The sequence below is a fragment of the Pistacia vera genome, unplaced genomic scaffold (genome assembly GCF_008641045.1).
Source record: "Pistacia vera cultivar Batoury unplaced genomic scaffold, PisVer_v2 Contig543, whole genome shotgun sequence".
Taxonomy (NCBI): Eukaryota; Viridiplantae; Streptophyta; class Magnoliopsida; order Sapindales; family Anacardiaceae; genus Pistacia; species Pistacia vera.
The window spans coordinates 39301-108870 of NW_022196383.1; the positions used below are offsets into that span (position 1 = coordinate 39301).

At 34.6% G+C, this 69570-nt stretch overlaps 3 protein-coding genes and 2 pseudogenes across 3 annotated transcripts; 3 read left to right on the plus strand and 2 right to left on the minus strand.

The window, feature by feature from the left end:
* The first annotated feature begins 21587 nt into the window (after positions 1 to 21587).
* On the plus strand, positions 21588 to 28367 carry LOC116107611 (annotated as a pseudogene).
* Positions 28368 to 29959: 1592 nt separating this feature from the next.
* Positions 29960 to 31671, minus strand: LOC116107612 (probably inactive leucine-rich repeat receptor-like protein kinase At3g28040). Its single transcript, XM_031393903.1, has 2 exons — positions 31649 to 31671; positions 29960 to 31560 (listed from the first exon to the last, which is right to left on the minus strand). The coding sequence occupies exons 1-2, from the start codon at positions 31669 to 31671 to the stop codon at positions 30087 to 30089; spliced, it is 1497 nt and encodes a 498-aa protein (XP_031249763.1). The 3' UTR covers positions 29960 to 30086.
* Positions 31672 to 34519: 2848 nt separating this feature from the next.
* On the plus strand, positions 34520 to 40719 carry LOC116107629 (annotated as a pseudogene).
* A 6810-nt stretch (positions 40720 to 47529) lies between these two features.
* On the plus strand, positions 47530 to 54142 carry LOC116107628 (uncharacterized WD repeat-containing protein C2A9.03-like). The gene is made up of 9 exons (XM_031393921.1): positions 47530 to 47657; positions 47764 to 47931; positions 48035 to 48121; positions 48878 to 49012; positions 49407 to 49517; positions 51845 to 51936; positions 52014 to 52119; positions 52806 to 52892; positions 53564 to 54142. The coding sequence occupies exons 1-9, from the start codon at positions 47586 to 47588 to the stop codon at positions 53975 to 53977; spliced, it is 1272 nt and encodes a 423-aa protein (XP_031249781.1). The 5' UTR covers positions 47530 to 47585; the 3' UTR covers positions 53978 to 54142.
* A 1858-nt stretch (positions 54143 to 56000) lies between these two features.
* Positions 56001 to 59566, minus strand: LOC116107627 (probably inactive leucine-rich repeat receptor-like protein kinase At3g28040). The gene is made up of 2 exons (XM_031393920.1): positions 57850 to 59566; positions 56001 to 57537 (listed from the first exon to the last, which is right to left on the minus strand). Exons 1-2 carry the CDS (start codon positions 59391 to 59393, stop codon positions 56064 to 56066), a joined length of 3018 nt encoding a protein of 1005 aa, XP_031249780.1. The 5' UTR covers positions 59394 to 59566; the 3' UTR covers positions 56001 to 56063.
* Between the last annotated feature and the right edge of the window lie 10004 nt (positions 59567 to 69570).

Here is a 69570-nt window from a genome sequence, read left to right on the forward strand (position 1 = left end):
CCCTCGCTCAGGACGAGGATGGTCATTTAATAAATAAGATGTTTGAAGCCAACCTTTGGCCCTGCCTACTAAGGTATCCCCAGGAAAAATTCCCCTGGTCACCCTCTAAGACACCACTAGGCCAGACCATGAACAATGTAGCGATGAAAGGTAAAGGAAGAAAGGGAGGCTTACCGTAAAAATATCCCAAAAGGTGTTAGGAATCCACTGAAAGACTAGCAAAACTATCAAAGCTTCTAAAGACCAAATGAAAAGGAGCACACAAAAAATGAAAGCCGCGAATAAGGAAAGCCAGATTTAGGGCATCCTTTATAAGGCACACCCGAAAGGAAAGTAATCCAAACTGTCCAACTGATCCACGTGGCAATGTTCGACGTTGGGGAGATAACCATCGTTTAAGAAATCGTGGCTATCACTTATCAACCGAGCCATCAATTAATCAACACAATACCCCAATTGACACAGTGTTCAATGTGATTGACGCGACTCCTCAGAAGCCAAAATAGAATCTCAACTGTTCTTTGTCGAATATGCGAAGCTTACAAGAACGGTATACAAGCTTAGACAATCCCAGGCTCCAAAGGAAGGATTATGACATGCGATGCACGAGCTTTCTTCTAAGCTCATAGCTAACGCCTCTCCTTCGTCAATAGCCAAGCCAAACACGAATTTCCCATGACTCCGGGCTCAAAAGCTCAAAAAACAAAGTCAAGGAACAAAAAGCTATTGCGATCAGGCTGCTCGGTGCAAGACAAGAAGCCTTAAAAAGAGGTAAGGAAAGTAAACATGTTAAAAACACATACGTCTGCATTCACATCCAAACTAAAGACTTAAGTAGAAATCATTTCATTAACATTCAAGAGTCAATACAAAATGCTTATTTACAAACGCCCAAAGAGTGAGAGGGCTATAAAAAAAAAAAAAAAAAAAAAAAAAAAAAAAAAAAAATAGTATCTAATGTTAGAGAGCGACAAATCCTGGGTTTCTGCTCCCTCAGCTGGTCAATCTGCTGCTCAAGCTTCTCCTTCTCACGTCAAGAAACATTATTCACATCCTATAACCACGTCAACTCAGATGGCTCTTGCCTTCTCCGAGAAAATCGTTGATCCTTTGCTCCTCATATTGACCTCTCGGAGCAGCTCGTGATGTTCCTAGGAAAATTCAGCGTGGAACGTAGCAGATGACCCTTTAGTTAGTTATCTCCCTTTCGACTCTTTGAAGCCAAAGCTGAGTCACCCCTTGCTCTGAAAGGGCGGTATAAGCCTCTTGATGAAGCAATATCGTCAAGAGAAAAGCTACAAAAGAAAGGTGACAATAATTAATTCGATTGCCCCTATGAAAGGATTAAGGAAGCAAAAAATTACCAACCCAGGTTTGGTCATGGAGGTCGCCTTCTATAGCAGGCCGCGAGAGGGAGCCTCCAAAAGTAATCTAGGTTTCTTGGAGCACCTAGCATGAGAGCACGTATGAGAATGCGAAGGTGTCCTCAAATTTCCCGACCATTTCCTCAAGGTCCACCCTCACAAAGGTTGATGCGGGCTCTCTAATACCCGCCTCATCGTAAAGGGAAGAGGAATCACCGTTTTCCTTCTCCTCCACGAAAGAGTCAACACCGGAGCCTTCCCACGACTATCGATGGCCCTCATCTCCCTGACACCTAACCGTTAAGGGAAGAACCTATAACAAGGACCAGAGAATCACGCCCAGTCCGCTCTTTACGGACTATGGGGCAGACTTTAGCGTATCAAGTCCCAAAGCACGAAGGCCCGATACCCAGTGCGAAGGGACGAAGGTCCCCCCCAGAAACCCACTCTGATTGGCACGCCATGCATTGAATTTGTCAGACAATGAGGAATCGTAGACATCTGCTAAAACAGAGACAAACGAATGAAAGTTGTAGCGAAGAAAACAACAATCGAAAATGTGAGAAAAAGGAATGAGAACGAACTTGGCCAGAATAAAGACGGTAACGGAAAAAAAACTGGCAAGAGAAAGCACAAGGATAGCAAGTAACAATAAGCCGTAAAGGTAAGAAAATAAGCAATTTATAAGCTAAGGAATAAGCTGACATCAATCTCTTGAATAGCCACTTGTGATTCCTAAAACTTACATGGGGAAAGAGACCAACATTAAATGCGTTGTCGAAACGCTTTTGGCAAAGATCGCCTAAAAATTGAAGAAGCAGTGCAATTATCAAACACGATAAGACCTTCGTGGGCCCACTCAATCAACTGGATCAACAACAAAGAAGTTTTCAAAACCTACAGCGACCTTCGAATATTAGGGGTGATGTTGTGCGAGAAAAAAATTCAGCTCGGCTTAGAGGAAGCACAAAGATTCTAGCTCGCGACCATGCTAAACAAGCCAATAAAATAATCAATAAGACTACATTGATCGACAAAAATACCGACTAACACATCCTAACTGATATGTCAGTTTATGTGGCATATGCCATATGTCAGATTTAAGCCACGTCAGACCTCAAAATCTTAAAAAAAAAAAAATAAATTTCCTCCAAATCAAAAATCTCTCTCAAAATTTTCACACCACCTCCAAAATCAAATTTCATGCATTCCCCTAAATCAAATCTCTCTCCCAAATTGAAATTGCCTCTCACAATCTATCCTCTCCCACACCAACACCCTACCACAACACCGCAGGCTATCGTCTTCCACCACCACTTGCAGTAGTCATTCGGTCTACCTCTTCCACCAACGCTCTATCCTTTCAAGACCCACACTTTTTGAGCCTCTACCACCACTGCCGTCTATCCTCTAACATCGCCACCACTCGCAGTAGTCCATAACGGAAAAATTACGGCTTTGGCGGGTCGGGTTGCGGCATGCACCCTCTTCCAGTACGACTCACAGGAGTCCTTAACGGAATCGAGGAAGGGAGGAGGATCTGTGACCTAGCTAGTGGTAAATCACTTATTTTTTTTAGATTGAAAAGTGCATGGGAGACTCTGAGGTAGACGTTGACAATCTTGTTCGAAAGAAGAGCAGATGCCCAAGTAATATTTATACTGTCATTAAATTTTAGTAATCTTGATATGTTTCAGTATGTTTAGGCACATAAGTTACATTATGCCATGCTTTTCTTTTCCCTTTCTGTTTCAAAATTGGTGTTTTTAGCTCAGTTATACATAACCACATTGATAAGAGCACTTTCTGTGGGTTGGTAAAAGGATCAAGGGTGAGTAACCATCACAATATGGAGGTCTGTATGTGATGTTTATGTTTTGTACATAAAATGTGAAGTTTTTCCCTTTACTGAAGTATGTTCTGCTTCTTGCAGTAAAGTTGGAGAAAGGTGTTGTCCTGAGGGTCATTGTGTTGGTTTTGAGGAACCAACTAAGCCAGCTGTTTGTTTGAGTGTGGTAAGCTTTAATTTTAGTCTGATACTAATTAGGGAAAATGTGTTACACTTGTTGGGTCATATTAGTTTATCTGGTGAAACAATTGAAGTCTCAAAGCTTCAATACTTAAGTGCGCTAATTGAATCTTGAAATTGGAGAGGTTAGAAATTTTCAGGACCCTTTGGTGGGAGTTGGAACCTTCACTGAGCATGTTTAACTCTTGGAGATGTGTTTGTTTTGAACATAGTTCATGAGTGAACTTTTTCTATGGCAGATGTAGAGACAAATGAGTGCTTGGATAATAGTGGGGTTGCTGGCAAGATATAGGAGCCAACATCACAGCCTAAGGTATGGATGTAATCATTTGGCTTGGTAGGTTATTGTTTTTATTTCATATTTGTTATAATTGATTTTTTTTTTGTTTATTTATTTAGCTGAGTTATTGAGTTGTTTATGCTTCTACAGGATACATTCCGTGGGAGGGTATGTGAATGCCCCATGGTTAATGGTGTGCAGTTCAAATGAGATGGCTACAGCCACTGTGAAGGTAAGATTGTTGTACATGTAGCCTCTATATTTGTGTAAGTTTAATAAGAGATGAATTTAATCTGACGAATGCATTATTTGAGAATCATTGTTTCTTTCACATATTGTGAACTTGAGAGTTCTGCTGACTAACCAAGAAATGATGTTAATGTTATAATATTTTGATTATATTTACTGTGTATTTACTTTTAGCAGATATAGAATGTTAGTTGGTATCTATTTCTAATTTCTTTTTTTTTTTTTCTTATAGGAAAATTATTTACTTTTATATGTGTAATATTATTGTGAATATTTGGTTGACAAAAAACATAAGATACTTGCAAAGATGTGAGTTGCTTACTGATGAACAACCCAGAGGACGGTATACCATAGGAAGGGAAGAGGGTAAAAAAGTAGAGGAATAAGTAAAAAGGTTAGAGTTTGTTAGAAAGGACAGATGGCTTGACAGGAGCAAAATAGGAATTCGGTTAGAAGTACAAAGGTGCCAGGAATGATAAAAAGGGAGGAGGAGAGAAAAAGATGAATCAAGCAGAAAATAGTTAATTTGGCAGGGAGGCAGCTGACCCTCGAAGTCAGTATTCTGGAGGTGACTAACCCTCGAAGTAGCTTTTAGTACCTTTTCTTTTATTGCACTTGCTGTGTTTATTTAGTACATTTGCTTAGTGGTACTGATAGGGCAGGCTACTAGAATTATTGTTCTAGCTGAAGTGTTCTTTGCAGATATTAATAGAACTGGGCATTTTATTGTTGATTGTGAGTGACTGGTTGTGTGTTGTGGTATATTCTGTGGTATTGCTGGTGTTTTTGCAGGACAGGTTCTATCAATTGGTATCAGAGCCCTGTCGTCTGGGTAAGGTCTTGACAAGGATGGATTAAGAATGGATAATGTTGAGAGGAGGTTACGAAGTTGGGGGCTGAAATGGGTACAATCAGAGACTGTTTAGTGGAGTTGCAATCTTGGGTGCGACAGAAAGACGAGGAAGAAGCTGGCAGGGCGAGATCGGTCAGTAGAGATATACAGTCTCACCAAGAAGGAAACCCAAACGGAGCCAGTGGGTCTGGGAACGATGCATCAAGCCGCAGTGAAATGGGGGGGGGGGGCGAAAGTTGGAAATGCCATATTTTCAGGCGAAGATCCGTACGGATGGATCTTCAGGGTTGAGCGCTACTTTAACCTCAACGGGATATCGGAGGAAGGAAGTTAACAGCGACAGCCTTTGCATGGAAGGTGAAGAACTATAATTAGTTTAGTGGACGGAATCCAGAACTCCGGCAAGCTTGTGGGCCATGTTTAAGCTGGCACTACTGCAACGTTTTAGTGGGTCACAAGAACTCAACCCTACGAATCTTTAATGGCAGTCAAACAAAATGGTTCAGTCATGGAGTTCCGTCGCTAGTTTGAAGCAGTGGCAGCGCGTTGGTAGGGGAGAAAGATGAAATACGGCAGGTGCTTTGTGAATGGGCTGAAGGTGGAAATACGGGCTGAAGTCAGATTAGCCCAACCAAACTCATTAATCCAATCATGGAATTAGCCAACGAATTGAAGACAGAAATCGGGCTTTAGAAGAAGCCCAATGGGATCATAAGCCTTCACGCACAGCTGGGCCTGGTCTATCTTATGGGCCCAACAATCAGGGATCCAGGATGGCGACCCGATTTGAACCCAACCCAACTAATCAGCACCACCCGACCCGATTTGAACCCAACCCAACTAATCCCAAATTTCCCAACTCCGTTGAATCCCTAAAAGACTCCACATCCGTTTCAATCGTCGTTCACCAGAATCCTCCATGCAAGGATCGTCGACGAATTTTCCAGCTTGCGACCATTCGACGACATCATTCCAGCCGTCAGAACGTCAGAACTTCCCACGGCGAGATTTTCCCTCCGTCGATGACAGATGCAGATCCAATGAAAACGAGAAAAAGGGATTTGTTTTATGTGCGATGGGAAGTATTCGATTGGGCACAGATGCGGGGAGAAACAGTTTCAGATTATCTTGATTGACGATGAGGAAGATGACCCAGATCCATTGAGACACTGTCGAAACGAGATCTGAGCACAGCAGGAACATGTGGAACTTTCTCTTAGTTCAGTGGTGGGGATCCAGGGGCCGAAAACATGAAGCTAAAGGAAGGATCAAGGTAAGGAAGTGATTGTTTTGGTTGATAGTGGGGCTTCCCACATTTTATTAGTTCAACGGTGGTGGAACAGTTGGGAATTCCAATGGTGGGGACTCAGTCTTTCGGGGTCAGAGTAGGTGAGGTATAGTGTGCGATGCGAAGGGGAATGTGGGATGTATGTATGAGTACCAGGAGTACGATTGCTCAAAATTTCTTCCCATTTGATATGAGCAGTGCGGACGTAGTCCTGGGTATTGCGTGCCTTGAGACTTTAGGTGAGACTGTTACGGATTAGAGGAAACAAACGATGAAATTCACGTTGGGAAACCAGACAGTTTGTGTATGGGGACCCGTCTCTTAGCAAAACAATGGTTTCCCTCAAGGCAATGATAAAGCACTGCAGAATGAGGCCAGGGCTATTTGATAGAATTTGGGCAGATACAGACTCAGTGTGAACAAATGGGGAACATCGATGACAGACTCTAGAGGTTTTAGGAAAGTTTAGCAGAGTCTTCGAGCCACTTCGGGGTTACCACCGGTCAGATCAAAAGATCATACCATCCAGTTAGTGCCAGGAGCACAACCACCCAACCTCAGGCCATACCGGTACCCTTTACCAGAAAACGAGATAGAGCGCATTGTCAAGGAAATGTTAACTCAGGGATTATAAAGCCTAGCATTAGTCCGTTCTCCAGTCCTATTTTATTGGTGAAAAAGAAAGATGGAGGGTGGCGATTCTGTGTGGACTATCGGGCAGTCAACAAGGTGACAATTCCGGATAAATTTTCGATTCCCACTATCGATGAACTGTTTGATGAGTTAGAAGGAGCAACGGTGTTTTCTAAACTCGATTTGAAATCCGGATATCACCAGATTCGAGTGAAACCGAAGACACCCACAAGACTGCTTTCGAACACACGAAGGGCACTATGAATTCCTTGTGATGCCTTTCGGCCTTACCAACCACCGGCAACTTTTCAGGCAGTCATGAATGACATATTCAGACCTTACTTAAGAAAATTTTTATGGTCTTCTTCGATGATATACTGATTACAGCGGGAGATGGACGAACAGCGAAGCATTTAAGCATTATTTTGCAAGTATTGTTGGAGAATCAACTGGGGTCAATCAAAAAATGTCAGTTTGGCAGCTCCAATTGGAATATTTGGGACACATAATCTCAGCTAAGGGTGTGGCCGTAGATCCATCAAAAATTGACAGCATAACTAAATGGCCAGAACCGAAGGATATCCGGGCACTCAGAGGATTTTGGACTCACAGGATACTACCGTGCTTTGTGCGAGATTATGGTAAATAGCTCTACCTCTCACTGGCTTGTTAAAGAAGGATTCTTTGTATGGAACACAGCAGCTCAACAAGCTTTGAGGAGTTGAAAAGGATCATGACCATGTTCCTGTCCTACGGATGCCAAATTTTACCCAAGAATTTATTATAGAGACTGATGCTTCAGGCAGAGGATTAGGGCGGTGTTGATGCAAGAAGGAAGCCGATCGCATTTTAGCAAGGGTTATCTCTCAAGTCTAAACTGAAATCAGTCTATGAGCGGGAACTAATGGCGATAGTATTGGCTGTGCAAAAGTGGCGTCACTACCTCTTGGGAAGGATTTTGTTATCCGAAAGATCAGCGGAGTCTCCACTTCTTAACTGACCAGAAACTATTAAGTGAATGTCAGCAAAAGTGGGTTATCAAACTGTTGGGACTTGATTTCAGTATCCAATATAAGCCGGGACCGCAAAATAAAGTAGCAGATGCTCTTTCCAGAATGCCTGATACGATTGAGATCATGCTTTGTCGATGGTTGTTTTTTCGGCTTAGAAAGTTTAGAAGATGCAGTCCAGCAGGATGACAGGTTGCGGGGAATAATACAACTACTCCTGATTGACCCAACGCCACTCCCATTTCAGATTAGTGGGACACCATCTGTTGTACATAACAGTTAGTACTGCCTAAATCGGGCCTCACATCCAGAGAAACTGCAAGAATTTCATACTTCCCCTATGGAGGCCATTTGGGGTTTTTTCGGACATATAAGCGACTCTCGAATGTGGTGTTTTGGGAGGGAATGAAGAAAGATATCAAGGAATTTGTGGCTGCTTGTTGTGTCTTGTCAACAAAATAATACGATGCATTAAGTCCCGCAGGACTGCTTCAGCCGTTACCAATTCCTAACCAGGTGTGGGAGGATATCTCTATGGATTTCATTATGGGGCTGCCCAAAGCAAATGGGGTTGACACTATTCTGGTTGTGGTCGATCGTTTGACCAAATATAGCCATTTTGTCACTCTTAAACACCCATACACGGCCAAGGTGGTCGTGGATCTGTTTTAAAAGAAGTAGTCAGGTTGCATGGATTCCCCGCAGCATTGTTTCAGATAGAGATAGAATATTCATGAGCAACTTTTGGACTGAATTTCAAACAGTCTGAAACCTATTTACTATGAGTTCGGCCTACCATCCGCAGACGGACAGTAAACAGAAGTGGTAAACCGAGGCTTAGAGACATACCTCAGATGTTTTGTTAATAGCCACCCGCAACAGTCTCCAAAATGGGTCCCCTGGGCAGAATTTTGGTTCAATACCACATCATAGCTCCGCGGGCATGAGTCCATTTAAAGCCCTTTACGGCGTGAACCTCCAACAGTGTTACGCTATGCAGACCGGATGCACGTGGAAGAAGTTGATCAGAACTTCAGCAAAGAAACCACATTATTGAGGAGTTAAAGGCCAACTTCTCAAAGCCAAAACCGCATGAAGTGATGTTGATCGCCATCGCCAAGAGGTTACCTTTAAGGTTGGTGAATCGGTCTATTTGAAATTACACTGTACAGATTCGTTCCTTAGCCCGTCGCTACAATGAAAAGTTCAGCCCACAGTTTTACGGTCCATTTGTAATTACGGATAAAATTGGGGCGTGGCATACAGGCTGGAACTACCTTCGTCCGCCCGTATTCATGACGTTTTTCATGTCTCTCAACTGAAGAAAGCACGTTTCCAATCCCAATAGCCAACCTTTACCGGCAGCCTCACCGAGGATTTAATTCTACAACTGGAACCTGAGGCAGTCTCCAAAAAACGAAAACTCCTGAATGGGCAGTGGGAGGTGCTGATTCACTGGAAGGGATTACCGTCACGAAGACACATGGAAGATTTCGATGTTATCACCACCACCAATTCTTCTTTCCACCTTGAGGATAGGGGTCTCCTTAGAGAGGGTATTGATGAACAACCCAGAGGACTGGTATACCATAGGAAGGGCAAGAGGGTAAAAAAGTAGAGGAATAAGTAAAAAGGTTGGAGTTTGTTAGAAAGGACAGATCGCTTGACAGGAGCAAAAATAGGAATTCGGTTAGAAGTACAAAAGGTGCCAGGAATGAATAAAACGGGGAGGAGAGAAAAAGAGGAATGAAGCAAGAAATAGTTAATTTGGCAGGGAGGCAGCTGACCCTCGAAGTCAGTATTCTGGGAGGTGACTGACCCTCGAAGTCAGCCTTTAGTACTTTCTTTTGCACTTGTTGTGTTTATTTAGTACATTTGCTTGTGAGTACAATGGGCAAGGCTACTGGAATTATTGTTCTAGCTGAAGTGTTCTGTGAGATATTAATAGAACTGGGCATTTTAGTGTGATGTGAGTGACTGGTTGTGTGTTGTGGTATATTGTGGTATGTTCTGGTGTTTTTGAGGACGTTCTATACTTACCAAGCATTTAGAGAAAAAATAATAGGAAAGAAAGAAAATCACGTTAAGTTGTGTAATACTATTGTGATTATTTGAATCTGATGCACATTGACTTGAGGAACGAACATTTACTGGTTAAAGGGGGAGAAAAGATGGTATGAAATTGCGAATTCTTAGGCCAGTGATTTTTACGAAAAACAATGGTTGGATTGATCATTAATATGTTCAGCAATTTGTTTTCTCAATATTTTCAAGTGGGAGAGCCTAATTTGGAATCAACATCAACTTAAATTTTCTCTGTGCATCTCATCATGCCATGACAGTAGCATTTTATAAAATAACGAGGACCATGGGAATTTATTTGGACAAGTTTGATTAGAATTATGACCTATAAATCACATTTTTTGCAAGCTGGGTTTCTAACAACTCTTTCTCTTTGCAATCAGCAGTGGTTACCATTCTGGGCTTCTGATAGCTCCTTTCCCTGGATTGCAAGTTGGGTTTCTGATAACTCCTTTCTCTAGCATGCATTGACCAAAAATTTTCCGTGCAAGAAATAAAGCTGTCATTGATACATTTATATTGAAATTTTTATTTTGACATTCTCCCAATAACGAAAAACCTATTGAACTTGAATATGGCATAGTCCTCAACTTCAAGCAGGGGTAAAGCTTAGATTCATAAAGAGAACATAAACATTGTTGTATGCTATTCGCTTCTCTAGATGGAGCTCTTTATATATCAATAAACTGTTGAAATAATTTTCGTTCCAAGAACTTGGTTGAATCACCTAAATTTTAAACTACTTTAATATTTTGCAATTCGTTTCAACTTAATATTAGACAATAAACAATTTTTCCCTGCAATTCGTTTCAACTTAATTTTAGACAACATAGCAATTTTCCCTATCGTTTGAAACCTGAAGCAATGACTTTTGAAACATAAATGCATGTGTAGATTCTTTCAGTTTCAAGACCCATTTGCAAGAATTGATTCCAGGGAAAGTTTATTTAGTGAACATCTTATTCTCCATTGCTGGTTTGACATGGCATTGATTTGATCATTCAAGAACTATTTAGCTTAATTAATTCGCACGTAGTTTCTTCTCTCCTTTCTCATATTGCAGGTTTTTCAACGGCTGATAATTTTGATACCGTTGATTATTTGAAATGCTTGTTTACAAAATCAATGCTTTCACATTTTGAGTTGATGGGTCATATAAATGACTTTAGATTAATACATCTGGAAGCATTCCTGGAAATGTCTGGAATGTTATGTTGAATGTTCTCAGGAATTGATTCTCTAGAAAATAGCGAACAAAGAGTTTCCGAAATGTATCAACTTATTTGTGGTTTCATCGACAACAAATTAAATTAACGAAAGGACAAAACTGATTATTATTATTATTATTGGAATAGCAGTATTAAATTATGAAATCCTGAAGGAATTGAAATCAAACACAGAAACCTACAACTGTGAAACCTCTCTCATAATCTCATCTCCACAGAACTAGGCAAACACTCAACTCCAAACAAAACAGCCAGGCATCATTCTCTAGATTCAACTCCAACTGCCTGTTCTTGATCAGTTCTCTCCAAAACGCCCATCTTTGGACTCATTGAAATGAGAATAAAAGAAGTTTAGCTCCAAACCAGAATGCCATAAAAATATTTCCCAATATTCAGGTCCAATCTCAATTGACAGAGGCTGTAACATCAAAATATATATGTAAGCTAATGCAGTCAACTCAGTCTAGAAAAGGACTCGAACAAAGAAATTTCTACAAACAAATAAAGTTTCCAAAAGAATGACATCAAAATAACATACAGCAGCCCAAAAAAGAATTTCTACAAATTCTTCCAGATGCCAAAAGGGAGATAATATATAAGATCAACCAATTTCAATAAAAACTGCAATGAGATCCAAAAGTAGCTTCTAATGAATTGAACAATTATGCATTTAACTTTAAAAAAACATTTTAATATACAGTAAGATTTAGAACTAAAACAAAAAAACTTACAACAATTTAGAAAGCAACTAATCAATCATTTTTCACCACAAACACTTTGCAATCACTCATACTATCAATAATTTCTAAAGAAAATTAACAAGCTATAAAAATGACTCAAATTGAAAATGCTATAAATGAAACCATTAAAAAACTCTAACGAATGAAGCCACGACAGAAATCAGATCAAAGTAACCAAGGAAACAAAATTGAACCAATCTAATTACTCCAATTTTAACTTTGAACGCATCAGTCAAACAGTATCCAAATCAATGACTATTAACCAACAGATCAAAAACTCAATCAAAATAAAGTTGAGTTTAAAAACAGCAAAATCAGTTAAATTTGGGCTTCCAGAAACAGAAACAAAACAAAACAAACAGATCTTAGCGGACTGAATTTCATTGAAGCAAGGGTGCATATTTCCTTTAGGAAATCATTAATTTCGTACTATAACATACATCAATGGAGCTGTTGCCCTTTAGTTGATGAACATGAGTATCCAACTTCCTGAAATCTATGTTCTTTTGATCCCTTTGCAAGATACAACAACTCAACCACATTAGTACACTGAGAACTTATGTTCAAACCAAACACATCTCCAAGAGTTATACCATACTTAGTGAAGGTTCCAACTCCCCACCAAAGGGTCTTGAGTATGTTCTAACCTCTCCAATTTCAAGATTCAATTAGCGCACTTAAGAATTGAAGCTTTGAGACTTCAATTGTTGCACCAGATAAACTATATATGACCCAACAAGTGTAACACATTTTCCCTAATTAGTATCAGACTAAAATTAAAGCTTACCACCACTCAAACAAACAGCTGGCTCAGTTGGTTCCTCAAAACCAGCACAAATGGCCCTCAGGACAAGACCTGTCTCCAACTTTACTGCAAGAAGTAGAACATACTTCAGTAAAGGGAAAAACTTCACATTTTTATGAACAAAACATAACATCACATACAGACCTCCATATTGTGATGGTTACATCACCCCTTAATCCTTTTACCAACCTACAGAAAGTGCTCTTATCAACGTGTTATGTATAACTGAGCTAAGAACACCAATTTTGAAATAGAAAGGGAAAAGAAAAGCATTGCATAATGTAACTTTATGTGCCTAAACATACTAAAACATATCAAGATGTACTAAAATTTAATAACAGTACAAAATATTACCTGTGCATCTGCTCTTCTTTTAGAACAGGATTGTCAACGTCTCCCTCAGAGTCTCCCATGCACTTTTCAATCTAAAAAAAATAAATGATTTACCACTAGCTAGGTCACAGATCCTCCTCCCTTTCTTGGTTCCGTTAAGGACTCCTGCAAGTCATACTGGAAGAGGGTACATGCCACAACTCGACCCGCCAAAGTCGTAATTTTTTCATTATGGACTACTGCGAGTGGTGGTGGTGTTAGAGGACAGACAGCGATGGTGGTAGAGGCTCGAAAAGTATGGGTCCTGTGAAGGATAGAGTGTTGGTGGAAGAGGCAAACCGAATGACTACTGCAAGTGGTGGTGGAAGACGATAGCCCGCGGTGCTGGTGGTAGGGTGGTGGTGGTGGGAGAGGATATATTGGTGGGAGACCAATTTCAATTTTGGGAGAGAGATTTGATTAAGGGGAACGAGTGAAATTTGATTTAGGAGAAGGTGTGAAATTTTTGGCTGAGATTTTTGATTTGGAGAGAATTTAAATTTTCTTTTTAAGTTTTTGGGGTCTGATGTGGCGTGAATCTGACGTGTAGCATATGCCACATAAATTGACATGTCAGTCAGGATGTGTCAGTCTGTATTTCAGTCGGTCAATGTAGTCTTACTGTAAAATAATCTCCTAAGACAAGTGTCAGCTCGCAGCTAGGTGTCGACAAACCTCAACTCTCAGTACAACACCTAATGAGCCTATTAAACTGCATGGCACCATGTGCAATACAGTGCAATACATAGAGCTGGTACCAGCGAGTACTCTTCAAGAAACTCTAGTTAATTGTAGTTGCAACTAGGATTAAGCGTGATGATGCCCTAACGACCTCGATCGCCCAACACCTATTAAAGTCGACAGTAATCATTTCGCTAACGCATCGCCACCAACAATCGCCATTGCGACCCCCTATAAATACCAAGTTAAAATCCTCAAAAAGGGGGGGAGGGGGGGGGGGGGGGGTGAATAGGTAATAGAAAGACAATGTTTAATCAAATTCTCTATAATCATTCATCCCAAACAGTGGATATATGCTCGATCTTCTGTTTGCCCAAACCACTTTAAAAAGCTCGTCTATCCATTTGTCATCATCGCCTTTGATTCCAACTTTGTCCAAACCATACATGCCCCATCTTTGTTGATTCCTAAGAATCACACACCCATCTTGCTCGGTTCCTCTTGTGGTCAATTGAGTATCTCTGATAATAGAAAGAGAGCGTTTTACATATCTGTTGCAATCAAATTTTCTGTAATCACTCATCCTGATAAAAAGAAACCGTGGATGTATACTCGATTTTCTGTTTGGTCGAACCACTTTAAAAAGCTCGCCTATCCATTTGTCACTATTTGTTATCATCGCCTTTGATTCCGACCTTGTCCAAACCATATGTGCCTGTCTTTGCTGATTCCTAAGGATCATACACCCATCCTGCTTTTTCCTGCTGTGGTCAATCGAGTATCTCTGATAATATAAAGAGAGTGTTTTGCATATCTGTTGTAGTCAAATTCTTTGTAATCATTCATCCCGATAAAAAGAAATAATGGATGTATGTAACGCCCTGCTTGAGGTACGTAGTTAAGATTTGTTGTATTACTTAAATGTTCATTGATTCAGCTTCAATTGAGTTTGTATGTTGTTATTTTTGGTTGGTTGGTTGGTCTTTGGTTGAAATGGAATGTTGAGTTGGTTGAGTGTTGCCTTGAAATTGGTTGAGATTTGAGGAATCTTGGTATTACAGTCTTCGCCGCGGTGACATTAGCTCTGTGTTGCGATGTCGGTTCTGTAATTTTTCATCGGGGCGATGGAACTTTCTTCGCCGCGGCGACGGGATAGCAGAAAATTTTCTTGAGGTTTCTAGAGAATTCTCCATAGGAGCAAAATGACCATTCTACCCCTAATTAGCAGGAAAAGTGGGGAGTGAAATGTAAGGAAATTTCATGGAGAATAGGTTAGTGTGGGGGTGTGAGTGTAATGAATCAAAGAATATAGATGGAATTTCCAAGGAAGAGCAAGGGCAAAATGGGAAAGGATGGTTATAATATGAGCTAAAAAGGGTTAAGTGTAATAAACGCTTCATTTCACCCATTTCCACCGCCATTCTCATTCTCTACTTCCTTCAATTTTCCAAGATTTCTAAGAAGTTTTTGGGAGTTTTTGGGGTAATTTAAGTAGAGCTTGAATCTAAAGCATCCTAAGGTAAGGATTCTTGCTTTAGATGTGAGTTTGCTTATAGTTGTATTGAAGTCTTATATTGTTGTTATTGTTTAAAGTTGTAGAGAGAAGAGAAGACAACAAGGGAAAGGAGAAGTGTTAGAGAAGTCACTTATTTACAAAGTAAGTAAATCCAACCAAGTTGAGATTTGAAAAACAAACCTTTGAGTAGAGATTGAGTAGAGATGTATGAATGTATAAGTATGTATTATGCTAGTTGAGAAATTGAGTTGAGATGAGTATCTATTTTATGGTTGTTGGATACATTTCATGTATGAGAAGTGTTTTAATGTGTATTGAGAGATGGAAATTGAGATGAAGTTTGAGAGATTTTGTGTAAACCCTTTTTGGAAGTGCTTTTCTTGACAGGGACTATAGCTATATGAGGGAGTTTTTTCCCATTTTGGATGGCTAGAGAATGAAGTAGAGTAGTAATTATAGTAAACCTTAATTCTTGCAACATTGCATATTGGCATTTCATAAGTGCATTAGTGAGCATGAGCCATCCATACGCATTATTTATGCACTTAAGAAGTAACTTGAGAAATAGTAGAGAATTTGGGTATAAGCTACTTTAAGAGTAAAGAGAAAGACAGAATGAGCACTAGAGAACAAAGAGAAAGTAGTGCTAAACGAAAGGATAGAGTAGGTTGTGCGATGGGGAACCTGTGAGTAATGGGTAGAGTATTCCCCGCATTACCCCACGCATTGAGAGAGCGGCATGAGTATGAGAGAGAGAAGGTGTGTAGCCTGAGAGTGCATGCGGATGAGGCTATACCCGAGAGTACCCGAGAGAGAGATTATATACTCACATGGGCAAGGGTTCCAATCCATGCATAACCGAGTCGATCAGCTAGAACAGTAGAAGTCACGTAGGACGCGGGAGCGAGTCCGGCCGTGCCTCCGTAGATAAGGACGTGACTTATTAGAGAGTTGGTTAGTAAAAAGAGTTATGAGAAAGAGAAAATAGAGAGAGCATAAGAGAAGAGTAAATGAGCATTGTAAGAAAGAATTAGAGAGAGAGTTACGGGGTTAGATAAGTAGAGGATTTGCTTACTGAGCATTGTTTTGTGCTCACCCCGTTGTTTCCTATGTTTTGCAGGATCTAGGCGGGACACGGTCGGATGGCGTCGGCAAGCGAAAGGAAATGGCTACACTGTCCACCTTGTTTTTGATAGTTTTGTACATGATACAATTTTGTATAAAGAATGTATATGTTTAATGAAAGAAAATTTGGGCCCAACTTTTTATACTATTTTATATGTATTTTATTATGTTATTGTTTTATGAGTATTTAGTAGAAAGCGGCTTTACAATGTATGCTCATTTTTTTTTTTTTTTTTTTTGGCCGAATCACTTTAAAAAGCTAGCTACCCATTTGCCACTATTTGTCATCATTGCCTTTGATTTTGACCTCCAAACCATACGTCCTGTCTTTGTTGATTCCTAAGAATCACACACCTGTCTTCCTCGGTTCCTGCTGTGGTCATCAAGTATCTCTGGTTGACTCGTGTTTACGTCTTGACGTTTTAGTCGGTATAGAATCCCATCAACAATAATTATGAAATACAATCTTTAATAATAAATATATTAAGTGTTTGGTGCAATACAAGTGGCATAGCCAAAAAGAAATTGAAAACGTGCTAAATTGATTTGTATAAAGCATGAACATTTTTCGTGAGGGGCCCGTTTGGATAGGCAATATTAGATAACTGGGTAATATTTTTTAAATTGAGCAGATGACGAGTTTAGAGCATTTGGTCCAAATTAGCCTTATATTTGTTAATATTACAAAACACCCAATTCACTCATGCAAACCCTTTTGTCCTTACTTTTTAAATTTTTCGGACGACATTGTCCTTGTTATTTTCATTATTTACAGAAATGCCATGAAATTTTGTTGTACCCGATTTGTCACCACCGCCAGCCGCCGTTGACTGTCGAAAGTCACCATAATGGTGTATGACTAGTCGTTATATGGTCGGTCGTGCGCTAGTGAGGCCCTTTCTGGTCGTTTCACAACTAAAGACCTGGCCATTCACGGTCGATCTGTGGCATTGTCAACGTCACAACTAGATCTGTGGCACTGTCGGTGGCTACTGGCGGTGGTGGCTGGGGTGGTAGGGTGGCTTTTGGTTGCTAGGTTTGTTTTGCTAAATCTAAATAAGGGGTTAAAAAAAAGGTTCAAAATAATAGTAAAAAAACTATTATATTAATATTTAAAAATGAGGACAATTTGGTAATCTATATACATTCCCACCCATTTTCCTCCCAACCAATATATTATTCACCAATTTATTTGAAAAACCAACACAGTTTTTAAACATTCTTAGTAATCTTCAAGGTAATCTTTCTTTCCGTTAATATAATTCTCCCAAATAAACATATAGGATCCAACACCCCCGGGGGGTTTAGTTGGTAATCAAACGTGAATGTTAATTAATAATAGTTTTTCACTTGTTAGTATTTATACGAAACCTAAAAAGCAAATTATTAATTAATTTAAGGATTAGTCAAAATTAGAGGCTTTAGTCGGCTGGAATGTTGATGTGCTCATTCATTTTTGAAATAAATTCCATCACCATCACCTAGCTTTATTAGGTATTATAATTCAATGGTCCTCCTGAAATTAATTTATTATGTTAACACTCCATCACCTCACAAAATGATAAAATATTCCGAAATTAAACTTTGGTAATAAAATAAAATGAAGACTAAACCAGTAACTTGCAATTTAAAGACGATAATTGATCCTTTAATTTAGAATGCGTCAACTATGCTTTATTTTATAATTGGATTTCTTAAATAAAAAAATAAAAGATATGATAACTAAGATTCAAATATAAAATAATTACCTAAATTACATACCACAAATTACTAAGACTCGAATTATATTATATAAAATTATTCATAAATGGTAGCTTGCATGAATATGGTAATTATCTGAAAAATATATAATTTTGCTGCTGTGATAATTGATATGTTTTTAAAACTATAATCGTCTATCAGTTTATATTTTTAAAACTATTAATTAATAATTTTGTATTATAATAATTTGATTTGCTTTTGTTGTTGTTGACAGCTTGTAGTAAGTCATACTTCACCTAAAATAGCCACGTTTATTAGTGGGCGTATTATTGCGTCTATCAGGGACTATAATTTAATACAACAATAAAAAAATGTAACTAAACTAAATATAGGAACAAGATTCAAGAGGTGAACTTGTAAGCAGTGACGGATCCAGGATTTTTGTCGAGGGAGGGCCTCCGCGGCTCCGTTATTATTTGTTAAACAATTAGTAAAAACTTTAAAAATAAAATCATGAAACCTAAGCAAAGAAAAAATACAATATCAAAACCTAAGAAAAAAGAATGCAACAACGTAATACTTTCCTATTTGAATAAATTCATGAAAAGCAAAAATTTGTAAATGAGTTAAGTAACACCTTGAGCAAAACCTTCTTCTAATTTTTTTTTTTTTTTTTTTTTTGTTTCTAAAGATTATAATATAAATTTCATGACTTTAACCAGACCTAACCTAAACTAACTAAAGTCAACCAAAATTTAAATAAAGTCAAACTTGCATGACTTTTAATATGAATGAATAAAAATAAAAAAATTCTTGATATAAAATAGATAGTAACTTAGATTTATTTATTTATTGAGTAGCAGGATGGTACGTTTTAAAATATAGTTAAAGTTTTAATTTGGGAAAACAAGTTCATTCTTAGACACAAAACACAAAAATAAACTCACAAGTCCATGTCTTTTCCTCTCAATTAGAATAAAAAACCTAAAAAAAAAAAAAAAAAAAAAAGAGCACGATTGACCCTAAAATAAACTAAATTGAAATGAGTAATACACATACCTAAAACTGATAAAATAGAAAACAGAACTAATTGTACATCTTGAGTAGTGAAAGCTTCAACAATTTCAGTCTTAAAAGTTTTAAGATTGAATAGCATGAGGAAGAGAACGAGAGAATGAGAGAGTAAAAAATTTTGGGGATAAAATTATAAAAAGCAGGTGGAGCCAGAAGAAGAGTGGAGAGAGTTTTAAACTTTTAATAATGTGGGGCTTGGAAAATATTATATAACAAGTTTTTTGTGGGTCTAAATTATGTATAATAATTTTCGTTTTTTTAAATTCGAGGATGGTCTGGTATATATGTTAATAACAATTTTGTGGGTCTATACTAATAATTTTTCTTTAAAACTTGAGGATAGGCCTGGGTCTCCCCTCAAAAGGGCTAAATCCGCCCTTGCTTGTAAGGGGTTAGTCAGTAAGTTAAAGAGGTGCTTCTTTCTTTGAGTTTCTAATCAAATATTGAGGTTACATACTACATAATATTATGACTTATTTGGTCCTTTGGACTTGTAGAATTTTTAATGGACCTTGAGGATTATTTGAGTTATATGTAAGCTGTCCGGATACCCGGTTAACTTTCAGGTTTTTAAGTTCAATGATCCATAAGTTATAAAATGGATCATTAATATTTTTGTAATAGACAAATATTTGTGAAAAAATAATTTAACATAGAATCTCATATACAACTCAATCTCAAATGAAAATCAAGTTGAAACTGAAAAAAAGAAACAAGAATCATTGTGTTTAATTGCACAATTACAAAATTTCATAAAATCATTAACTATTGATGATATAAGCCTTGATTGATTGTTTCATCACACAAGAGCATAATCCTCACATATCATATTACAATTAATCGTAAAGCAATGTAAAACATTGTGGTTAGCCCTACTCGTTCCAATTTCCTTCAATCAATAAAGTCAATAGACTATGTTGCAAACGAACCGAACGCCCCCATTTGAAAATCGTTCGATAAGCACAAAGGGTTGTTCGAAATCGTGTGGAACTCAAACAAATTCTGTGTTCGATTAACAAAATGAGCTGTTTGTGATCATTCGACTAATCGTTTGAATAACTTGTAATACAGTTTTGAATAACTCATTCGAATAAAAAATACACACCAAATTTGGGATGGGCAAGTTAGTTTGTTGGTTAGGGTTTTTATGTATATAATTAAGCTATTATGTTATTAAATTTGTCATATTATTACACTTAATTATACAATATGTTTATTCATCAATTTACCATATTATATTTGTTATTTATTAATTGAAATGCTATCTTATAATATTTAATTATTGATTACATTTGAAAAATATAAAACTATTATGTTATTAAATTTGTTATGTTATTTATCACTTGATGATACAATCTATTATGTTATTAAATTTGTCATGCTATGTATTATAATAATTTATTATTTATTAATTAAATGTTATATACTTATATATTCAATTTTGATGACATCTAAAAAAAAAAAAATTCAAACATATTATATGTATAAAAAAACAAAACATCTAAATATTTTATATTGATTATTATTATAAAAATTCATCCAACTAAACCACATTATACAAAAAAGAAAAAAATATAAAATTGATATTAGCAACTCGGCTAAGGACTTTAAAGTCAAAAGAATTATTTTTTAACACTAAGTCATAGAAAATATCCTTATAAACTTAGTACCATATAAATATATATAAAATATATATCATGTTTTTCAAACATAAACAAACGAATAAGCGAATAAAGTGTTCGCAAACGGATGGATCACTTGAATGTAATATGTTCGTGAACATAATCAATCAATCCCCATGTTTGAACTCGTATCGAACACATTATCAAACGAACATCAAACTGTTCGTGAATAGTTTGTTATCGATCGAATCGAGCTGTTATGAACGAACATCAAGCTATTTGAACGAACATCAAGCTGTTCACGGTAGCTCGGTTCGTTTACAACCCTATGGTAGACTAACGTAAATGGATGTTAAGATTTAATTAGATGTGAAAATGAATCTAAAATGTTACGTTTTTATTTAATAAAAATTGGTAAGGAGAAGAGTTATAATCTATAGACTATATAGTATACACTATAGTTATATTTAATTAATTAATACTTTGAATTGTTAAATAATAATGTTTATCCATACTCATATTAAAGTTTCTCTCACAATTTTTGATATGAAAACTCATAATTGATCAATTTATAAATAAATCTTTTTTACTTGTTATGAAAACTCATAATTGATCAATTTATAAATGAATTTTTTTACTTGTTATGGGTTCCATCTACTCCTTATGAATTGATCAATTATGATCAATGTATAACGTATCAAAAGTTTTGAGAGAAGATTGTGACCCTAATTTATGTATTTACGTTGAAAACGAGTTGCTGTGTGAAAAGCCAAGGCCCAAATGGAATCTTAAATCAATTGCCATAAATGGATAGGCAATTAAATGGAAATGCCACGTAGACATAAAAACGTAGGGACCACGTAGTCGTCTTGATTATTGAAATAACAGTCGTAGAAGAAAACCTTCTCTCTCATTCTCAATTACAACACACAAAACATGACGTTTGCGTGCTCTCTCCATCAATAAAACAAACCGTTTTAGCCGACAAATGATAAACCCAACTCTCTCCTTTAATTATTAATTATCATTACTAAAACTCACACTTTATTCATCTTCACCTTCCTCTTTACTTTTCAACTTCATTCTTCATAGCATGTCCTTGGAGGCATTCCATTACGAACCAGACATGGCCGATTTTATGGACGATGAAAATTACTTTATAGCTCCCGCTGAAAACGAGCTTAATGAATACGACATGGTTAAAACTTTCTTCCCTACCTTTCTTTATCTTACTTTTCTTCAATTTTAGACCCAAGACGTCGTCCTATTTTAATTTTTTTAATCATTCTTTTTGAAGCGCTGACGAAGGTGACTGATACGTCGGCGGCTCAAGCGCGAGAGCAAGGACAACAGGGGATTCCGTGGGGACAGTTTGAACATAACGAGGGAGAGTTACAGATTGACGAGGCTTCACAGCAGTACAAGAATTATGAGAACGTCCCATCTGGTGAAGCTGTGGACAAGGTTTGTCAATTTTGTATGAATTTTTTTATTATTATTTTTTGTTTATTCGGGAAGGTGAGAGAATTTAAATTTTTTGATTATGATTTTAATTTGTTGTTTAGGAATGCAAACAAACGCAAAAAAGTGGAAACTATTATGAGTTTTTTCATACCACCAGATTGGTTAAGCCTACTATTCTTCATTTCCAGGTTTGTAAATTTTTTTTAAGTGCATATTTTGTTACTTTTTAGCTGCATTTCAATTGTTTTTAAAAAATTTTGTACATTTATTCATGTATTTGTTCATTAATCACTGTTAAGTTTGCATTTACCTCACTTCCGGTTCAGTTTTGTTATATGGCAGGGTTAGTTATTGGCTATGTGGGTGTTTGATCTGTATTTGTTTTTCCTGTTGTAGGAAGATAGTTGCCCCCTTTCACTTTTGTATCTCATAATAAGTTAAACTTTGATCTTCAATTTCTTGGAAGTGGAATCTTGAGCTTATTTACCACAGCAATAATATAGTTAACACGGTTATTAATTGGTTTGTTTTGGAATGAAATAGTAGTGGGTGGAAGTCATTGGACAAGTTTTCACATTTGTGCTAACTCTGCCTTGAGTGTTACTTTTACTTTTGTGATTTTTCTTTCTGATACCTTGGGCACCCAAGGAAAGCTGCAAAATAAGAAAAAACAAATAAAAGTTTATTCTGTTGGGTGTGGCAAGCTTTTGTTCCCTGAAAATATTTTCATGTTATACAGTTTATGTTGAAAAGCTCATGTAGGGGAGATTTTTAAAGTACTTCTCCCTTAAGAGTATTATAGTCATTGTGTATTTATTTTCTTTGATATCCGTATGTTGCAATATCTGATGTTGTTGTAATGGCTGAATTGGTATTCTTTATATTTTTCATTGTTTCGTAACTTTTCTGTAATTGGTATGCAGCTCAGGAACTTGGTCTGGGCTACTTCGAAACATGATGTTTACCTCATGTCCAATTATTCAGTCATGCATTGGTCAACAGTGTCTTCCAATTTGTCGAGATTCCAATTCGCAGGATATAGCCCCTAATGGTATACAAATTACTTCGTTATCTTCCCATTAGCCACTTAACGAATCCTATATTTAGAGCAAAAGGGTACACCTTTAGTTTTGCTATGGAGTTACTTATAACTGGAAAAGTTCTTTGAAGAAAATTTCTTTCAAAGGAAATTTTTTCAATGTTTTCAGTGAACGGGTTGAGTTCGAAAATTCTATATAACAAAATGGCTATAATCTGGGGAGTAAATTGTTAATTGATAGCTTATGCTTAACAGTAGGCTTGTTTTAATCTTTTAGTATATCATAATTTGAGTAATTCCTTCTGTTTCATACAGTAAATCTTGGGTGGATTCTATCTCACTAACATATTATTTTTCGAAGTAGTTTGTAACTTTAACTATTTGCAATGTAGAAACTGCGGGGAGTTTATTAGAAGGTTTTACGCAAACGCGATAAGCACTCTGCAGTGAAGGATATTTTATGGTTGCAGGCGGTTTCCAAGAGAGCTATTTGCAAGGTGAAATGATTCATTGCAGTTTTTTCCACAGCTTTTAAACCCTATAAGATATCTTGGTGAATATATATGTATACGCTTCTAGTTTTTGTGTTCCTTTTTCTTTCTTGCTAGATATAGCATGATCTTTGTTTTATTTTCTTTTCTCCTTCCTTTTGCTTTTCTGTTATTAGATTTTCGTCAAATGTTCTTTTATAATCAAAATCAAGCTTTAAAAGCCTTAGGGCTAACAACCATTTCTGACCTTTTTATGTTAACTTGAATATGCAATCTGAAGTTATACTAATGTGAATATCTTTTATATATTATGTAATGACATATATTGACCGATCTGTAAATTTTTATACAAATATTTGGAAGTTTAAACTTTATTTTATGTTATAGTAAAATAAAGTTGTTCATCCTCTTTCTTAAACATCTTATACAAACTACAACACTGAGTGTAATGTTAGTCTATTCTGCTAACCATGCTTATCTGCCATGACCCTTCCGACTGAAGGAAAGGTTATATGTCTTGAAATAAATGTGGGAGGAAATCCGTAATTTGGATCTAAACAATTTGATGGTGAGTTTTTTAAGGTAGTAAAGAAGCCTGGTTCCATTGAACCTTGTAGTACATGACAGGTAGAAGTCCTTTCATCCATAGGATTTTTAATGAATGACATGTTGTCATCACAATTGCCCCTAGAAGAGTTTTCAAGATTGCATTGGAGAAATTTGGGGAAATTAAACTAGGCTATTGAAAAAACAGCTATTTTGGCAGAAGAAACAACTGATTTGTGTTAATGGAGACCAACATAAGAAGTCTTAGGCCTCTAAAGAAATTGGCATCCTAGTGTTTCTAAGGTGTTCACTTGTCAAGTCGGTCCATTCAGGCAACAGAAGTGTCGTTTCTCAATTAGCCGCCAGCATAATTGTTTTGACACCAAATATTCTCCATTTAGTGGAACAAGTATCACATGTGAATCAAATAATAGGTGATGAAAAGGTATAGGAGAGTGTCCAGACTTTGCAAGAAAATCTCAACTCCTCTTGCACTTAAACTGTTCATGGTTTGAAGCATGTGGTGTTCTTCCAATGGTTTACCCTTTAACCCTGTCAGGCTAAGGTTTCTCTTATTGAGTATTCAGTTATATTTCTTTCTCTTCCTAACCTTTTGAGAGCCTTTTTGACTGGCATTACAACTGAGCGTGACTAAAGAAATCATGAACTGTTAAAAGAATAATGAGTGAAGAAACTTATTTGTGAAGGAATGGGCATCCAACTTTTCCTAGGTTGTCATTTAGAACTATTCTAGGTCTTCAAAATTGTTTATTCTTTGCGATTAGGATTGTCCAGAATTTAGTTTGCATATTCAAATCTTTGTCCAATCTTGAATCTGCACTATTGTAGCTGCATCTGGACATATGAGTAGTGGAATTTTCTTGCATTGTATAAATGGGGCTAACAGTTGAAATTTTACTCTGGGAGTACCCTTGTGTCAAGCGGACAAATAGCAAGAAAGCTGAGGGGAACTTAGGGACTAACATAAATTTTTTAAACACTTTCAGCAACCTAAAGCTGCTTCTGCTGTTGGCATTTTATCAATTGGACATGACAAGTTCAAGTCAAAAGTATAAATTTTACTTTGCTTCTTCAGTGAAACTTGTTATTGTAACTAGTAGTGCAGCTTGAAAAGCCGATAGTGGTTAATCGTAAGATAATAGAGGTTCCTTTTGCACTAAGATTTCTATTGTATAAACAGTTTCGGGAATTTGATATACTTCTATTAAAAAAAAAAAAAATCATGATTATCTTATAATTATCACTTGTATTTTATTAACTTTTTCCTTAACTCTTGATTTTCTGGATTCTGCTCCATATATATTTTGAATGGAAGTCCCTTAGTTGTTTATGGATTGCTATCTTCATTGCTTTTCTTTGTTGTGTGTGCAAAGTTATTCGACTATTTTAGTTGATAGAGTTGTATTGTTTTTAAAATTAATTTATTTTCTTGTTGTCAGTTTGTCATATATTAGTTTGTATCTGCTCTTGTTGTAATGGTATAATTACATGATGACTGTGCTCTCTTGCTTGCTTTTTTGTCCTGGTTCTTTTCATGATCTTTAATATAATCATGTTAATATCATTGTAGTTTACTGGCTGGGTTGTGGCTTATGTTGGATATGGCAGAAAGTTTTGTGCATCTGGAATATACAGACTTTTTTCATTTTATATTCCTTGCTTTTATATGATTTCTTTTATGTTCTTGACATTGATTTTTTATTTACTGCTTCAGCGCTGGGATAAGCTTGGAGTAAGCTTTTGTACCCGGATGACTTGGATGATAATTCCATAACAAATGCTGTTGAGATATATGACAGTGCGAGGTAGTATGATTATTCCTAATTATTTTGGAGGACTTGTTATCTCAATGGGATAGGTTGATCTAAAATCTGTTTGGCAGGGTGGGACCCATTAATGGCATCCACAATGACTCGGTGTAAGAGAATATGATATGGCGAGATTTCAGCTTTAAATCACTACCGTTTCCCTTGGCCAGTGAATGTAAGCTTTTTAACTGCTTAGAGATAATTACCTGTTTGATTATAACCATTCTAGTTCATTTCATTTATGTTGACCACCCTTTTTCAATTTGTAGGTTAGAACCTCAAAGGTTAAACTGCTTTGCCAGATAATAATCTAGTAGAAAGTGTTTTAGGCAGCTGATTTCTTTAGATTTCAACCTGTAAATGGAATTGAGTTTAACTGAGTTTCTGCTTCAAATTTAGATATAGAGATGCTGGCAATGATTGCTACTCACATGCTAGGATCTACTATTCTCCCTTGTCAATGGCTTTTTTTCCTGTTTTCGTTTTTGATTAACTGTAGATTTATAGGGAAGAAAAGTAGACAAGTGTGATGTGAGACATATGTGATTTTTTCAATCTCTGGAGGAGCTACTTTCCGTACTATTCTCATTTGTTCCTGTTGGTTTTTGAGGGTAAATAAAAGGTTAAATGAAAACCCCACTATGTATGCAAGTCGTATATTTTGGAAGTTGTGTACAAAAAAAAAAAAAAAAAAAGTTAGATTTCGTTTGTCAAGTTATGATTCTATGAATCAACAAGGCTATGTTGTTGGTGGTAATTAGAGCTCCTATGATCCTGGCATGATATCTTTTTCTCATGACTACTCCTGTTTTGATGCACAGCATACATCAATGAGTCCTGATTGCAAGATTTTTGTTGTTGTTGGAGTCACAAAGAGGCATTGCTTATTGATTCACAAAATGGGAGGTATGTATTCTTTCCTAATTATTGGATATGATTTGGCTTGATATAATTCAGATGCAAATTTCTTTTTTTGAAGAAATATTTTGGTGTTGATGAAATGACAAGTTTGGAATTTATTGGTAAAATTCTGTCTTTTACTATTGTTTATATGTACTTTTTTGTTTTTATGAAAAAAAATTCAAATTTCTCAATCACTGAAACCATTTTCCTTTTCCTGCTGCATCTACTCTCCTCAGTCACTTTAATGGTTTGGTTTAGGAGCATTCCCCTCGTTGGAATTTAGGGGCCATTCTTTATAATAGCCTTGTCATGAAATAGAAGGATGGTTTTTGTTTGAAATTTATTTGCAGCCATTTGAAGCTTTATGTATTTTAATCGCTTCAAAATAACTGCTGGCCAAATGAATTTATCCAAATTTTTAAACATTTGTTGTGCCTTGTGTCATTTCTGAAGATTTTGGAAGCAATCATTTCTGTCATTTATGACTCCGTTTAGCAATGGAGATTTTTGCAACATGAGTCTCCAGATGACTTTTGTTTTTTTAGCTTTTTATTAGTAGCTGAATTCCACCTTATAAGCAATTATTTGAATAGACTTGTAAGGTGGATCGTGTAGTGTGTAGTTTTATTGACCATGAGATCTCTTGTTTATGTTTTCAGACTGTTGCCACAGTGGTTGGTCACCAGGATTACTCTTTGCATCTTCATGGCACCCAGATGGACGCATTTTTGCTACAGGGAATCAGGATAAGACCTGCCGAGTATGGGATATAAGGAAGCTGTCTGTGCCAGTTGCAACTCTTAAAGGAAACTTAGGGGCCATCCGATCAGTTCGCTTCTCATTGGATGGACAGTTCATGGTCGTTGCCGAACCTGCAGACTTTGTGCATGTGTATGTACCAAGGGAGATTTCAAAATGCAGCAAGAGATGATTTCTTCGTGAGATATCGGGAGTATCTCTTAGTCCAGATGACGAGTCTTTATTTATAGGAATATGGGACAGGACTTATGCTAGTTTACTTCAGTATAATGAGGCACACCTATGGATATCTTGTTTCTTATTTGTATTTTGATGATATAAGCGGATCCTCTCTTACTTTTACTTTTACCCGTCCTTTTTTTTTACATCATCCTTTGCTATTTTGTAAGGCATTTTGTTGAAATCAAAGTTGTTTGTAGAAAAAGTTATTTTTGTTATAACTTTGAATATATGGGTTAATTAACTGTCCATAGGGTTTTGTTAGCGAAAAAGTAATGGTCCCGAAAAATTAATGTGATCTGAATAATGCTAATCCAGTAATTGGCATATATTACGCTAATCAATGCCAAATATGAATAATGCTTGATATTATTAGAAATGCTCTGAAAATGTCATATTTGTAAAACAGAAACATGGACGAAGCCTCCAATGAATGTGGAAAAGAACTGGAATTCATTGTTAAGTGATAACATATTTTACACTGTGATTTTGCATTGATTTTAATAGGATTTATACTTTTCATACAATTTGGGTCATAATTGCTACCTAATTATATAATTTGTCTTTGCAAGTCTAAACGATGTTTTGAGCATAAATGACATTTTTGAACGTAAATTGTGTAACTTGAGCTTGCAAACTTGGAATGACCTGAATTTAGAAGCTTTGGAAAGCTAAGAAGAAGAGCTACAACTTTCATGTTTTGGTTTTTCCTAATTCTGATTGGACAAGTTGGAAACTTGGTTTGAAATCGTGAAAAGTACATTGGGAACTGAAAGAAAATGTCTTTGGACGTGCTTCAATATTTCTCTGCCATAACTTGACTGTAGACCTCAGATTGGGCTGATTCCTGACGACCAGAAGGATAATTTAAAGCTACAATTCATATGTTTAACACTTTTCCAGATTCAGACTCTATCATTGCTCATATTTGGCCTGAAAGTCATTGTCGCGGCGAAACCTGCATCAGATGTAAAAATAAAACGATGCGTTTTGGCTTGCTAGGGCTTGATCCTTAAGTGAGAGAGGTATAAATTAGAGCGAAAAGGAAGAGAAGAGTCTTGGTTCGTCATTTGGGAGGCAGCTCATGGAAGGAGAAGATTATTGAAGATTTGAGCTTCAAATTAGAGAAATTTCTCCATCTTTTGCTTGTTTTTTCAATGATGAATCTTGATTCAGTTTATTTTTGTTCTTTATTTCGTTTTTGAGTATGACTGAGTTGTTTAGCTAGGGTTTGTAACCTTGATACAATGATTCAAATTTATATGAATTTTTACTTGAGTTTTATTTTATGATTAAGTGTTTATCTCTTTGCTTCATGACTTTTGGATGTTTGATCATCATTCAAATGTGTGCTGTTCACATGCGGACTGAGAAGTGATTTGTGATTGTGCCTCTTGGGATAAATATCGTAGATTAAGCAAACGCTAGAGATAGGTTTAGCGATCTATGAAATCTAGATAGAGTTCTATAAAGCTTAAAAAACTTTCAACTATTAATTTTCATTTTGTTGGGTGCGGAAGCTTAATAGGGATAAGTAGGGAAATGTAGCCTGAGAAGGTATATTTTACAACTTAGGGAATTCGATTTTCAATCAAGGAATTAGAACTTGGGTAATAGATTATATGATTTGGGTTAACGTATCTAGGTGAAATCAACACCTTAGCATTTTTTAGCATTGTTGAATTAGTTAAGTTGTTGGGTTTTGCTTTAATTTCATTATCATTCATTTTTATTTTGTTAATTTGTATTTAGTTGTTAATTTTTCATAAATCTAATTTAATGTTTCTTCAATTAGGATTTAAACTAGGGAAATCGGTATTTAGTAACACTATCCTCGTGGGAACGATACTCTACTCATCACTCTATTACTTATGTGACTAGTATACTTGCTACATTTACATGTTGTAGGAAACACGCATCATTAAGTTATCGATAACTGGTTAGTTAAAACAATGATTCATTTTGATTGAACCATATTGTTTTGTATGTTTGTTGTGATGTCTCGTTTTGAGAAAATAATAATAATAATAATAATAATAATAATAATAATAAACCTCTTTTTAACTTGAAAAACAACTGGTATATTCCATCCAGCTTTAAATATACTACAACCGATAAGGGTACAACACACCAATTTAAACAAAAATAACGATAAAGTCAACAGGTCAAATTAAGAAATTATGTTCTTAGAACATTTCCATTCTTTGAGGAAGTGGGGTCTTGATGACTTGCAAAATTTGGAGGATTTCAGCCATGGAAGGCCTGCTTGATGGCACCTGAGAAGTGCAAACCAGGGCCAATTTGAGCACTGGCAAAACCTCATCTTCTGGATAATCTCCCATGCCTGAATCCACACATTCCAACGCATTCCCTTGCTCTAACATTACTCTCACATGGTCACTTAATATTACCACATTGTCTTCTCCATATTCAACTGGCCTCCTCCCTGTCACAACCTCAAGTATCAGCACCCCAAATCCATAAACATCACATTTCTCATTCACCCTCAGGCTCTGGCATGTCAATTCTGGTGCTACATACCCTACTGCACTCTGAAACCTATTGCTCATCACATGTTTATCAAGCTTCGTCAACAATCTCGCGAGGCCAAAGTCCGAAATCTTGGGGTTGAAGTTCTCATCAAGCAAGATATTGCTGGGTTTTATGTTGTAGTGAATTATAGGCGGACGGAAATGATGCAGATGAGCAAGTCCTTTAGCTGTTCCAAGTATTACTCTGAATCTGTTTGTCCAAGAAAGCGGTGGAGTTGAAGGGAGTCTTTCATGAAGCTTGACTTGCAAGCTACCATTTGGTGCATAATCTGAGACTAGAAGTTGTAATTGAGGTGTCCAATAGTAGCCTTCCAGGGATATCAAATTCGGGTGCCTTGCTTTTCCCAGTACTCTAACTTCTCGTTCAAAGTCTTCAGGATGTTGGATTATGTTTGATGTAACAAGCTTTTTGATTGCTACCATTCTTCCTTCTGCCCCCAGTGGTACCTTGTATACAGTACCAAAGACTCCTTCGCCAATCTCCCCCGCCTTTTTCAGGAGGGCTTCAGGATTGTTGATGATCCAATCCGGTGATGATCTTGTATCGAACAGAATCAGCTTACTGGCAGTGATATTTCCAGACCTCGAAGAGCTTGAGCACATGCTTTCCAGGGCAGTATCAACAAAGGCAAGTTTCCTTCTGGCTGATACATTTAATAGACTAATTACTACCACTCCAAATGCAATTATAACAGCTGCAGAAATCGCAACAATTGCAGAAACACTAAGGAACATGCGACGACTGGATTTTGGATTTGAGGATTCACTTCTTGGCCTGTGACCATCAATTTGATTGGCATATGCATTTGGGTCAAGAACAAGAGGCTTTGGAACATTCAATTTACAAGGTCCCTTTAACAAAGGTGAGCAGAGGCCTAAATTTCCCTCCAATGCAGTTTGATCCAAGCTGGGAAATACACCAGCAACAGGGAGCCTTCCTATGAGTCTGTTATATGAAACATTTACAGCTAGAAGATTTTCCAATTTTCCTAGTTCTTGTGGTATCTCTCCACTTAGCTCATTAAACTCCAACTTCAGAATCTTCAGCTTGTTTAACTTCGAAATGGATTTTGGAATTGAACCACTTAAGTTATTGTGTGACAAAGTCCTGCATATAAAAATTTAAAGTCAGAGTAAGGTAGTATTCTTAAATTTTTCATTCAAAGTCGTGTAATTATATAAGATATCTCGAAGACCTATGGTGACGCTGATTCTGCATCGCAACAGGTTTTAAAAGATATCCAGGCCTACTATGATACCATTGTTGCGTTGCACCGGGAAAGATAAATAACTCCCCTAACGTCGTATTTCATCGGGAGAGGTTGTTTATTCCGACGCCAACATTTGTGTCCGGAAAACTCATTTTTCCTATAAGATGAAATAGCATGAGAGAAGAGACGAGAGAATGAGAGAGTAAAAAATTTTGGGGATAAATTATAAAAAGCAGGTGGAGCCAGAAGAAGAGTGGAGAGAGTTTTAAACTTTTAATATGATGTGGGCTTGGAAATATATATTAATAACAAGTTTTTTGTGGGTCTAAATATATGTATATAATTTTGTTTTTTAAATTCGAGGAGGTCTGGGTATATATGTTAATAACAATTTTGTGGGTCTATATACTAATAATTTTTCTTTAAAACTTGAGGATAGGCCTGGGTCTACCCTCAAAAGGGCTAAATCCGCCCTTGCTTGTAAAGGGTTAGTCAGAAGTTAAAAGAGGTTGGCTCTTTCTTTGAGTTTCTATAATCAAATATGAGGTTACTACTACAATAATATTATGACTTATTTGGTCCTTTGGACTTGTAGAATTTTTAATGGACCTTGAGGATTATTGAGTTATAGTAAGCTGGTCCGGATACGCCGGTTAACTTTCAGGTTTTTAAGTTCAATGATCCATAAGTATAAAATGGATCATTATATTTTTGTAATAGACAAATATTGTGAAAAAATAATTTAACATAGAATCTCATATACAACTCAATCTCAAATGAAATCAGTTGAAACTGAAAAAAAGAAACAAAAGAATCATTGTGTTTAATTGCGACAAATTACAAAATTTCATAAAATCATATAACTATGTGAATAAAGCCTTGATTGATTGTTTCATCACACAAGAGCATAATCCTCACAATATCATATTACAATTAACGTAAGAGCAATGTAAAACATTGTGGTTAGCCCATACTCGTTCCAATTTCCTTCAATCAATAAAGTCAATAGACTATGGTTGCAAACGAACCGAACGCCCCCATTTGAAAATCGTTCGATAAGCACAAGGGTTGTGAAATCGTGTTGGAACTCAAACAAATTCTGTGTTCGATTAACAAAATGAGGTTTGTGATCATTCGACTAAACGTTTGAATAACTTGTAAATACATGTTTGAATAACTCATTCGAATAAAAAATACACACCAAATTTGGGATGGGCAAGTTAGTTTGTTGGTTATTGGGTTTATGTATATAATTAAGCTATTATGTTATTAAATTTGTCATATTATTATCACTTAATTATACAATATGTTATATTCATCAATTTACCATATTATATTTGTTATTTATTAATTGAAATGCTATCTTATAAATTTAATTATTGATTACATTTGAAAAAATATAAAACTATTATGTTTTAAATTTGTTAGTTTATTTATCACTTGATGATACAATCATTATGTTATTAAATGTTGCTATGTATTATAATAATTTATTATTTATTAATTAAAATGTTATATACTTATATATCAATTATTGATACATCTAAAAAAAAAAAAATTCAAACATATTATATGTATAAAAAAACAAAAACATCTAATATTTATTATGATTTTATTATAAAAAATTCATCCAAACTAAACCAACATTATACAAAAAAGAAAAAAAAATATAAAAATGATATTAATGCAACTCGGACTAAGGACTTTAAAGTCAAAAGAATTATATTTTTAACACTAAGTTATAGAAAATCCTTAATAAACTTAGACCATATAAATATATATATAATATATATCATGTTTTCAAACATAAACAAACGAATAAGCGAATAAAGTGTTCGCCAAACGGATGGATCACTTGAATGTAATATGTTCGTGAACATAATCAAATCAATACCCCATGTTTGAACTCGATCGAACACATTATCAACGAACATCAAACTGTTCGTGAATAGTTTGTTATCGAGTCGAATCGAGCTGTATTGAACGAACATCAAGCTATTATTGAACGAACATCAAGTGTTCACGATAGCTCGGTTCGTTTACAACCCTATGGTAGACTAACGTAAATGGATGGTTAAGATTTAATTAGATGTGAAAATGATCTAAAATGTTAACGTTTTTATTTAATAAAAATTGGTAAGGAGAAGAGTTATAACTATAGACTATATAGTATACACTTAGTTATATATTAAATTAATTAATACATATTAGAATTGTTAAATAAAAAAATGTTTAGTCCATAACCAATATTAAAAGTTTCTCTCACAATTTTGATAGAAACTCTAAATTGATCAATTTATAATAAATCTTTTTACTTGTATGAAAACTCATAATTGATCAATTTATAAATGAATTTTTTTACTTGTTATGGGTTCCATCTACTCCTTTATGAATTGACAATTATGATCAATGTATAACGTATCAAAAGTTTTGAGAGAAGATTGTGACCCTAATTGTATTTACGTTATGAAAACGAGTTGCTGTGTGAAAAGCCAAGGCCCAAATGGAATCTTAAATCAATTGCCATAAATGGATAGGCAATTTAAATGGAAATGCCACGTAGACATAAAAACGTAGGGACCACGTAGTCGTCTTGATTATTGAAATAACAGTCGTAGAAGAAAACCCTCTCTCATTCTCAATACAAACACACAAAACATGACGTTTGCGTGCTCTCTCCATCAATAAAACAAACCGTTTTAGCCGACAAATGATAACCCAACTTCTCTTTAATTATTAATTATCATTACTAAAACTCCACACTTTATTCATCTTCACCTTCCTCTTTACTTTTCAACTTCATTCTTCAATAGCATGTCTTGGAGGCATTCCATTACGAACCAGACATGGCCGTTTATGGACGATGAAAATTACTTTATAGCTCCCGCTGAAAACGAGCTTAATGAATACGACATGGTTAAAACTTTCTTCCCTACCTTTCTTATCTTACTTTTCTTCAAATTTAGACCCAAGACGTCGTCCTATATTTAATTTTTTTAATCATTCTTTTGTTGAAGCAGCTGACGAAGGTGACTGATACCGGCGGCTCAAGCGCGGAGAGGCAAGGACATACAGGGGATTCCGTGGGGACAGTTTGAACATAACGAGGGAGAGTTACAGATTGACGAGGCTCAGCAGTACAAGAATTATGAGAACGTTCCTTCATCTGGTGAAGCTGTGGACAAGGTTTGTCAATTTTGTATGAATTTTTTTATTATTATTTTTGGTTTATCGGGAAGGTGAGAGAATTTAAATTTTTTGATTATGATTAATTTGTTGTTTTAGGAATGCAAACAAACGCAAAAAAGTGGAAACTATTATGAGTTTTTTCATAACACCAGATTGTAAGCTACTATTCTCATTTCCAGGTTTGTAAATTTTTTAAGTGCTATATTTTGTTACTTTTTAGCTGCATTTCAAGTTATTTAGAAAAATTTTGTACATTATTCATGTATTTGTTCATTTAATCACTGTTAAGTTTGCATTACCTCACTTCCGGTTCAGTTTTGTTAATGGCAGGGGTTAGTTATTGGCTATGTGGGTGTTTGATCTGTATGTGTTTATCCTTGTTGTAGGAAGATAGTTGCCCCCTTTCACTTTGTATCTCATAATATGTTAAACTTTGATCTTCAATTTCTTGGAAGTGGAATCTTGAGCTATTTAACCACAGCAATAATATAGTTAACACGGTTATTAATTTAGGTTTGTTTTGGAATGAAATAGTAGTGGGTGGAATGTCATTGGACAAGTTTTCACATGTGCTAACTCTGCCTTGAGTGTTACTTTTACTTTTGTGATTTTCTTTCTGATACCTTTGGCACCCAAGGAAAGCTGCAAAATAAGAAAAAACAATAAAAGTTTATTCTGATTGTGTGTGGCAAGCTTTTGTTCCCTGAAAATATTTCAGTTATACAGTTTATGTTGAAAAGCTCATGTAGGGGAGATTTTTAAAGTACTTCTCCCCTTAAGAGTATATAGTCATTGTGTATTATTTTTCTTTGATATCCGTAGTTTGGCAATATCTGATGTTGTTGTAATGGCTGAATTTGGTATTCTTTATATTTTTCATTGTTCGATAACTTTCTGTAATTGGTATGCAGCCAGGAACTTGGTCGGGCTACTTCGAAACATGATGTTTACCTCATGTCCAATTATTCAGTCAGCATTGGTCAACAGTGTCTTCCAATTTGTCGGAGATTCTCAATTTCGCAGGACATATAGCCCCTAATGAGGTATACAAATTACTTCGTTATCTTACCCATGTACACATAACGAATCCTATATTTAGAGCAAAAGGGTACACCTTTAGTTTTGCTATGGAGTAACTTATAGAACTGGAAAAAGTTCTTTGAAAGAAATTTCTTTCAAAGGAATTTTTCAATGTTTCAGTGAACGGGTTGAGTTCGAAAATTCTATATAAAAATATGGCATAATCTGGGGAGTAAATTGTATATTGATAGGCTTATGCTTAACAGTAGGCTTGTTTTAATCTTTTAGTATACATAATTTGAGTAATTCCTTCTGTTTCATACAGTAAATCTTGGGTGGATTCATCTCACTACATATAATTTTCTGAAGTAGTTTGTAACTTTAACTATTTGGCAATGTAGAAACATGCGGGGAGTTTATTAGAAGGTTTTACGCAAAAAGCAGTAAGCACTCTGGCAGTGAAGGAAATTTTATGGTGCAGGCGGTTTCCAAGGAGAGCTAATTTGCAAGGTGAAATGATTCATTTGCAGTTTTTTCCACAGCTTTAAACCCTATAAAGATATCTTGGTGAATATATATGTATACGTTTAGTTTTTGTGTTTCCTTTTTCTTTCTTGCAGATAAACAATGATCTTTGTTTATTTTCTTTCTCCTTCCTTTTGCTTTTTGTATTAAATTTTCGTCAAATGTTCTTAATATCAAAATCAAGCTTTAAAAGCCTTAGGGCTAACAACCATTTCTGACCTTTTTATGTTAACTTGAATATGCAATCTGAAGTTATACTAATGTGAATATCTTTTAATTATGTAATGACATATATTGACCGATCTGTAAATTTTTATACAAATATTTGGAAGTTTAAACTTTATTATGTTATAGTAAAAATAAAGTTGTTCATCCTCTATTCTTAAACATCTTATACAAACTACAACACTGAGTGTAATGTTAGTCTATTTGCTAACCATGCTTTATCTGCCATGACCCTTCCGACTGAAGGAAAGGTTATATGTCTTGAAATAAATGTGGGAGGAATATTCCAGTAATTTGGATCTAACAAATTTGAGGTTGGTTTTTTAAGGTAGTAAAGAAGCCTGGTTCCATTGAACCTGTAGTACATGACAGGTAAGAAGTCCTTTCATCCATAGGATTTTATTAATGAATGACATGATTGTCATCACAATTGCCCCTAGGAAGAGTTTTCAAGGATTGCATTGGAGAAATTTGGGGAAATTAAACTAGGCTATTGAAAAAACAGCTATTTTGGCAGAAGAAACAACTGATTTGTGTTAATGGAGACCAAACATAAGAAGTCTTAGGCCTCTAAAGAAATTGGCATCCTAGTGTTTCTAAGGTGTTCACTTGTCAAGTCGGTCCATTCAGGCAACAGAAGTGTCATGTTCTCAATTAGCCGCCAAGCATAATTGTTTTGACACCAAATATTCTCCATTTAGTGGAACAAGTATCACATGTGAATCAAATAATAAGTGATGAAAAGGTATAGGAGAGTGGTTCCAGACTTTGCAAGAAAATCTCGAACTCCTCTTGCACTTAAACTGTTCATGGTTTGAAGCATTGTGTGTGTCCAATTGTTTACCCTTTAACCCTGTCAGGCTAAGGTTTCTCTTATTGAGTATTCAGTTATATTTCTTTCTCTTCCTAACCTTTTGAGAGCTTTTTGACTGCATTAAACTGAGGTGACTAAAGAAATCAAATGAACTGTTAAAAGAATTAGTGAGTGAGAAAACTTTATTGTGAAGGAATGGGCATCAACTTTTCCTAGGTTGTCATTTGAAACTATTCTAGGTCTTCAAAATTGTTATTCTTTGCGATTAGGATTGTCCAGAATTTAGTTTGCATATTCAAATCTTTGTCAATCTTGGGAATCTGCACTAATGTAGCTGCATCTTGGACATATGAGTAGTGGAATTTTCTTGATTGTATAAATGGGGCTAACAGTTGAAATTTTTACTCTGGGGATACCCTTGTGTCAAGCGGACAAATAGGCAAGAAAGCTGAGGGGAACTTTAGGGAAAACATAAATTTTTAAACACTTTCAGCAACCTAAAGCTGCTTCTGCTGTTGGCATTTATCAATTGGACATGACAAGTTCAAGTCAAAAGTATAAATTTTACTTTGCTTCTTCAGTGAAACTTGTTATTGTAACTAGTAGTGCAGCTTGAAAAGCCGATAGTGGTTAATCGTTAAGATAATAGAGGTTCCTTTTGCAACTAAGATTCTATTGTATAAACAGTTTCGGGAATTATGATTATACTTCTATTAAAAAAAAAAAAAAAAAAATCATGATTATGCTTATAATTATCACTTGTATTTTATAACTTTTTCCTTAACTCTTGATTTTCTGGATTCTGCTCCATATATTATTTGAATGGAGTCCCTTTAGTTGTTATGGATTGCTATCTTCATTGCTTTCTTTGTGTGTGTGCAAAAGTTATTCGACATTTTAGTTGATAGAGTTGTTGTTTTTAAAATTAATTTATTTTCATTGCAGTTTTGTCATATATTAGTTGTATTGCTCTTGTTGTAATGGTATAATTACATTGATGACTGTGCTCTCTTGCTGCTTTTTTGTCCTGGTTCTTTTCATGATCTTTAAATATAATCATGTTAATATTCATTGTAGTTTACTGGCTGGGGTGTGGCTTATGTTGGATATGGCAGAAAGTTTTGTGCATTGGAATTATACAGACTTTTTTCATTTTATATTCCTTGCTTTTATAGATTTCTTTTATGTTTGACATTGATTTTATTTTACTGCTTCAGCGCTTGGATAAGCTTGGAGTAAGCTTTTGTACCGGATGACTTGTGATGATAATTCCATAACAAATGCTGTTGGAGATATATGACAGTGCGAGGTAGTTGATTATTCCTAATTATTTTGGAGGACTTGTTATCTCAATGGGATAGTGATCTAAAATCTGTTTGGCAGGGGTGGGACCCATTAATGGCATCCAACAATGACTTGGTGTAAGAGAATATGATATGGCGAGATTTCAGCTTTTAAATCACTAACCGTTTCCCTTGGCCAGTGAATGTAAGCTTTTTAAACTGCTTAGAGATATTACCTGTTTGATTATAACCATTCTAGTTCATTTCATTTATGTTGACCACCCATTTTTCAATTTGTATAAGGTTAGAACCTCAAAGGTTAAACTGCTTTGCCAGATAATATATCTAGTAGAAAGGTTTTAGGCAGCTGATTTCTTTAGATTTCAACCTGTAAATAGGAAATTGAGTTTAACTGAGTTTCTGCTTCAAATTTAAGATATGAGATGCTGGCATGATTGCTACCCACATGCTAGGATCTTACTATTCTCCCCATAATGTCATGGCTTTTTTCCTGTTTTCTGTTTGATTAACTGTAGATTATAGGGAAGAAAAGTAGACAAGTGTGATGTGAAGACATATGTGATTTTTTCAATCTCTGGAGGAGCTACTTTGTACTATTCTTCATTTGTTCCTGTGTGTTTTTGAGGGGTAAAATAAAAGGTTAAATGAAAACCCCACTATGTATGCAGTCGTATGATTTGGAAGTTGTGTACATAAAAAAAAAAAAAAGTTAGATTTCGTTTGTCAAGTTATGATTCTATGAATCAACAAAGGCTATGTTGTTGGTGGTAATTAGAGCTCTATGATCCTGGCATGATATCTTTTTCTCATGACTAACTCGTTTTGATGCACACATACATCAATGAGTCCTGATTGCAAGTTTTTGTTGTTGGAGATCACAAAGATGCATTGCTTATTGATTCACAAAATGGGAAGGTATGTTTCTTTCCTAATTGGATATTGGATTTGGCTTGATATAATTCAGATGCAAATTTCTTTATTTGAAGAAAAAATTTGGTGTTGATGAAATGACAAGTTGGAATTTATTGGTAAAATTCGTTCTTTACTATTGTTAATATAGTACTTATTTTGTTTTTATGAAAAAAAAATTCAATCTCAATCACTGAAACCATTTTCCTTTTCCTGCTGCATCTACTCTCCTCAGTCACTTTAATGGTTTGGTTTAGGAAGCATTCCCCTCGTTGGAATTTAGGGGCCATTCTTATAATAGCCTTAGTCATGAAATAGAAGGATGGTTTTTGTTTGAATTTATTTGCAGCCAGTTGAAGCTTTATGTATTTAATCGCTTCAAAATAACGCTGGCCAAATGAAATTTATCCAAATTTTTAACATTTGTTGTGCCTTGTGTCATTTTCTGAAGATTTTGGAAGCATACATTTCTGTCATTTATGACTTCCGTTTAGCAATGGAGATGTTTGGCAACATGAGTCTCACAGATGACATTTTGTTTTTTTAGCTTTTTATTAGTAGCTGAATTCCAACCTTATAAGCAATTATTTGAATAGACTTGTAAGGTGGATCGTGTAGTGTGTAGTTTTATTGACCATGAGAATCTCTTGTTTGATGATTTCAACTGTTGCCACAGTGGTTGGTCACCAGGATTACTCTTTGCATCTTCATGGCACCCAGATGGACGCATTTTTGCACAGGGAATCAGGATAAGACCTGCCGAGTATGGGATATAAGGAAGCTGTCTGTGCCAGTTGCAACTTAAAGGAAACTTAGGGGCCATCCGATCAGTTCGCTTCTCATTGGATGGACAGTTCATGGTCGTTGCCGAACCTGCAGACTTTGTGCATGTGTATAGTACCAAGGGAGATTTCAAAATGCAGCAAGAGATAGATTTCTTCGGTGAGATATCGGGAGTATCTCTTAGTCCAGATGACGAGTCTTTTTTATAGGAATATGGGACAGGACTTATGCTAGTTTACTTCAGTATAATAAGAGGCACATATGGATATCTTGATTCTTATTTGTAATTTTGATGATATAAGCGATCCTCTCTTACTTTTACTTTTACCCGTCCTTTTTTTTTACATCATCCTTTGCATTTGTAAGGCAGTTGTTTGAAATCAAAGTTGTTTGTAGAAATAAGTTAATTTTTGTTATAACTTTGAATATATGGGTTAATTACATTTCCAGGGTTTTGTTAGCGAAAAAGTAATGTGTCCCGAAAAATTAATGTGATCTGAATAATGCTAATCCAGTAATTGGCATATATTACGCTAATCAATGCCAAAATATGAATAATGCTTGATATTATTAGAAATGCTCTGAAAATGTCATATTTGTAAAACAGAAACATGGACGAAGTCTCCAATGAATGTGGAAAGAACTGGAATTCATTGTTAAGTGAATCATATTTTACACTGTGATTTTGCATTGAATTTTTATAGGATTTATGATACTTTCATACAATTTGGGTCATAATTGCTACCTAATTATATTAATTTGTCTTTGCAAGTCTAAACGAGATTTGAGCATAAATGACAGTTTTGAACGTAAATGTGTAACTTGAGCTTGCAAACTTGGAATGACCTGAATTTAGAAGCTTTGGAAAGCTAAGAAGAAGAGCTACAACTTTCATGTTTTGGGTTTTCCTAATTCTGATTGGACAAGGGTGGAAACTTGGTTTGAAATCGTGAAAAGTACATTGGAACTGAGAAAAAAATGTCTTTGGACGTGCTTCAATATTTCTGCCATAACTTGAGCTGTAGACCTCAGATTGGGCTGATTCCTGAACGACCAGAAGGATAATTTAAAGGGCTACAATTCATATGTTAACACTTTTCCAGATTCAGACTCTATCATGCTCATATTTGGCCTGAAAGTCATTGTCGCGGCGAAACCTGCATCAGATGTAAAAATAAAACGATGCGTTTTGGCTTGCTAGGGCTTGATCCTTAAGTGAGAGAGGTATAAATTAGAGCGAAAAGGAAGAGAAAAGAGTCTTGGTTCGTCATTTGGGAGGCAGCTCATGGAAGGAGAAGATTATGAAGATTTGAGCTTCAAATTAGAGAAGATTCTCCATCTTTTGCTTGTTTTTCAATGATGAATCTTGATTCAGTTTATTTTTGTTCTTTTATTTCGTTTTGAGTATGAACTGAGTTGTTTAGCTAGGGTTTGATGTAACCTTGATACAATGATTCAAATTTATATGAATGATTTACTTTGAGTTAATTTTTGATTAGTGTGTTATCTCTTTGCTTCATGACTTTTGGATGTTTGATCATCATTCAAATGTGTGCTGTTACAATGAGACTGAGAAGTGATTTGTGATTGTGCCTCTTGGGATAAATATCGTAGATTAAGCAAACATCAACAATAATTATGAAATACAATCTTTAAATAATAAATATATTAAGTAGTTTGGTGCAATACAAGTGGCATAGCCAAAAAGAAATTGAAAACGTGCATAAATTGATTTGTATAAAGCATGAACATTTTTCGTGAGGGGCCCGTTTGGATAGGGGCAATATTAGATAACTGGGGTAATATTTTTTAAATTGAGCAGATGACGAAGTTTAGAGCATTTGGTCCAAATTAGCCTTATATTTGTTAATATTTACAAAACACCCAATTCACTCATGCAAACCCTTTTGTCCTTACTTTTTAAATTTTTCGGACGACATTGTCCTTGTTATTTTCATTATTTACAGAAATGCCATGAAATGTTGTTGTACCCAGATTTGGTCACCACCGCCAGCCGCCGTTGACTGTCGAAAGTCACCATAATGGTGTATGACTAGTCGTATATGGTCGGTCGTGCGCTAGTGAGGCCCTTTCTGGTCGTTTCACAACTAAAGACCTGGCCATTCACGGTCAGATCTGTGGCATTGTCAACGTCACAACTAGATCTGTGGCACTGTCGGTGGCTACTGGCGGTGGTGGCTGGGGTGGGTAGGGGTGCTTTTGGTTGCTAGGGTGTTTTTGCTAAATCTGAAAAGTAAGGGGTTAAAAAAAAGGTTCAAAAAATAATAGTAAAAAAATACTATTATATTAATATTTAAAAATGAGGACAATTTGGTAATCTATATAACATTCCCACCCATTTATCCTCCCAACCAAATATATTATTCACCAATTTATTTGAAAAACCAAACACAGTTTTTAAACATTCTTAGTAATCTTCAAGGTAATCTTTCTTTCCGTTAATATAATATCTCCCTATAATAAAACATTATATGATCCAAACACCCCCGGGGGGTTTAGTTGGTAATCAAACGTGAATGTTAATTAATAATAGTTTTTCACTTGTTAAGTACTTATACGAAACCTAAAAGACAAATTAATTAATTAAATTTAAGGAATTAGTCAAAATTAGAGGCTTTAGTCGGCTAGGAATGTTGATGTGCTCATTCATTTTTGAAATAAATTCCATCACCATCACCTAACTTTTTTAGGTATTATAATTCAATGGTCGTCCTGAAATTAATTTATTATGTTAACATTCCATCACCTCACAAAATGATAAAATATTCCGAAATTAAACTTTGGTAATAAAATAAAATGAAGACTAAACCAGTAACTTGCAATTTAAAGACGATAATTGATCCTTTAATTTAGAATGCGTCAACTATGCTTTATTTTTATAATTGGATTTCTTAAATAAAAAAATAAAAGATATGATAACTAAGAGTCAAATAATAAAAATAATTAACTAAATTACATACCACAAATTACTAAGACTCGTAATTATAATTATATAAAATTAGTCATAAATGGTAGCTTGCATGAAATATGGTAATTATTACTGAAAAATATATAATTTTGCTGCTGTGAATAATTGATATGTTTCTTTAAACTATAAATCGTCTCATCAGTTATATTTTTAAAAATATTAATTAATAGATTTTGTGATTATAAATAATTTTAATTTGCTTTTGTTGTTGTTGAACAGCTTGTAGTAAGTCATACTTCACCTAAAATAGCCACGTATTTTAGTAGGCGTATTATTGCGTCTATCATTCATGGACTATAATTTAATACAAACAATAAAAAAATGTAACTAAACTAAATTAATAGGAACAAGATTCAAGAGGTGAACTTGTAAGCAGTGACGGATCCAGGATTTTTGTCGAGGGAGGGCCTCCGCGGCTCCGTTATTATTTGTTAAACAATTAGTAAAAACTTTAAAAATAAAATCATGAAACCTTAAGCAAAGAAAATAATACAATATCAAGAACCTAAGAAAAAAGAATGCAACAACGTAATACTTTCCTATTTGAATAAATTCATGAAAAGCAAAAATTTGAGTAAATGAGTTAAGTAAACCTTGAGCAAAACCTTCTTCTAATTTTTTTTTTTTTTTTTTTTTTTTGTTTCTAAAGATTATAATATAAATTTTCATGACTTTAACCAGACCTAACCTAAACTAAAGTCAACCAAAATTTAAATAAAGTCAACATTGCATTGACTTTTAATATGAATGAATAAAAATAAAAAAAATTCTTGATATAAACATAGATAGTAACTTAGATTTATTTATTTATTTTGAGTAGCAGGATGGTAACGTTTTAAAATATAGTTAAAGTTTTAATTTGGGAAAACAAGTTCATTCTTAGACACAAAACACAAAATAAACTCACAAGATCCATGTCTTTTCCTCTCAAATTAGAATAAAAAACCTAAAAAAAAAAAAAAAAAAAAAGAGCACGATTTGACCCTAAAATAAACTAAATTGAAATGAGTAATACACATACCTAAAACTGATAAAATAGAAAACAGAACTAATTGTGACATCTTGAGTAGTGAAAGCTTCAACAATTTCAGTCTTAAAAGTTTTAAGATTGAATAGCATGAGGAAGAGAACGAGAGAATGAGAGAGTAAAAAATTTTGGGGATAAAATTATAAAAAGCAGGTGGAGCCAGAAGAAGAGTGGAGAGAGTTTTAAACTTTTAATATGATGTGGGCTTGGAAAATATATATTAATAACAAGTTTTTTGTGGGTCTAAATATATGTATAATAATTTTCGTTTTTTTTAAATTCGAGGATGGTCTGGGTATATATGTTAATAACAATTTTTGTGGGTCTATATACTAATAATTTTTCTTTAAAACTTGAGGATAGGCCTGGGTCTACCCTCAAAAGGGCTAAATCCGCCCTTGCTTGTAAGGGGTTAGTCAGTAAGTTAAAAGAGGTTGGCTTCTTTCTTTGAGTTTCTATAATCAAATATTGAGGTTACATACTACAATAATATTATGACTTATTTGGTCCTTTGGACTTGTAGAATTTTTAATGGACCTTGAGGATTATTTGAGTTATATGTAAGCTGGTCCGGATACGCCGGTTAACTTTCAGGTTTTTAAGTTCAATGATCCATAAGTTATAAAATGGATCATTAATATTTTTGTAATAGACAAATATTTGTGAAAAAATAATTTAACATAGAATCTCATATACAACTCAATCTCAAATGAAAATCAAGTTGAAACTGAAAAAAAGAAACAAAAGAATCATTGTGTTTAATTGCGACAAATTACAAAATTTCATAAAATCATATAACTATTGATGATATAAGCCTTGATTGATTGTTTCATCACACAAGAGCATAATCCTCACAATATCATATTACAATTAATCGTAAGAGCAATGTAAAACATTGTGGTTAGCCCATACTCGTTCCAATTTCCTTCAATCAATAAAGTCAATAGACTATGGTTGCAAACGAACCGAACGCCCCCATTTGAAAATCGTTCGATAAGCACAAAGGGTTGTTCGAAATCGTGTTGGAACTCAAACAAATTCTGTGTTCGATTAACAAAATGAGCTGTTTGTGATCATTCGACTAATCGTTTGAATAACTTGTAAATACATGTTTGAATAACTCATTCGAATAAAAAATACACACCAAATTTGGGATGGGCAAGTTAGTTTGTTGGTTATTGGGTTTATGTATATAATTAAGCTATTATGTTATTAAATTTGTCATATTATATATCACTTAATTATACAATATGTTATATTCATCAATTTACCATATTATATTTGTTATTTATTAATTGAAATGCTATCTTATAATATTTAATTATTGATTACATTTGAAAAAATATAAAACTATTATGTTATTAAATTTGTTATGTTATTTATCACTTGATGATACAATCTATTATGTTATTAAATTTGTCATGCTATGTATTATAATAATTTATTATTTATTAATTAAAATGTTATATACTTATATATTCAATTATTGATGACATCTAAAAAAAAAAAAATTCAAACATATTATATGTATAAAAAAACAAAAACATCATAATATTTTATTATTGATTATTATTATAAAAAATTCATCCAAACTAAACCAAACATTATACAAAAAAGAAAAAAAAATATAAATATGATATTAATGCAACTCGGACTAAGGACTTTAAAGTCAAAAGAATTATATTTTTAACACTAAGTCATAGAAAATCCTTAATAAACTTAGTACCATATAAATATATATAATAATATATATCATGTTTTCAAACATAAACAAACGAATAAGCGAATAAAGTGTTCGCAAACGGATGGATCACTTGAATGTAATATGTTCGTGAACATAATCAAATCAATACCCCATGTTTGAACTCGTATCGAACACATTATCAAACGAACATCAAACTGTTCGTGAATAGTTTGTTATCGAGTCGAATCGAGCTGTTATTGAACGAACATCAAGCTATTATTGAACGAACATCAAGCTGTTCACGGATAGCTCGGTTCGTTTACAACCCTATGGTAGACTAACGTAAATGGATGGTTAAGATTTAATTAGATGTGAAAATGAATCTAAAATGTTAACGTTTTTATTTAATAAAAATTGGTAAGGAGAAGAGTTATAATCTATAGACTATATAGTATACACTATAGTTATATATTAAATTAATTAATACATATTAGAATTGTTAAATAAATAATGTTTAGTCCATAACTCAATATTAAAAGTTTCTCTCACAATTTTTGATATGAAAACTCATAATTGATCAATTTATAAATAAATCTTTTTTACTTGTTATGAAAACTCATAATTGATCAATTTATAAATGAATTTTTTTACTTGTTATGGGTTCCATCTACTCCTTTATGAATTGATCAATTATGATCAATGTATAACGTATCAAAAGTTTTGAGAGAAGATTGTGACCCTAATTTATGTATTTACGTTATGAAAACGAGTTGCTGTGTGAAAAGCCAAGGCCCAAATGGAATCTTAAATCAATTGCCATAAATGGATAGGCAATTTAAATGGAAATGCCACGTAGACATAAAAACGTAGGGACCACGTAGTCGTCTTGATTATTGAAATAACAGTCGTAGAAGAAAACCTTCTCTCTCATTCTCAATTACAAACACACAAAAACATGACGTTTGCGTGCTCTCTCCATCAATAAAACAAACCGTTTTAGCCGACAAATGATAAACCCAACTCTCTCCTTTAANTTGTGACCTGAATTATGTATTTACGTTATTAAAACGAGTTCCTGTGTGAAAAGCCAAGGCCCAAATGGAATCTTCAATCAATTGCCATGAATGGATAAGCAATTTAAATGGAAATGCCACGTAGACATAAAAAAATAGGGACCACGTAGTCGTCTTGATTATTGAAATAACAGTCGTAAAAGAAAACCTTCTCTCTCATTCTCAATTACAAACACACAAAAACATGACGTTTGCGTGCTCTCTCCATCAATAAAACAAACCGTTTTAGCCGACAAATGATAAACCCAACTCTCTCCTTCAATTATTAATTATCATTACTAAAACTCACACTTTATTCATCTTCACCTTCCTCTCTACTTTTCAACTTCATTTCTTCAATAGCATGTCCTTGGAGGCATTCCATTACGAACCAACCAGACATGGCCGATTTTATGGACGATGAAAATTACTTTATAGCTCCCGCTGAAAACGAGCTTAATGAATACGACATGGTTAAAACTTTCTTCCCTACCTTTCTTTATCTTACTTTTCTTCAAATTTTAGACCCAAGACGTCGTCCTATATTTAATTTTTTTAATCATTCTTTTGTTGAAGCAGCTGACGAAGGTGACTGATACGTCGGCGGCTCAAGCGCGGAGAGGCAAGGACATACAGGGGATTCCGTGGGAGAGTTTGAATATAACGAGGGAGAGTTACAGATTGACGAGGCTTCAGCAGTACAAGAATTATGAGAACGTTCCTTCATCTGGTGAAGCTGTGGACAAGGTTTGTCAATTTTGTATGAATTTTTTTATTATTATTTTTTGGTTTATTCGGGAAGGTGAGAGAATTTAAATTTTTTGATTATGATTTAAATTTGTTGTTTTAGGAATGCAAACAAACGCAAAAAAGTGGAAACTATTATGAGTTTTTTCATAACACCAGATTGGTTAAGCCTACTATTCTTCATTTCCAGGTTTGTAAATTTTTTTTAAGTGCTATATTTTGTTACTTTTTAGCTGCATTTCAATTGTTGTTTAGAAAATTTTTGTACATTTATTCATGTATTTGTTCATTTAATCACTGTTAAGTTTGCATTTACCTCACTTCCGGTTCAGTTTTATTATATGGCAAGGGTTAGTTATTGGCTATGTGGGTGTTTGATCTGTATTTGTTTTATCCCTTGTTGTAGGAAGATAGTTGCCCCCTTTCACTTTTGTATCTCATAATAATGTTAAACTTTGATCTTCAATTTCTTGGAAGTGGAATCTTGAGCTTATTTAACCACAGCAATAATATAGTTAACACGGTTATTAATTTAGGTTTGTTGTGGAATGAAATAGTAGTGGGTGGAATGTCATTGGACAAGTTTTCACATTTGTGCTAACTCTGCCTTGAGTGTTACTTTTACTTTTGTGATTTTTCTTTCTGATACCTTTGGCACCCAAGGAAAGCTGCAAAATAAGAAAAAACAAATAAAAAGTTTATTCTGATTGTGTGTGGCAAGCTTTTTGTTCCCTGAAAATATTTTCATGTTATACAGTTTATGTTGAAAAGCTCATGTAGGGGAGATTTTTAAAGTACTTCTCCCCTTAAGAGTATTATAGTCATTGTGTATTTATTTTTCTTTGATATCCGTAGTTTGGCAATATCTGATGTTGTTGTAATGGCTGAATTTGGTATTCTTTATATTTTTCATTGTTTCGATAACTTTTCTGTAATTGGTATGCAGCTCAGGAACTTGGTCTGGGCTACTTCGAAACATGATGTTTACCTCATGTCCAATTATTCAGTCATGCATTGGTCAACAGTGTCTTCCAATTTGTCGGAGATTCTCAATTTCGCAGGACATATAGCCCCTAATGAGGTATACAAATTACTTCGTTATCTTATCCCATTAGCCACTATAACGAATCTTATATTTAGAGCAAAAGGGTGCACCTTTAGTTTTGCTACGGAGTTAACTTATAGAACTGGAAAAAGTTCTTTGAAGAAAATTTCTTTCAAAGGAAATTTTTTCAATGTTTTCAGTGAACGGGTTGAGTTCGAAAATTCTATATAATAAAATATGGCTATAATCTAGGGAGTAAATTGAGTAATTGATAGGCTTATGCTTAACAGTAGGCTTGTTTTAATCTTTTAGTATATACATAATTTGAGTAATTCCTTCTGTTTCATACAGTAAATCTTGGGTGGATTCTATCTCACTAACATATATATTTTCTGAAGTAGTTTGTAACTTTAACTATTTGGCAATGTAGAAACATGCGGGGAGTTTATTAGAAGGTTTTACGCAAACGCAGATAAGCACTCTGGCAGTGAAGGATAATTTTATGGTTGCAGGCGGTTTCCAAGGAGAGCTAATTTGCAAGGTGAAATGATTCATTTGCAGTTTTTTCCACAGCTTTTAAACCCTATAAAGATATCTTAGTGAATATATATGTATACGCTTCTAGTTTTTGTGTTTCCTTTTTCTTTCTTGCTAGATATGAGCAATGATCTTTGTTTTATTTTCTTTTCTCCTTCCTTTTGCTTTTCTGTTATTAGATTTTCGTCAAATATTCTTTTAATATCAAAATCAAGCTTTAAAAGCCTTAGGGCTAACAACCATTTCTGACCTTTTTATGTTAACTTGAATATGCAATCTGAAGTTATACTAATGTGAATATCTTTTATATATTATGTAATGACATATATTGACCAATCTGTAAATTTTTATACAAATATTTGGAAGTTTAAACTTTATTTTATGTTATAGTAAAAATAAAACTGTTCATCCTCTATTCTTAAACATCTTATACAAACTACAACACTGAGTGTAATGTTAGTCTATTCTGCTAACCATGCTTTATCTGCCATGACCCTTCCGACTGAAGGAAAGGTTATATGTCTTGAAATAAATGTGGGAGGAATATTCCAGTAATTTGGATCTAAACAATTTGATGGTTGAGTTTTTTAAGGTAGTAAAGAAGCCTGGTTCCATTGAACCTTGTAGTACATGACAGGTAAGAAGTCCTTTCATCCATAGGATTTCTATTAATGAATGACATGATTGTCATCACAATTGCCCCTAGGAAGAGTTTTCAAGGATTGCATTGGAGAAATTTGGGGAAATTAAACTAGGCTATTGAAAAAAACAGCTATTTTGGCAGAAGAAACAACTGATTTGTGTTAATGGAGACCAAACATAAGAAGTCTTAGGCCTCTAAAGAAATTGGCATCCTAGTGTTTCTAAGGTGTTCACTTGTCAAGTCGGTCCATTCAGGCAACAGAAGCGTCATGTTCTCAATTAGCCGCCAAGCATAATTGTTTTGACACCAAATATTCTCCATTTAGTGGAACAAGTATCAAATGTGAATCAAATAATAAGTGATGAAAAGGTATAGGAGAGGGGTTCCAGACTTTGCAAGAAAATCTCAAACTCCTCTTGCACTTAAACTGTTCATGGTATGAAGCATGTGTTGTTCTTCCAATTGTTTACCCTTTAACCCTGTCAGGCTAAGGTTTCTCTTATTGAGTATTCAGTTATATTTCTTTCTCTTCCTAACCTTTTGAGAGCCTTTTTGACTGGCATTACAACTGAGCGTGACTAAAGAAATCAAATGAACTGTTAAAAGAATTAAGTGAGTGAAGAAACTTTATTTGTGAAGGAATGGGCATCCAACTTTTCCTAGGTTGTCAATTTAGAACTATTCTAGGTCTTCAAAATTGTTTATTCTTTGCGATTAGGATTGTCCAGAATTTAGTTTGCATATTCAAATCTTTGTCCAATCTTGGGAATCTGCACTAATTGTAGCTGCATCTGGACATATGAGTAGTGGAATTTTCTTGCATTGTATAAATGGGGCTAACAGTTGAAATTTTTACTCTGGGGATACCCTTGTGTCAAGCGGACAAATAGGCAAGAAAGCTGAGGGGAACTTTAGGGACTAACATAAATTTTTTAAACACTGTCAGCAACCTAAAGCCGCTTCTGCTGTTGGCATTTTATCAATTGGACATGACAAGTTCAAGTCAAAAGTATAAATTTTACTTTGCTTCTTCAGTGAAACTTGTTATTGTAACTAGTAGCGCAGCTTGAAAAGCCGATAGTGTTTAATCGTTAAGATAATAGAGGTTCCTTTTGCAACTAAGATTTTTATTGTATAAACAGTTTCGGGAATTATGATTATACTTCTATTAAAAAAAAAAAAAAATCATGATTATGCTTATAATTATCACTTGTATTTTATTAACTTTTTCCTTAACTCTTGATTTTCTGGATTCTGCTCCATATATTCTTTTGAATGGAAGTCCCTTTAGTTGTTTATGGATTGCTATCTTCATTGCTTTTCTTTGTTGTGTGTGCAAAAGTTATTCGACTATTTTAGTTGATAGAGTTGTATTTGTTTTTAAAATTAATTTATTTTCATTGTCAGTTTTGTCATATATTAGTTGTATCTGCTCTTGTTGTAATGGTATAATTACATTGATGACTGTGCTCTCTTGCTTGCTTTTTTGTCCTGGTTCTTTTCATGATCTTTAAAAATAATCATGTTAATATTCATTGTAGTTTACTGGCTGGGGTTGTGGCTTATGTTGGATATGGCAGAAAGTTTTGTGCATTCTGGAATTATACAGACTTTTTTCATTTTATATTCCTTGCTTTTATAGAAGTTCTTTTATGTTCTTGACATTGATTTTTTATTTACTGCTTCAGCGCTTGGATAAGCTTGGAGTAAGCTTTTGTACCCGGATGACTTGTGATGATAATTCCATAACAAATGCTGTTGAGATATATGACAGTGCGAGGTAGTATGATTATTCCTAATTATTTTGGAGGACTTGTTATCTCAATGGGATAGGTTGATCTAAAATCTGTTTGGCAGGGGTGGGACCCATTTAATGGCATCCAACAATGACTCTGGTGTAAGAGAATATGATATGGCGAGATTTCAGCTTTTAAATCACTACCGTTTCCCTTGGCCAGTGAATGTAAGCTTTTTAACTGCTTAGAGATAATTACCTGTTTGATTATAACCATTCTAGTTCATTTCATTTATGTTGACCACCCATTTTTCAATTTGTATAAGGTTAGAACCTCAAAGGTTAAACTGCTTTGCCAGATAATATATCTAGTAGAAAGTGTTTTAGGCAGCTGATTTCTTTAGATTTCAACCTGTAAATAGGAAATTGAGTTTTAACTGAGTTTCTGCTTCAAATTTAAGATATAGAGATGCTGGCAATGATTGCTACCTCACATGCTAGGATGTTGCTATTCTCCCATAATGTCAATGGCTTTTTTTCCTGTTTTCTGTTTGATTAAATGTAGATTTATAGGGAAGAAAAGTAGACAAGTGTGATGTGAAGACATATGTGATTTTTTCAATCTCTGGAGGAGCTACTTTCCGTACTATTCTTCATTTGTTCCTGTGTGTTTTTGAGGGGTAAAATAAAAGGTTAAATGAAAACCCCACTATGTATGCAAGTCGTATGATTTGGAAGCTTTGTACATAAAAAAAAAAAAAAAAAAAAAAAAATGGAAAAAAAAAAGTTAGATTTCGTTTGTCAAGTTATTGATTCTATGAATCAACAAAGGCTATGTTGTTGGTGGTAATTAGAGCTCCTATGATCCTGGCATGATATCTTTTTCTCATGACTAACTCTGTTTTGATGCACAGCATACATCAATGAGTCCTGATTGCAAGATTTTTGTTGTTGTTGGAGATCACAAAGATGCATTGCTTATTGATTCACAAAATGGGAAGGTATGTATTCTTTCCTAATTGGATATTGGATTTGGCTTGATATAATTCAGATGCAAATTTCTTTATTTTGAAGAAATATTTTGGTGTTGATGAAATGACAAGTTTGGAATTTATTGGTAAAATTCTGTCTTTTACTATTGTTAATATATGTACTTATTTTGTTTTTATGAAAAAAAATTCAAATTTCTCAATCACTGAAACCATTTTCCTTTTCCTGCTGCATCTACTCTCCTCAGTCACTTTAATGGTTTGGTTTAGGAAGCATTCCCCTCGTTGGAATTTAGGGGGCATTCTTTATAATAGCCTTAGTCATGAAATAGAAGGATGGTTTTTGTTTGAAATTTATTTGCAGCCAGTTGAAGCTTTATGTATTTTAATCGCTTCAAAATAACTGCTGGCCAAATGAAATTTAGCCAAATTTATAAACATTTGTTGTGTCTGTGTTTCATTTTCTGAAGATTTTGGAAGCAATCATTTCTGTCATTTATGACTTCCGTTTAGCAATGGAGATGTTTGGCAACATGAGTCTCACAGATGACATTTTGTTTTTTTAGCTTTTTATTAGTAGCTGAATTCCAACCTTATAAGCAATTATTTGAATAGACTTGTAAGGTGGATCGTGTAGTGTGTAGTTTTATTGACAATGAGAATCTCTTGTTTGATGATTTCAGACTGTTGCCACAGTGGTTGGTCACCAGGATTACTCTTTTGCATCTTCATGGCACCCAGATGGACGCATTTTTGCTACAGGGAATCAGGATAAGACCTGCCGAGTATGGGATATAAGGAAGCTGTCTGTGCCAGTTGCAACTCTTAAAGGAAACTTAGGGGCCATCCGATCAGTTCGCTTCTCATCGGATGGACAGTTCATGGTCGTTGCCGAACCTGCAGACTTTGTGCATGTGTATAGTACCAAGGGAGATTTCAAAATGCAGCAAGAGATAGATTTCTTCGGTGAGATATCGGGAGTATCTCTTAGTCCAGATGACGAGTCTTTATTTATAGGAATATGGGACAGGACTTATGCTAGTTTACTTCAGTATAATAAGAGGCACACCTATGGATATCTTGATTCTTATTTGTAATTTTGATGATATAAGCGGATCCTCTCTTACTTTTACTTTTACCCGTCCTTTTTTTTTACATCATCCTTTGCTATTTTGTAAGGCAGTTTGTTTGAAATCAAAGTTGTTTGTAGAAATAAGTTAATTTTTTGTTATAACTTTGAATATATGGGTTAATTACATGTCCAGGGTTTTGTTAGCGAAAAAGTAATGTGTCCCGAAAAATTAATGTGATCTGAATAATGCTAATCCAGTAATTGGCATATATTACGCTAATCAATGCCAAAATATGAATAATGCTTGATATTATTAGAAATGCTCTGAAAATGTCATATTTGTAAACAGAAACATGGACGAAGTCTCCAATGAATGTGGAAAAGAACTGGAATTCATTGTTAAGTGAATCATATTTTACACTGTGATTTTGCATTGAATTTTTATAGGATTTATGATACTTTTCATACAATTTGGGTCATAATTGCTACCTAATTATATTAATTTGTCTTTGCAAGTCTAAACGAGATTTGAGCATAAATGACAGTTTTGAACGTAAATGTGTAACTTGAGCTTGCAAACTTGGAATGACCTGAATTTAGAAGCTTTGGAAAGCTAAGAAGAAGAGCTACAACTTTCATGTTTTGGGTTTCCTAATTCTGATTGGACAAGGGTGGAAACTTGGTTTGAAATCGTGAAAAGTACATTGGAACTGAGAAAAAAAGTCTTTGGACGTGCTTCAATATTTCTGCCATAACTTGAGCTGTAGACCTCAGATTGGGCTGATCTGAACGACCAGAAGGATAATTTAAAGGGCTACAATTCATATGTTAACACTTTTCCAGATTCAGACTCTATCATGCTCATATTTGGCCTGAAAGTCATTGTCGCGGCGAAACTGCATCAGATGTAAAAATAAAAAGATGCGTTTTGGCTTGCTAGGGCTTGATCCTTAAGTGAGAGAGGTATAAATTAGAGCGAAAAGGAAGAGAAAAGAGTCTTGGTTCGTCATTTGGGAGGCAGCTCATGGAAGGAGAAGATTATGAAGATTTGAGCTTCAAATTAGAGAAGATTCTCCATCTTTTGCTTGTTTTTCAATGATGAATCTTGATTCAGTTTATTTTTGTTCTTTTATTTCGTTTTTGAGTATGAACTGAGTTGTTTAGCTAGGGTTTGATGTAACCTTGATACAATGATTCAAATTTATATGAATTGATTTACTTTGGTTAATTTTTGATTAGTGTGTTATCTCTTTGTTCATGACTTTTGGATGTTTGATCATCATTCAAATGTGTGCTGTTACAATGAGACTGAGAAGTGATTTGTGATTGTGCCTCTTGGGATAAATATCGTAGATTAAGCAAACGCTAGAGATAGGTTTAGCGATCTATGAAATCTAGATAGAGTTCTATAAAGCTTAAAAAACTTTCAACTATTAATTTTCATTTTGTTGGGTGCGGAAGCTTAATAGGGATAAGTAGGGAAATGTAGCCTGAGAAGGTATATTTTACAACTTAGGGAATTCGATTTTCAATCAAGGAATTAGAACTTGGGTAATAGATTATATGATTTGGGTTAAGTATAGGTGAATCAACACCTTAGCATTTTTTAGCATGTTGAATTAGTTAAGTTGTTGGGTTTTGCTTTAATTTCATTATCATTCATTTTTATTTTGTTAATTTGTATTAGTTGTTAATTTTTCATAAATCTAATTTAATTTTTCTTCAATTAGGATTTAAACTAGGGAAATCGGTATTTAGTAACACTATCCTCGTGGGAACGATACTCATCATCACTCTATTACTTATGTGACTAGTATACTTGCTACATTTACATGTTGTAGGAAACACGCATCATTAAGTTATCGATAACTGGTTAGTTAAACAATGATTCATTTGATTGAACCATATTGTTTTGTATGTTTGTTGTGAGTCTCGTTTTGAGAAAATAATAATAAATAATAATAATAATAATAATAAACCTCTTTTTAACTTGAAAAACAACTGGTATATTCCATCCAAGTTTAAATATACTACAACCGATAAGGGTACAACACACCAATTTAAACAAAAATAACGATAAAGTCAACAGGTCAAATTAAGAAATTATGTTCTTAGAACATTTCCATTCTTTGAGGAAGTGGGGTCTTGATGACTTGCAAAATTTGGAGGATTTCAGCCATGGAAGGCCTGCTTGATGGCACCTGAGAAGTGCAAACCAGGGCCAATTTGAGCACTGGCAAAACCTCATCTTCTGGATAATCTCCCATGCCTGAATCCACACATTCCAACGCATTCCCTTGCTCTAACATTACTCTCACATGGTCACTTAATATTACCACATTGTCTTCTCCATATTCAACTGGCCTCCTCCCTGTCACAACCTCAAGTATCAGCACCCCAAATCCATAAACATCACATTTCTCATTCACCCTCAGGCTCTGGCATGTCAATTCTGGTGCTACATACCCTACTGCACTCTGAAACCTATTGCTCATCACATGTTTATCAAGCTTCGTCAACAATCTCGCGAGGCCAAAGTCCGAAATCTTGGGGTTGAAGTTCTCATCAAGCAAGATATTGCTGGGTTTTATGTTGTAGTGAATTATAGGCGGACGGAAATGATGCAGATGAGCAAGTCCTTTAGCTGTTCCAAGTATTACTCTGAATCTGTTTGTCCAAGAAAGCGGTGGAGTTGAAGGGAGTCTTTCATGAAGCTTGACTTGCAAGCTACCATTTGGTGCATAATCTGAGACTAGAAGTTGTAATTGAGGTGTCCAATAGTAGCCTTCCAGGGATATCAAATTCGGGTGCCTTGCTTTTCCCAGTACTCTAACTTCTCGTTCAAAGTCTTCAGGATGTTGGATTATGTTTGATGTAACAAGCTTTTTGATTGCTACCATTCTTCCTTCTGCCCCCAGTGGTACCTTGTATACAGTACCAAAGACTCCTTCGCCAATCTCCCCCGCCTTTTTCAGGAGGGCTTCAGGATTGTTGATGATCCAATCCGGTGATGATCTTGTATCGAACAGAATCAGCTTACTGGCAGTGATATTTCCAGACCTCGAAGAGCTTGAGCACATGCTTTCCAGGGCAGTATCAACAAAGGCAAGTTTCCTTCTGGCTGATACATTTAATAGACTAATTACTACCACTCCAAATGCAATTATAACAGCTGCAGAAATCGCAACAATTGCAGAAACACTAAGGAACATGCGACGACTGGATTTTGGATTTGAGGATTCACTTCTTGGCCTGTGACCATCAATTTGATTGGCATATGCATTTGGGTCAAGAACAAGAGGCTTTGGAACATTCAATTTACAAGGTCCCTTTAACAAAGGTGAGCAGAGGCCTAAATTTCCCTCCAATGCAGTTTGATCCAAGCTGGGAAATACACCAGCAACAGGGAGCCTTCCTATGAGTCTGTTATATGAAACATTTACAGCTAGAAGATTTTCCAATTTTCCTAGTTCTTGTGGTATCTCTCCACTTAGCTCATTAAACTCCAACTTCAGAATCTTCAGCTTGTTTAACTTCGAAATGGATTTTGGAATTGAACCACTTAAGTTATTGTGTGACAAAGTCCTGCATATAAAAATTTAAAGTCAGAGTAAGGTAGTATTCTTAAATTTTTCATTCAAAGTCGTGTAATTATATAAGATATCTCGAAGACCTATGGTGACGCTGATTCTGCATCGCAACAGGTTTTAAAAGATATCCAGGCCTACTATGATACCATTGTTGCGTTGCACCGGGAAAGATAAATAACTCCCCTAACGTCGTATTTCATCGGGAGAGGTTGTTTATTCCGACGCCAACATTTGTGTCCGGAAAACTCATTTTTCTTATAGTATTATGTTTTAAAAAAAAAAAAAAAAAAAAAGGGTTGAGACTTACAGCAAATAAAGAGAAGAGCAATTCCCAATCTCCTCAGGAATTGGACCTGCCAATGAATTGCCATCCAACTGAAGAATTCCTAAACTTGCAGATTCACATAAATCTTCAGGAATTGAACCATACAAGTCATTATTCCGAAGATCTAATTCTGTCAGGTTCTGAAAGTATCCCAGCTCTGGAGGCATCCTTGAGTGAAGATGATTCCATGATAAATTCAAGTATCTCAAATTAGCAAAAAGACCCATTTCTGCAGGAATATTTCCAGCAAGATTATTACTTGACAAAGCAAGTATCCGTAAAGATTCAAAGAGTTTACTTGAACCTCGTGGCATGGAACCCATCAGTCCGTTTTCTGAAAAATCTACCACTTCCAATCCCAAATCAAACAAGCCCTCTGGTATGCTACCGTTAAAGCCATTTCCCCTCAAATTAATCACTGATAACTTTGTACATTCAACCAATGAGTTTGGAATAAATCCTGTTAATTTATTATTCGACAAACTCAAGTAATTAAGTGACTTCAAGTTGCCCATTAAAGAAGGTAGGCTTCCTGTTAAACCATTGTTGGAGAAATCAACAAATTCCAGACTACTTAAATTTCCAATCCATTGGGGAAATTCTCCTGTCAACATATTATTTGATACATTGATAAAGCTCAAAGAATTCAGCATCCTAAAAGACTCTGGCAATTCCCCACTAAAAAAATTATTGCTCAAATCCAACCTGATCAAGTGTGGACAAAATCCAATATCTTTTGGAAGAGGTCCGGAAAATTTATTACCCTTTAGTTGTAGCTCTTTCAAGTTATGAAGAATCAGCACTCCTTCAGGAATTGAGCCTGAAAAGGCATTGCTAGAAAGATCCAAAGTCCTCAGCCTTTTGAATGACCAAATCCTTGAAGCGAAATCCGGTTCGCCAGAGAAATGATTGGTTGAAAGATTGAGAGTGTTTAACGACGAACATCTAGAGAGAGTACTAGAAATTTGTCCTACAAGATTATTACCGGCCAAAGAAAGATAGCGCAGGGATAAACATTCACCAAAGAGGTCATCAGGAAGTGGTCCTGAGAGCGAGTTCTGGGAAAGATCTAAGAATTTTATTGAAGTATAATTCATAAACCTTGAAGGGATGAGGCCTGAGAGACTGTTGTGACTGAGGTTAAGTCTTTCGAGGCCATTGATGAGACCAAGTTCAGGACTGATATTGCCACTAAAATTGTTATGTGCAAGCGAAAGTACCTTCAAATGCTGCAATATTTGAAGCCCTCTTCCGATTTTTCCTGATAAGCCCAAGCCATCAAGAGAGACATGAGACACACGGCCACTCACTGGATTGCACTGAATGAATCGCCATGAACATGGAGAGTTGTCATCTTCACTCCAAGATTCAAGAAACGAAGAATGGTCTTTAAGCTCTGACTTGAAAACAATGAGGCCTAAAACATCATCATTTAGTTGAATAGAAGCGCCATCGTTGGCCATGCAGTAGCCTGAAGCCACAACAAGAAGCAAATATACGAGGAGTTTGATATCAAACTGATACATTTTCTGAGTGATTGTTAAGAAAATATTCTATTATAAGATGAAAAGGGAAACCATATATAGCATTAAGAAATTGAAGAAATGTAGAGGGAATGAGTGCTAGATTTTGCGGAAGGCAATCCGAAAAGGATGTGATATGACAGTGGTCACGAGAGAGAGTTCTATGTATTATTATTTGTCATGTGAATACCCAAAACAAGAAAGTGGAACTCAAGTTAAGATGACTAGTATAAGTAGTAGATTCATTTTGAAGGTTAACCTTCTTTAGAAACTCCATAAACAATAAAATTTATTTATTTATTTATAAGAATGCCAAAATACTTTGAATCAACCAGAAAAAAACTTATAAAAATGAGAATTTTGATTTATATTCATATTTAAAAGACAATTGGTGGAACAAGTGGGCATGGGCGTTTAGAATTACAATGGAATATCAAGTCTGTGATTTGTCTGGAATCTAAAGCCAGTATCGGTGGCCTCTCGTGACTTATCTTTACATTTATGATTTATGTTATGTCAATCTATTACTTGTCAAACTCAATATTACCACATTCCAATAACTTTATGTTAAAAGTCATGTTTTATTATTTTGAGTAGAATTTTTGAAAAAATTGAGTTGGATTGTTATTATGAGGTATGATTTGAATTATTATCAAAATTATCTTTTAAGCTTGTTAATTTAGTTAAACATCCTTATAATAAAATATTAAAAATTAATAAAAATATCCTCACCCCCCCATTAAATGCTGACAGCAAGCCACCATCGCTGGAGGATGGTGGAAGTCACAGTAATAGTGCACGATCAGCTAGATCTAGCTGGTCGTGTGCTGATATGACATTTTCCAGTCAGATCCACCATGGATTTGGCCAAAAGTGCTAGATCACGGCCAGATCTGGCCACATTTGGTCGTCGTTGACGATCAGCTACGATCAAAGATCTGGCCGTTGGTCGTAGATCTGTCATTTTTCAACCAGATCTAGCTGGTAGTACGCCATTATGCTAGATTTCGGTAACCTTCTGGCGGTGATGACTGAAATCTGACAAATGTGGATGGGTGTGGGTGTTTTTATCAATTTTTAAACTTTTTTTTGTTAAGGGTGTTTAGTTAAATTAACAAACTTAGAGGGTTTACAAATAATTGAATAGAATAAAATTGGATTTTCATAATAGAAAAACAAATATGTATTTTGAAGACCATTTTTGAAATCTTACCCAAAATAATAAACCAAACACATTATCATATCACTATAATCTATATAAAATATATCCATCAATATAATTTATAAATAACTACTTAATATCAGAAGATCCAAAAAAGATAATTCACGAGACTGAAATAAAATTCTACGAAAACAAAACAAAGAGTTGTCAAATGTCTTTTGGGCCCCCACCCACCCAACACCTCCACTTCCAGTGTGACTTTCACTTGTCTTCTTCTAAATTCACACTTCTTGTCAATTCTACTTTTTCTCTATGCCACAACTCTAATACTAATACTTCCAAGTCCAACCGGTTAAAAATTATCAAATGTCAAAATTATTTCCAAATTGTGGTTCCTATGTGGCAGCTTTTTCTTGGTCCATATACCAATTTGCCATGTGATGTTCCCAATTTGCCATGTGATGTTCCCAACCTGCCAATTTTACTTTTTAGGTTTTGTTCTCCAATTATTTTTTATCCTCTTTCTTAGGTTTAATTTCATTTGCCTTGGCAGAGATACTTAAACTAAAAACGTTTTAACGACCATCATAAAGAATTAAATACCCTGAAATTATCAAAAACCTCCTGAAAAATATTATAAAACTTCTATAAAATATCAAAAAAAAATTAAAAAAAAAAAAAGATAAATTGAATGAGGTGTTTGTTTTGATAAATTTTAAAATTTAAATTACTTTTTACTTTTGAGAGAGTGGATTTAAGTATATGTAAATTGACAAAAATAGGTTTTTTTGTTCATAAATTCTTTTAATTTTAAAAATACATTAAAAATAATTAGCTAAAAATAAAAAAGTTCAAATATTAAAAAAAATAAAAATTCTGACCAAACATTGTTGCTAAATGGCAGCTATTACTAGTGACACCACTGACACAATCAAGATCAAGGGGGAGGCGATCTATACGACTGTGCCAATGTATTAGTTGCCGGCAGCATTGTTTAAGAGTAGGATATTGATAAAGATCAACTAGAATTTTGTTAGCTTACTCTACTTAAACGATGTGACCGACGACTGATACGTCGATGCTGTCTTGTAGATCGCCTCCTTTGGATCTTGATAGTGCTCGGTGTTAGCAGTGATGGATCCATGATTTTTGTCTAGAGGAGGCCTCATGGCTTCACCATTGTTTGTCAAACAATTAGTGAAAATTTTTAAAAAATCACCAAATCTTAAGCAAATGAAATAATATAATATCAATAATCTGAAAGAAAAAAATATAACAACACAATAGTTTACCACTTGAATAAATCTATGAGAAGCAAAACCTTGAGCAAATTATGTTGAAAATAACATTCAATTCACGAAGAAACACAGGAAAATTTTTACGTAGAAAAACCTTTTCAATTAAAAAGAGTAAAAGATCATGGGAATCTAACGATCCACTTAAATCCAATATAATTAAAAGAGTTTACAACAATCACAATCCACCGAAAATATTCTACACAAATTTCTTATTTCTCTTTTTTTTTTTTAATTTTTTTTCTTTCAAAGATTATAATATAAATTTTCATGACTTTGATCAGGTCTAGCCTAAGTTAAAGTCAACCAAAACTTAAATTAAGTTAATACTGCCTTGACTTTTAATATGACTTAATAAAAAAAGAGGAAATTTTCTTAGTATAAATATAGATAATAACTCAAACTTCTTTAATAATTTTGAGTAGCTAAACAGTGACGTTTGAAATATAGGAAAGTGATGGGTAAAGGGTGAAGAATAACGTTCAGTAAAATATGCTTAAGGTTTAATTTGGGAAAGCAAGAACATTCTTAAACATAAAATACAAAACAAACTCACAAGATTAATGCTTTTTTCCATCAAAAGAATAAAAATCCTCCAAAAAATAAGCATGATTCAACCCTAGAATAAACTAAAATGAAATGAGCAATACATATACCTGAAATTGAGAAAACAGAAAACGAAGCTAATTGTGGCACCTTGATGAGTGAAAGCTTCAACAATTTCAGTCTTTAAAAGTTTTAAGAACGAATAACATAGAGAAAGTGAAAAAGAGAATAAAGAATTTTTGGGATAAAATCATAAAAAACAGATACACATAAAAAAGAGTAGAGAGAGTTTTAAACTTTTAATATGATGTAGGCGTGAAATATACATATTAATAACAAGTATTTTATGAGTTTGGATATATGTATAATATTTTTCATTCTTTTAAAATACGAATATAAGCCTATATGTATATATATATTAATAGAATTTTTTATAAGCTTATATAAATAATTTTTTTTTTTTTTTTTTTTTTTTTTTTTTTTTTTTTTTTATGTGAGGCCTACCCTTCAAGGGGCTAGATCTGTAACGCCCCACTGAGGTACGTAGCAAATTATGTTGTACGAATTTATTGCTTTGTTCTTCGCGTGGTGACGGGACGGAAGGGAACGTTTAATAAAGTTTCTAGATATTCTTCCATAGGGGCAAAATGACCTTTCTACCCATAATTAGCAGGAAAAATGGGGAGTGAATTGTAAAAAAATTTTATGGAGAATATGTTAGAGTGGGGGTGTGATTGTAATGAATCAAAGGTCAAGGATGAAATTTTCAAGAAAGAGCAAGGGCAATATGGGAATGAATGAAGATATTTTGAGCTAAAAAGGGGTTAAGTGTAGTAAACCCTTCATTCATTCTTCTTCCACCGCCATACTCTGTCACCATTTCGTCTCAACTCTTCCTTCCATCTTTCAAGGATCTTTGAGGGCTTTTAGTTGGATCTTGGTAGAACATTAGTCTAAGGCATCCTAAGGTAAGGATTCTTGATTTAGATGTGAAGTTTTGCATATATTTGTACATTGAAGTCTTATGGTTTTATTGTTTAAAGAGTAGAGAAGAGACAAGCAATCTAAAGGAAAGGGAAGTACTTGTAAGATCTCTCCATTACAAGGTAAGTAAATCCCAATCCAAGTTGATATTTGAGAAATCTTTTGAGTAGAGATTTAATGGAAATTGTGTATGCATGATATATGTTATGTTATTGGGATTTGAGATGGAGATGACCATTTGCTTTGTAGTTGTTAAATACACTCAAATTATGTGAAATGAGATATGTGTTGAGGATGTAGTTTGAGATGAAATTGGAGGAGAAATCTTTTTGGAAGTGTTATTTTATGAAAGGAATTATAGCTTTGTGAGGGAGTTTCCTCCCGTTTTGGATGGTTTAAGAGAGGAGTAGAACCATAGATAAAGTAGAGTTTATGTATGCACATTAGTTGTTTGATGAAACGCCTAAGAGAATCATGAGCATGAGTAGTAAACCTTAATTCTTGCAACATTGCATGTTGGCATTTCATGAGTGCATTAGTGGAGATGATTAATTGTGCATTGAGAAGTGGCTTGAGAAAGAGTAGAGAACTTTGTGAATGAACTTCTCTAAGAGTAGAGAGAATAAGAAAAATACTTGTGATCTCCACGCGATAGTTACTAAAAACGGGTTGGTGCTTTGTGATCTCCACTTGGTAGTTACTAAGAGCGGGTAGGTGCTTTGTGATCTCCACTTGACAGTCACGAAGAGTGGGATGGTGTTGTGTGAACTCCACTCGGCCGTGCCTCTGGTAAGATGAGGCCGTGACATATGGCAGAAGTTAAGTAACATGAGCTGTGTGAAAGAGGAACTAAATGAGATGAGAAAAAGTATAAGGAAAGAATTAAGAGAAAGAGTTACGGGGACAGTCGAGTAGAGAATTTACTTACTGAGCATTATTTTATGCTCACCCCGTTGTTTTTCTTTGTGATTATAGGATCTATGTGAGAACGCGGTCGGATAGGCGTCGGCAAGCGAGGAGCAATAGTTGCATTGTCCGCTGTTTTAATGGCATTTTGTAAATGATAGTTTTAGTTTGTATAAAGAATGTTTATATGTAATAAAAGAAAATTTTGGGCCCATTTACTTTTGCTAATATAAATGTATTCCACTTGATATATTTCTATGAGTATCCTAATATAAAACAGTTATTACAAGATCCGCCACTGGGTGTTAGGATAGGTGCACTAGAGCAAATAATATTAGGACATTTGTAATAATATTATTGAATATCAATAAATTCATTTATATATTCATATATATTGATATATGTCCTTAGAAAGATTGAACCATGACAAGGCAATTAAGTGTTAGAAATCTTAATTGTGAGGAACCTATAATCACATATGATGGCCATTCTAGAACTGTCCGTAACCTTAGTATTAATTTGACTAAGGACACCGATTATACGATAAGGCTATCATTGCGTTGAATGATCCTCCCAAAAGACAGTGACAGTTCTCATTTGTCAAGGTTGGTAGGTGATAACCTGGTATGATGCATGGGTGCTTGTTAATGACAAGTTCACTACACTGACCCACCGGAGGATTTCACTCAAGATGATAACACTAGTGTCTATAGAATATATCCTTCAACGGATGGTGGTGCATGTGATCCCTTGACTTGAGATCACTAGAGTGTCATGTGTAATTGTTGGTGTAATTTGACACTAGTCTAACGTAATCCTATTTAGGGTTATCAGTACGGTAGTCGTTGGTTATTGATGTGTTGTAACTACAACATGCATAAATAGCAAGTGCACTAGTCGCACAAAGTAATAAAGTGATGAGTGAGTATCGCTCCCACGAGGATAGTGTTACTAAGTACCAATCAGTGATGGATCCATGATTTTTGTCTAGAGGAGGCCTCATGGCTTCACCATTGTTTGTCAAACAATTAGTGAAAATTTTAAAAAATCACCCAATCTTAGCAAATGAAATAATATAATATCAATATCTGAAGAAAAAATATAACAACACAATAGTTTACCACTTGAATAATATCATGAGAAGCAAAACCTTGAGCAAATTATGTTGAAAATAACATTCAATTCACGAAGAAACACAGGAAATTTTTACGTAGAAAAACCTTTTCAATTAAAAAGAGTAAAAGATCATGGGAATCTAACGATCCACTTAAATCCAATATAATTAAAGAGTTTACAAAATCACATCCACCGAAAATATTTACACAAATTTCTTATTTCTCTTTTTTTTTTTAATTTTTTTCTTTCAAAGATTATAATATAAATTTTCATGATTTGATCAGGTCTAGCCTAAGTTAAAGTCAACCAAAATTAAATTAAGTTAATACTGCCTTGACTTTTAATATGACTTAATAAAAAAAGAGAAATTTTCTTAGTATAAATATAGATAATAACTCAAACTTCTTTAATAATTTTGAGTAGCTAAACAGTGACGTTTGATATAGGAAAGTGATGGGTAAAGGGTGAAGAATAACGTTCAGTAAAATGCTTAAGGTTTAATTTGGGAAAGCAAGAACATTCTTAAACATAAAATACAAACAAACTCACAAGATTAATGCTTTTTTCCATCAAAAGAATAAAATCCTCCAAAAAATAAGCATGATTCAACCCTAGAATAAACTAAAATGAAATGAGCAATACATACCTGAAATTGAGAAAACAGAAAACGAAGCTAATTGTGGCACCTGATGAGTGAAGCTTCAACAATTTCAGTCTTTAAAAGTTTTAAGAACGAATAACCATAGAGAAAGTGAAAAAGAGAATAAAGAATTTTGGGATAAAATCATAAAAAACAGATACACTAAAAAAGAGTAGAGAGAGTTTTAAACTTTTATATGGAAAAAAAAAATTCTGACCAAACATTGTTGCTAAATGGCAGCTATTACTAGTGACACCACTGACACAATCAAGATCAAGGGGGAGGCGATCTATACGACTGTGCCAATGTATTAGTTGCGGGTGGCATTGTTTAAGAGTAGGATATTGATAAAGATCAACTAGAATTTTGTTAGCTTACTTTACTTAAACGATATGACCGGCGACTGATACGTCGATGCAGTCTTGTAGATCGCCTCCTTTCGATCTTGATAGTGCTAGGTGTTAGGATAGGTGCACTAGAACCAATAATATTAGGACATTTGTAATAATATTATTGAATATCAATAAATTCATTTATATATTCGTATATATTGATATATGTCTTTAGAAAGATTGAACCATGACGAGGAAATTAAGTGTTTGAAATCTTAATTGTGAAGAACCCATAATCACATATGATAGTCATTCTAGAACTGTCCGTAACCTTAGTATTAATTTGTCTAAGGACACAGATTATACGATAAGGCTATCATTGCATTGAACGACCCTCCCGAAAGATAGTGACAGTTCTCACTTGTCAAGGTTGGTAGGTGACAACTTGGTGTGATGCATGGGTGTTTGTTAATGACAAGTTCACTAGACTAACCCACCGGAGGATTTCACTCAAGATGATAACACTAGTGTCTATGGAATATATCCTTCAACGGATGGTGGTGCATGTGATCCCTTGACTTCAGATCACTGGAGCATTGTGTGTAATTATTGGTGTAATTTGACACTAGCCTAACGTAATCCTATTTAGGGTTATCAGTACGGTAGTCGTTGGTTACATCGAAAAGTACACTATGATTATGGTAGATCAACAAAGGATTCATCACTCCTGATTACAGGAGAAATCATCTCGCTAAGATATTCAGTTAGGAACTACGACCTCAAAATCTGTAACCACAGTGGAATCGAGTCGGTACTCGAATCCAATTTATATGGTCGTTGATTCGACAACTGAATATGAACATATCAAGGTGTTAGTAAATCGATGAGCAAAGGCAGCGGAAAAACAAAAATTATTCCCCATCGATTACTTTGATTTCGCCAAGATCAGGGTCTGATATATATATTACATGCTTAAATTGAAATAACAAAGATGCATGCAAGGATTAGATTATGCCAATGTTTAGAGGCTCCGTCAATATCTTTGAACGCATTTCGCTGCCGATTCGAGAATGAAATCGAACTCACATCATTCACATGAAGATAGTATGTCAAAGACCAAAAATTGATTATGCTAGAATTAATTCTTGACTTTAAGGATGGTGTTTAGAAAGATAGAGTGAAGAAAAGAAAAGAGAAAAATTTCTCTCAAAAACACTCACCCACAGCTAAGATGACGTATGTGAATAAAACCTAATTTTTGCTTCATTTAAATAATGATGCAAATATCATTCCACCCCCAAAGTTTAGCAACAACCCAAACTTAGGTGGAATCGCATATAGGTCCCTATTTAATTATTTAGTTAAATATTAATATTAACTTTTATAGTTAATTCGTAATTTTGCTAAATTACTCCAATAATAAAATTGGACATAGGCTACAACCTCAATAAATTTAATTACACAACAAAATTACCGATAAAATCTTTCGTCTAAAAGACGAATATGCCCTTCCAAGATTTACCATCCTTAAATTGTCTCCTAAGTGTATGACTCGTAGGCTCCTAATCATATCGGCAATGAGTAGTATTGCAATTGACACCGATCAATCGTCTCACTACACACAAATCAAGATTGACCCTTAGTAAGGCATCATGGCCACCAGATAGATTTGGATTCAGCAAAGTAGCTACCTATCAACGATATGGTTACCGTGCAGTCAAATTCTTTCATCATTTGTTATCTCATCAAGACCGAGGTACATAAATAGTGTCAACCTTAGTTATTCTCTATGTGTTTGTATTCAGTTACTAGACCAATGACCGAAATAATAAATTGGACTAGGTAACAACACAATCCCACTGTGGCCACAACTTTAGTGTCATTGCCATTTACTAAATTGTGCAGTGAGATAACTTCTCCCATACCCGGGAGTGATGAATCCTCTGTCGATCCATCATAGTCTTGATACACTCCTCGATGTAGCCAATCACTACCGTATTGATAGCTCTAAATAGAACTATGTTAGGCTAGTGTCAAACTACACCTATCGGTGCACAAAGCACTCCGGTGATCTCAAGTCTAAGGATCACATGCACCACCATTCGTTAGAGGATCTATTCCATAGACACTAGGGTTACCATCTATATAGAATCCTCTGGTGGGTTAGTCTAGTGAACTTACTTACAGCAAGCACCCATGTGTTGTATCAGATTGTCGACAAATAACCTTGATAAGTGAGATCGGTCACTGCCTTTCGACAGGTTATGATAGCCTTACCTTATAATCTGTGTCCTTGGTCAGAATAATACTGAGGCTACGAACATTTGTAGAATGGCCACCATATGTGATCATAGGGTTCTCACTATCAAGATTTGAAACACTCGATACCCTCGTCACGGTTCTACCATCCTAAGGACATATATCAATACATATCAATATGATTTACATGATATAGAATAAAATGCCTTTTATTGATTAATGAACATTATTACAAAGAGTCAATTCTATAATAATCGATTAGCTCTAGGGCACCTACTCTAACACAAGGTACATTCATTGAAGTTGACACTACTTATGTACTTCAAACCTTAATGAGATAAATGATGATGAAAAGATTGGAATTGCACAGTAACCATACTGTTGAAAGGTAGCTACTTTGCTGAATCTTTATTTGTTGGGTAATCACAATGCCTTGCTCGATGCCAATCTTGATTGGTGTATGAAACACTAATTAGTTTATGCTTAATTATAAATGTAATACCCACATTCAGAAATCTGGTAGGGATTATTTTATAGTCATAGTGAATATATTTAACTAGTTTTATAGAGGAATTCCATAAAAGTTTCAATAGGGGCAAAATTGTCATTTCACACAGAATCACGTGTTCAAGTGAAAAGTGAGTATGATAAATATAATGTATTAAGTGTGCTAGCCATGAGAATAGAGTGGTAGAAAGATTATGGAAAATACATGTGGTGAGATGCTGAGATAAATATGTGTTTGTAAAGTAATAGGAAGAAATTAAAGAATAAGGGTAAAATGGTCTTTTAATTCACAACTAGATGAAAGAGTGGGGAGTGAAAATGACCAAGAACATGTGTTAAATCCATTGAAAAATGAGGGTATATCGGTAAATGCACATATGGCATAATTGGAATTATCATAAAAGTGTAAGGGCAAAATGGGAATATAAATATA

Bases quoted from the DNA above. Each gene is read 5' to 3' on its own strand.
- LOC116107627 (XM_031393920.1), bottom strand. From the start codon at position 59,393: ATGTATCAGTTTGATATCAAACTCCTCGTATATTTGCTTCTTGTTGTG. The intron at 57,538-57,849 runs GTAAGTCTCAAC...TTTTATATGCAG, and splicing joins TGCTCTTCTCTTTATTTGCT to GACTTTGTCACACAATAACT.
- LOC116107628 (XM_031393921.1), top strand. From the start codon at position 47,586: ATGGCCGATTTTATGGACGATGAAAATTACTTTATAGCTCCCGCTGAA. The intron at 47,658-47,763 runs GTTAAAACTTTC...TTGTTGAAGCAG, and splicing joins AGCTTAATGAATACGACATG to CTGACGAAGGTGACTGATAC. The intron at 49,518-51,844 runs GTGAAATGATTC...TTACTGCTTCAG, and splicing joins AAGGAGAGCTAATTTGCAAG to CGCTTGGATAAGCTTGGAGT.
- LOC116107612 (XM_031393903.1), bottom strand. From the start codon at position 31,671: ATGCAGAATCAGCGTCACCATAG. The intron at 31,561-31,648 runs GTCTTCGAGATA...TTTTATATGCAG, and splicing joins CAGAATCAGCGTCACCATAG to GACTTTGTCACACAATAACT.